The 72,089-nt window shown below is 34.4% G+C and overlaps 2 protein-coding genes and 1 non-coding gene across 3 annotated transcripts; 1 reads left to right on the forward strand and 2 right to left on the reverse strand.

The window, feature by feature from the left end:
- Positions 1-16,228: 16,228 nt before the first annotated feature.
- On the reverse strand, positions 16,229-38,990 carry LOC134473548 (C-type lectin domain family 7 member A-like). Its single transcript, XM_063238194.1, has 8 exons — positions 38,807-38,990; positions 37,243-37,340; positions 36,858-36,953; positions 35,298-35,393; positions 22,669-22,782; positions 21,856-22,007; positions 18,623-18,729; positions 16,229-18,249 (listed from the first exon to the last, which is right to left on the reverse strand). The coding sequence occupies exons 2-8, from the start codon at positions 37,313-37,315 to the stop codon at positions 18,120-18,122; spliced, it is 768 nt and encodes a 255-aa protein (XP_063094264.1). The 5' UTR covers positions 37,316-37,340; positions 38,807-38,990; the 3' UTR covers positions 16,229-18,119.
- Positions 21,473-21,576, reverse strand: LOC111757062 (small nucleolar RNA U13). Its single transcript, XR_002791445.1, has one exon. It is a non-coding gene; the product is annotated as a small nucleolar RNA U13 (small nucleolar RNA).
- Positions 38,991-46,405: 7,415 nt separating the features above from the next.
- Positions 46,406-55,145, forward strand: LOC134473631 (C-type lectin domain family 9 member A-like). The gene is made up of 8 exons (XM_063238599.1): positions 46,406-46,537; positions 46,930-47,043; positions 48,999-49,097; positions 49,803-49,922; positions 51,333-51,404; positions 51,543-51,694; positions 52,489-52,595; positions 54,792-55,145. Exons 1-8 carry the CDS (start codon positions 46,504-46,506, stop codon positions 54,931-54,933), a joined length of 840 nt encoding a protein of 279 aa, XP_063094669.1. The 5' UTR covers positions 46,406-46,503; the 3' UTR covers positions 54,934-55,145.
- The last annotated feature ends 16,944 nt before the right edge of the window (positions 55,146-72,089 follow it).

Here is a 72,089-nt window from a genome sequence, read left to right on the forward strand (position 1 = left end):
AATCACTCTAACACAGCATTCCCTGAGCGCCTCCTATGGACTGTGCATTACTGTAGATGGGAAAGTTATGGCAGTTAAGAGGCAATAGAAAGGTATTCCATTCTTGTGGATCATATAGTCTCATGCAGGAGTGTGGACCTGATGTAGTGAGTGAAGATTAACACAATAAAGCAAGGAAATTATACAGTCTATTAGAGGATGATAAATGCTGTGGAGTCTTATGCTGCAGTTTATTTCTGCTAATTCAGCAGTTTTCAGGGTCCTCTGTAGATAAAATACTATTTATATTATGGGTAATACTAAAAATTCTCATTTTCTCATGGAACTTCATTTTATCACAATTAAAATACAGTTATTAAAGTGGAATTACATTCAAAAAGGAGCTAAAATGAGTGGATATGGCAGTAAAAAACTGTGTGGGAATGAAAGAGATATCACTATTTTATTTTATTTATTTTATTTCTCTTTCTGAAACAGGGTCTTGCTATGCAGTTCAGACTGGCCTTCAGCTCATTTTGTAGCCCAGGCTGGTCTCGAAGCAATCCTCTTACCTCAGCCTCCCTAGTGCTGGGATTACAGGAGTGCACCACCACACCTGGCAATATCACTATTTTAAACATTGTAGTTGGAGGCAACTAGACAGAGACTCTGACATTAGTGTAATGACTTGAAGGTGAATCAACAAGTCCTGAGAGAACAGCATCTTGGGAGCAAAACACAGCTGGCATAAGGATCGTTAGTGGGAGTGGGTTTAGCATGTTTGAGGAGATAGCCTCAGGGTCTATGATGCTGGAGTAATAGAGCTAGTGGCCAGAAGTAGGTCATAGACCTGACAAGGATGAGGTCATAGAGGAATCAATGCCATTGTAAGAACTTTTATTTGTTTCTCAAATATAATGAAATGCTATTGAATAATTTTAAGCAAGTGCATGACAAGAGTAGATTTCCCATTCTGAAGAGTCACTCTATGCAATGTGTTGACATCAAGTTGGGTATGTGGTTGCAGGGTATGGAGTGGGGTGCAAGGAAACTAGTTGGATCTGTTGGAGTTGTCCAGGGGAGCGATGATGATCCTTCACTGGGTGGACAGTGTTAGGGTTGGTAAAATATAGTTTCTGGACAAGCTTTAAGAAGATGTGAATGAGATGTCAAAGATTATTCCAAGATTTTTGGTCTAGAGATTTTAAGAATGGTGAAACTATCAACTTTCATCAGTGATGTCAGGAATTGAGCTCTAGATTAGCAACCTTATTAAACATCTTAATATGTATGTCTGTCACATAGGCATTTTAGTATAGGATTTTAAAGTCCCAATGAGAAATCTGTTCTGGGGATGCAAATCAAACAATATGTCACTAAACAGGCAATGCTAACAACATGAGACGATTCTGTGAGATAGTCTTCACGAAATCTGAGGTTTGAATTCTTGGATTTCCAAATTTTTGTGGTATCAATCAGATGAAGAGAACCTGAAAATTTTTCTGAAAAAGAAATGAATAAGGAAATAAATAAAGGAATAGAAGAAAGATTTTGTCATACTGGTTAATAACAGACTTATTTATCCATGTTATAAATATATTTTAGTTCACCATTTCCCAGAAGTTTTAGAAATCTGAGAAGGATTCCTAAAATGCACATGCCCAATTCATGTTTATAAGATTCACTGGCACGCTATTGGTTAGTTTTAGAAATAATCACATCTTAGGACTTAATAGTTAAGCATCTGTTGCAAGATTATTATTTCCATGGAAATGATCATATGCTATGACTTTGAATTATGGTAATAAAATTTTACCGATGGAATGATTTTCTAAACTAAATACATGCTTTGGTACAGGAATCTCAATAGACATTTTAAGCCAATGCAAAAATGTGGATATATCCAGCCAAATAAGATTAAAAATTCTGTTTGTACTAGAAGTTTTCATTACATTTGTGAAAAATTAAAGAATAACTAATATTACAGTAAATTTTTTCATTTTAATAGTTATTAGTAAAAATAATAATAACACGTTGCTATGTACCTAGTCAATTATGCATGTTTTGTGAGCAAGGTTATCAAGAAGAATTTTTTAATATGACAAAACAAAGTTTAGAAATGAGCTTAGACTTTGAAATCTCAAGAGTTGATTAATAAGAAAACATGAAAGAAACTTATTTTGGGCATCAGCCTCCCCGTGTGTCTGGAGGACTGTGGATATCTCAGCAAGCAGGGGAGGATTCCAGGTTCCAGAGGCACCACGGCCAGTGGTGAGTGCTCAGCGCACTCTGCCCAAATTCCAGACTGTTTGGGACCCTCCAGGCTTCCGGGTGCAGTGAAGTGGAGAAGTGGGTTTGAGGCCTCTACATCCACCTTCTCATCCTGGCTGCACTTGGATAACTGTGGAGCTTCCGACAAGTAGGCGGGCGCACGCTATCCCCTGAGCCCAGCCTGTTTGGGACTCCCACACCTCACCATCAGTGTGGAGAGGAGGTGCTGGGCAGATCTGGGGTGCCTGCATCAGCCTCCCCGTGTGTCTGGAGGACTATGGATATCTCAGCAAGCAGGGGAGGATCTCAGGTTCCAGAGGCACCGCGGCAAGGGGTGAGTGCTCAGCACACTTTGCCCAAATACCAGACTGTTGGGACCCTCCAGGCTTCTGGGTGCAGTGAAGTGGAGAAGTGGGTTTGAGGCCTCTACATCCTCCTCCCCAACCCTGCTGCACTTGGAGAACTGTGGAGCTTCCAACAAGTAGGTGGGCACAGGCTATCCCCTGAGCCCAGCCTGTTTGGGACTCCCGCACCTCACCATCGGTGTGCAGAGGAGGGGCTGGGCAGATCTGGGGCACCTGCATCAGCCTCCCCGTGTGTCTGGAGGACTGTAGATATCTCAGCAAGCAGAGAAGGATCACAGGTTCCAGAGGCACCGCGGCCAGTGGTGAGTGCTCAGCACAGTCTGCCCAAAGCCCAGACTGTTTGGAACCCTCCAGGCTTCCGGGTGCAGTGAAGTGGAGAGGCAGGTTTGAGGCGGCTACATCCGCCTCCGCATCCCAGCTGCACTTGGAGAGCTGTGGAGCTTCCAAAGGGAAGGTGAGCGCACAATGTCCCTGAGGCCCAGCTTATCTGGAACTGCAGAGTTCTGAACAGGCAGAGGAGGGCCATTGGTTCTGCAGGGCCGGAGGCTTGGGGTAACGGGGTGCCAGAGTCTCAGGAGCTGCAAACATAGAAGGGGATTTCCAACAGACCCTGAGGAAGCTTTCAAATAACACTTGAAACACAGAAATATAGGAAAATGACAAAACAAAAGACCAAATTACAACCTCAAACTTCCAGCCCATCTCAAGAAACCCTAGGAGCAATGTATATAGAAGAAAATATATGCCATTCACCTCAAATATTGGACACAATAGCTACTGAAATTAACAAGCAACTCCAGGAAGCTTTAAAGAAATTCAAACTCGAAATAATCTCCCAGGTAAAAGATGAAATGATAAAAGAAATGAAAGAGATTCTGAATATATCTAAAGAAAACACAGATAAAAAATTGGAGGAACTAAACAAAAAGATAGAATCCCTAGACAAGCAATATAAGAAACAAACAGAATGCATAATGCAGATGCACAGAGATATACAGGAAATAAAAAACTCCACTGAAAGTTGTAAAAACCACCTTAATGAAAGTGAAGATAGAATTTCAGGCCTTGAAGACAGGATTGCAGCTAGTGAACAGGAAAGGAAAGATCTTTTAAAACTAACAAGGAATCAGGAAACAACAATTCAACAACTGCAAGATGATGCAAAGAAAAATAACATAAGAATGATAGGGATTAATGAAAAAGAAGGAGACAACATAAAGGATGTCAAGAGGATATTTAGAGAAGTAATAGCTGAAAACTTCCCAAGCATGAGATCAGAAACTGACATCAGGATCAGTAAAGCACATAAAACTCCAAATAGTCATAACCAAAATATAATAATAATAGACATATAATAATCATGATCCCAGAAATCCAGCACAAGAATAGATTACTAAAAGCTGTCAGAGAGAAAAGACAGATCACTTATAAAGGAAAACCTATCAGAATCACAGCAGACTTCTCATCACAAACAATAAAGTCAAGAAGAGCATGGAGTGAAGTATTCCAGATCCTAAAGCAAAATGATTTCCAACCTAGACTGATATATCCTGCAAAACTATCATTCAAAATAGATGGTGAAATACGATACTTCCATGACAAAGAACAGGTAAAGAACTTCATGAACACCAAACCAACCCTGCAAAAAATATTGAAAGACAGTTTAGATACACAAAGGAAAAAAAACACTAAGCAAAGCAGATAATTAAACAGAACAGAAAGATAGAGATGCAACAGCAGAGAGATAACATGTCAACAATAAGCCAGCATTTAACAGTAATAACCATTAATGTAAATGGTCTCAATCCACCAATCAAAAGAAACAGACTAGCAGAATGGATCAAGAAACAAAATCCCACCATATGCTGTTTACAGGAAACCCATCTGACCCAGAAGGATACTCACAGACTGAAAGTCAAAGGATGGAAAACAATACTTCATGCAGCAGGAATCCAAAAAAAGGCAGGAGTACCCATTCTGTTTGCAGACAAAGTGAACTTTAAACCAACAATGACCAGAAAGGACAAAGAAGGTCACTACATACTCGTAAGGGGGAAACTCCAAGAGGAAGAGATAACTATCTTAAATATATATGCACCAAACTCCAGAGCACCCAGTTATATAAAACAACTATTAACAGAAATGAAAACTCAAATTATCAGTAACACAATTCTAACAGGGGACCTCAATACGCCATTGACACCACGGGACAAATCAACCAGACAGAAAATGAGCAAAGAAATAACAGAACTGAATCACACCTGTGAACAAATGGATTTGATAGACATATACAGAATGGTCCACCCAACAACATCAGAATACACATTCTTCTCATCAGTACATGGATCATTCTCTAAAATAGACCATATATTAGCTCACAGAACATAATTAAACAAATGCAAAAGAGTTGAAATCATCCCTTGCATGTTATCGGATCAGCATTCTGAAATTAGAAATTAATGATAAAAGATACTGCAAAAATCTTGCAAACACATGGAAACTGAATAACACACTCTTGAGTAATCAGTGGGTCACAGAAGAAGTTAAAGAAGAAATTAAACAATACCTAAAAGAAAATGAAAATGAAACTTACTGGAATTTGTGGGATGCAATGAAAGCCGTCCTCGAGGAAAATTTATTGCACTGAGTTCCCACATCAGGAAAACAGAACGAATACAAATAAATAACTTGATGCTACACCTCAAACAGCTAGAAAAAGAAGAGCAAGTCAAGCCCAAAGCCAAAAGAAGAGAGGAAATTATAAAAATCAGAGCAGAAATCAATGCAATAGAGACTAAGAAAACAATCCAAAGAATCAACGAATCAAAGAGTTGGTTCTTTGAAAGAATAAATAAAATCGATAAGTCCCTAGCCAACCTCATCAAAAAAAAAAAAAAAAAAAAAAAAGGGAAGAAAAAGCTCAAATTCATGCATTAAGAAATGAAAAAGGTGAAATCACTACAGACCCAATAGAAATACCGAAGATCATCAACACTTATTTCGAAAACCTCTGCTCTCAAAAGTTTGATACACAGAAGAAATAGACAGATTCTTAGAAACATATGAAGTACCAAAGCTAGATCAGGAGGATGTAAAACTGTTGAATAACCCAATCTCTGTTAATGAAATTGAAAATGTAATTAAGTCCTTACCTACAAAGAAGAGCCCAGGCCCAGATGGATTCACTACAGAATTCTACAAGAAATACAAAGAAGACCTAATGCCGACACTCCTCAAACTATTCAATGAAATTGAAAGGGAAGCAATCCTTCCTAATTCATTCCTGGAAGCAAACATTACTCTAGTACCAAAAGCTGAGAAAGACCCAACTAAAAAAGAGAACTATAGACTGATCTTCTTAATGAACACAGATGCAAAAATCCTCAATAAAATATTGGAAATAGGATGCAGCAAATCATCAAGAAGATTATACACCATGACCAAGTGGGATTCATCCCAGGAATGCAAGGATGGTTCAACATACGTAAATCAATAAATGTAATCCACCATAATAATAAAGCCAAAAGTAAGAATCACATGATCATTTCTATAGATGCAGAAAAAGCCTTCAGTAAGGTCCAACATTTATTCATGATAAGAACTTTACAGAAAATTGGAATAGATGGTCTTTACCTCAATATAATAAAGGCCATTTATGACAAACCATCAGCCAGCATCATACTAAATGGCGAAAAATTGAAAGCCTTTACTTTAAAATCAGGCACAAGACAAGGATGTCCTTTATTACCACTTCTATTTAATATAGTACTGGAAGTACTAGCCAGAGCAATTAGGCAAGAGAGAGAAATAAAACGGGTAAAGAAAAGAAAAGAAGAAGTTAAATTATCATTGTTTGCAGATGACATGATACTCTACATAGAAGACCCCCTAAACTCCATTAAAAGACTCTTAGATACAATCAATGAATTCAGTAATGTGGCTGGATACAAAATCAATACTCAGAAATCAATAGAATTCCTATACACAAACAAAAAAATCACAGAGAGAGAAATAAGAGAAACTGGACTATTCACATTAGCAAGCAAAAAAAATGAAATATTTAGGAATTACTCTTACAAAAGAAATGAAAGATTTATACAGGGAAAATTATAATACACTGAAAAAAGAAATTGAAGATGATCTCAGAACATGGAAAGACATCCCTTGCTCATGGATAGGAAGAAGAAACATTGTGAAAATGTCCATTCTCCCAAAACTGTTATACAGATTCAATGCAATCCCAATAAAAATACCATCAACATACCTTATAGATCTAGAGAAATCACTCCTAAATTTCATCTGGAACCAGAAGAGACCTAGAATAGCAAAGGCAATTCTAAGCAGCAAAGACAAAGCAGGAGGCATCACAATCCCTGACTTGAAGTTATACTACAAAGCAACAGTAGTAAAATCAACATAGTATTGGAATCAAAACAGAGCCGAAGATCAACGGAATAGATTAGAAGATACAACCACAACTACAAACACACTCAACCACCTAATCTTTGATAAAGGAGCCAAGCAGGTTCACTGGAAGAACAACAGTCTCTTTAATAAATGGTGCTGGAAAAACTGGCTCTCCATTTGCCAAAAACTAAAGCTAGACCTATGTCTATCACCATGTACTAAATTAAAATGTAAATGGGTCAAAGATCTGTATATTAGAACAGAAACACTAAATCTATTGGAAGACAAATTGGGTAGAAACCTTGAAGACATAGGAGTAGGTAGAGAATTCATGAACAGGACTCAAATTGCACGGGAAATACTTCCCAGAATCAATAGCTGGGACCACTTATTAAAAAGTTTCTGCATGTCAAAACAAATCTCCAGCATGGTAAAAAGAAAACCCACAAACTGGGAAAAGATTTTAGTGAACTCTCTCTCCGACAAGGGACTCTTGTCTAAAACATATAAATAATTAAAACAACTCAGACCCCCAAAATTCAAAGATACATCCTAAAATAGGCATCTGAGATGAATACGCACTTCTCAGATGAAGAAATGCAAATGGCAAATAAATACATGAAAAAATGTTCATCATCATTAGTCATTAGAGAAATGCAAATTAAAACCACACTGAGATACCATCTCACTCCTCAAAGAATGGCCAGGATCAAGAAAACCAACAACAACAAATGCTGGAGAGGCTGTGGGGAAAAAGGAACTCTCCTACACTGTTGGTGGGAGTGTAGACTGGTGCAGCCTTTGTGGAGGTCAGTCTGGAGATTTCTCAAAAAGCTGGGATTGGAAGTCCCATTTATTCCAGCTATTCCACTTCTAGGCATATTCCCAGAAGAACTGAAAGCACCATACCACAGTGATATATGTGCACCTATGTTTATAGCAGCACAATTTGTAATCGCCAGATCTTGGAAACAACACAAGTGTCCATCAAGTGAGTAATGGATAAAAAAGTTGTGGTATTTCTATACAATGGAGTATTATTCAGCTATAAAGAAGGATCACAGTGAGATATTTATCAATAAATGGGCGCAGCTTGAGACCATACTCATAAGTGAAATAAATCAATCTCGCATGTGTGAATACCGAATAGTTTTCCTAATGTAAGTAATGATTCAAATATATAAAAATATGTGGTAATCATGATTCTCCATTATGCGGCCTTGAAGCCTTATAAAGTTTTCACTTATTAATTGGAAAGGCTTTATTCTGGGCTTCTTGATATGGAAATACTTGAAGCTATAGTATATGAAGTTTTATTCAAATATTTCAAGGAAAAAGACAAACACTATGGTAACTACTATTAAGTCGGTTTATTTGGTGGTGAACCACTAGGTTGCTGAAACAGTCATGCTTTGACCTGTATTGTTATATTGTTATGTCCTGTTTTATCTCAGTTTCTCCCTTATTCTTTAAAAAATTATTTAGTTATTTCTTATGTTTGTTTTAATTAAGGGGAAAAATTAAAAAATAATTAGCAGGGTATATAATAGTAACTTTTTTGATTTCCTATTAACTTGTTTTGAAGTCCTGTAATACTCCCACTATCTTGTTTTGACTGATTAGACTCTGTTCCATTCTGTATGATAGTATCAAGTTTGAGGCTATAGGCAACTACTTTGAAAGCAATAAGATTCACTATGATGCCCATTCTGGTTTGACTATTGTCTCCTTTGGAAGTCCTGTAATGTTTACAATGCTTAAGTTTTATTGGTCTTGTTCTCTACTGTTTTGTTCAACTTTATAATATATAATGAGATAGACAATTCTTTTTAAGGAAACAAGAGACATTGTTGATAAGCATTGTTGATAACCTTGTACTCTGTTTTACATCATGTGCTATGTCTATCCTTGGTTTGACTGACAGCTTTGTTTTGCCATTCTCCTCCCCCCCAAAAGTAATAAGAACTAAGGAGTAATAAAACCCAAAATGTGTAAATGTTGTTGTAAAAAAGAGAGGGAAAAAAAAGAGTTCTAAATGATACAACAGCAAGAGTGTTTAGGGGTGTTAAATAGCTGACCATATTAATGTTTTTGTTTGGATCATTGAACACAACTGTTTGCAGTCTCTCTGTTTGAATGTCCACTTTGTGTGCTTTGATACTGTGACTTGAGCAACTATCTCTAAGATGATAATATGTAATCTATTAACCAGTGATTTCTTACTGTTTTTTTTTGTAGTTCTGTATTACTTGTACCCTTACACTGCTTTGTTTTGTTTTGTTTTTTCTCTTTTTCCTTTTAAATAAAATTAAAAAAAAAGAAAAAAAAAAAGAAACTTATTTTGAATTTTTGTAAGATCTTATTTATTTTTCAAATAATTTGATAAAACTTACACGAATAGATAATATCTAAATTGTTTAAAATATAAAATGAACAAAACAATTAGCTGTGAAGCTAAATTGTCCTTTCCTATCTTGTTCTCTACTCATCTAGTTGCCTTGTTAGAGATAAACAGCTCTTTACTATTTTAAGGTAACATTCCATAGATATTGTATGAAAATACAAATATACATGTTACCCAGTAAACTACGTATTATGTAAGTATAAATAATAATCTTGGTTTTAATTGTTAGGCCTTGTGGTTATTTCTTGTCAGTACAAAGAGTTGTTTCACTTTTTGAAAAAATTTGCAAGCATTGTACTGCACCAGCAATATATGTACAAAAGTTACTCAACTAGGTTTATTTCAATTACTATTTAGATTTATTGCAGAATTTTGCAATTATAAAAAATACCATGATGATCAACACTTAATATAGTTTTAATTATCATGGAAATATTATATGATAAATTTCTAGGATTGTAATTTTGCAATTTTGCATTTCAGATTTTATATGAATAGATATTTGATTTTGGTTTTCTACTGCAGTTTTCCTGTAAGAGCCAAAGCTCACAAGTGCCTGTTTCCTCACATCTTCACCAGCAGTGTATCATTAAGCTGTTTCATTTTGCCAATAAAAGTTTGTCAGTAAAAAGGAATATCTTTTGTCAAATGAACAATCCCTCATTATTTTTGTGGCTGATCATCTTCCTGACACATTTTTAAAATTTAAACTGTGCAATATAGATTCATTTTACAAATTATTTTTGAAATTAAAAAACAATTTTAAGCTCAAGTGGCAGTTTTGAAATGACACATATTACTTGTGTGCATTCATTGGGTACAGTAGGTAATTAGATACTTGCACATACAAGATGAGATTGAAAACTATGGTGAGTTTTAAATTAAAATATTACTACAGACACATTGCCACTTTTCCTACTCAAAATATTCCCCCTTCCTTTAATCAAACTTATCCGATTGTTCATACACTGAGTGTTCCTTAAGACTCAAATGACCTTGAAAGGTAAACATTGCGAATCGATTCAGGACATCACAGCAGCAACGAAAGACACACATGAAAAAGGAATTCCAGAACTACTTCAGAGAGTGGTGTGGAATAAGTGAGTTGAAGTGAGGGTGACATTTGGTTAATAGCAATTGTTTTTTATTTTTTTGTCTTTTTGAGACAGAGTCTCACTATGCAGTCAAGGATGAACTTGAGCTCATTTTGTAGCCCAGGCTGGTCTTGAACTCACAGCAATCTTTCTGCCTCAGCCTCCCAAGCACTGGGATGATAGGTGTGTGCTACCATGCCTGGTTTAGCAATGTGTCTGCAATGTAATAATTTTTTGCATTTTCTTCAAATGGTTTTGCCATGCAGTTCATGTGGGACTCACCTTGTTGCCTAGTCTGGCCTCAAACTTGCAGCGATCCTCCTGCCTCAGCCTCCAGAGTGCTGGAATTACAGACCTGTGCCTCAATGCCTGGCTTATTGTAAGAATTTTTAAAAAAATTTAAACACACACCATATTTTTGGGTCACAGCTAGTAATATGCATTAGTCAGATTAGAGTAATTTCCACTCCCACTTCCTCAAACATTTATCATTTCTCTGTGTTGAGAATCTTTATATTTTTCCATTTGTAGACATAATTTTGAGTCAAAGAAACCACACTAAAAACAGGTCATTTTCTAGAATTTCATTTATTAGTGAAGTATGATATCAGGTGAATTTCACCTTTGGTATTAGAAATGAAGTCAAAATTGACAGCAGCAGGTTTATAACCTGGTAAAATAAGAATGAGGAATAAATACAGTTATCCTATTGAAGAACTACAGTGGGAACGAAACAATGTCCCTGAGAAAGTGTTCAGGTGTGGGTATTACTGTATCTTTTAATCTGGTGGCTGTCCACAACTTTGGCAGTCCTTAGATTTCACTTATGACTCCATTCCCTCCTCTGTTGTTTCTCTCCAACTTCTCTCTGATAAGGCTACCAGTCATGATGAGAAAGAACTCACCCCAAAGCTGCCTTCTTGGCAGCATAGGCTTGACTATGTCTTTAAAGACTTTCAAATAAGTTAACACAAATGATGAAATAGAAGTCACCCCAATGCCGCCTTCTTGGCTTACTATGACTTTAAAGGTTCTCAAATAAGTTAACACGAATGTGGTGGAGTTAGGATTTCATCCTATATTTTTTAGGGTATACAATTCTACCCAGAGTTGTGTATTTACTTTTTGAAAGTTCATTGAGTTGTATATTAATAATTTGTTCAGAGTATTATATTCCCCAAACAGATTCTTTAATAATGCATGACTTTCACATTAGGAAAGTCAGTGATTTTTGAATCAGTCCACTGATAGGATTTGCTCTGCTCTAATCCCGGCAGACTTTTTCTTTTCCTGTCTTCTGCTGGCATGAATTGTTGCTCGTCTGCCATTGCCACTCTGCCTCAGACTCAGCTGATTATGGACTGAAACTTCTACAAACTGAGAGCTATATCAACCTTTCCCTCTTTTAACTTTGGGTGTTGGATATTTTTTCTCTACAAAGAGAAAAGTAACTTACACAAGTTGAATCATATGGGGGGCATATGTTGGAGATTCAAGAAACTGGCAAAGTTTTCTAAAGTGATTATGCCACGTGACATTTCTAATGCTTCTGTATTAAAGCACCCGCTCCACTCTATCCTGTCAATAATGGAGATGGTTAGATTTTACAAATTTTGCCTCTGTGCCAGGTAATAGTATTCTGTTGTGATTTGAAATTTCCATTTCCCTAATGGTTAATGACATTGCATTTAAGTTGATGTGCTTACTTGTCATTCTATATGTACTATTTGGTAACTTTCTCTTTATGTCTAGTGATTTTATAAATTGGGTTTTGTTTTCATACTGAGATTTACAAGTTATTCTATATACAAGTATTTTATCATGCCATATTTATGTTTTCTATGATTTTTTGCTTGTTAATTCCTATGCATGTTAATTAACTTCATGGTGGTTATATAAAATATAAATGATTCTGATACTGGCAAAACAGGGGGCAGACTGAAGGATGGGGAAAATCAAGATTGGAAATGTTCATGTACCAGTTCACTACTATGCATGTAAATATTATGTATTACAAACTGTTCTAATAAAAATTAAAAAATAAAAAACCAAAAAATTTATATCAGAGTTTCAGAAAGAATGAAAGATTCCAAAAAGTATTTCATCAGTTATATGCCTTGGAAAAGTTTTGTTTTGGTGTGTGGCTTGTCTTTTCATCATCTAAATGTGTTTTTTTGAAGAACTGTTTCAAACATTTTGATAAAACACAACTGATTCTTTTGTTCATTTGTTGAAAGTGCTATTAATGTCATAGTTAAGAAACTGATGTCTAATTGTTGTCTAAATACTATGAAACTACTTTTCTGTTTATATTCAAGTTTCTGATTTATTTCATCTAATATTTGTGTATGGTGAAAGTTTTAAATAAAAGTTGTTTTTAAAATAACTATTGCAGCAGTATTTGTTGAAAGAGTATCTTGGACTGGGGATACAGCTCAGTGGCATAAGCACCTGCCTGGCAAGTCCAAGGTCCTGAGTTTGGTTCCCATTACTAAGTAAAAAAAAAAAAAAAGGCATCTTTTGGTTCACTAGCTTTATAACTACACAAAGTCAATTGTCTATTAATTATTTAGAGGATGGATCATAAGGTGTCTGTTTCAAGGCAGTCTTGGTATATTTACACATCCAATACCCACGCATTTGTGGAACTCTCAAATCACATAGAAGTGTCATTTTCTATTCAATTAGGTGAGTTGAAATCATTATTCATATGGAAAACATATTAATAAATGACTGCCTCATACCAGATCAGAAAGATGTCAGTAGCTCCAATTGAATCCAAAACTTAAATGTCTAAAGTCAAAGTTTTAAGCCATTTAACAAGCAAGATTAGGGAAACAACCCCAGCATCTAATAACTGTTTGCTGCCATCGTGGTAACTAAACAGTTATTAAAAATACAAGAAATGGAAAAGGAACTAGTGAAACCAACCAACTAGTAAAACCAATAAAAATGTATTTCTCTCAGGTAGACCCATTGATTTTAAATCAGTTCATATCAGAATCCTATTAGACATTTTTGGAGGAGTGGTGGTACAAGTTTATACTCTCTCATGGTTCACTGGGGCTGATATAGCAAATTAACATTGGCTGCCTTGTTTATACATATCAGAAACATATTTCTGGTATTTCTACAGGTTGTGAAGTCCTAGAAGGAAGACTTGATTTCCAGTCAGAGCCAGTTCCCTGGTTTGCGAGTGGTGTCTTTTTTAGTCTGGGCTCATGGCGAAAAGCATAAACAAGCTCCCTGAGCATCAGTGCTGTTTAGGAGGGTTGCACCTTGCCAATGCAATTACTTTACCAAGGTTTCATGTTTTAATATCGTCACCCTGTAGGTTATGTTTGAACATATATGTTGGGGCAGATTACAAACGTTTTGACCATAGCTGACCCTAATTTTAATTTTTTAGAATAGTTTTAACTGTGCAGGAAAAATGCAATGATATCACATGGTTTCATCTATTCTACAGTTTCCTCTACCACTACCCAGCTATATTAATAGTGCATTTTTATAATATGTCAAAATATACACACTTTATTAATGTATGTTATACACAAGAATGGTATGTTCACATAAGGTAGTTTGATCATTTCCTCCATTACCCTTTGTCCTCTCTTTCCTCCATTCCCTTCATTTCCTTATTTTTCTCTAAAAGTATCCCATGCACTTACATATTTTCCTCTCACTCTCTCAGTCACTGTCTCTGTCTGTCTGTCTCTCTCTCTCTCCCAGTTATTCCCAGATACATTTCTTTTCTTATCGGCTTACTCTTCATAATATGGCATTCTTCAATTCCACCCATTTTCCTGCAGTTGACACAATTTCGTTTTTCCTAATCACTAAAAATGTTCCATTATTTAGTGGTCAAGCACTTGCCTAATATATAGAAGGCTATGAACTCAAACTGCAGCACTGGCACCATATGAAAAAAAGAAATAAGGAAGGAAGGAAGGAAGGAAGGAAGGAAGGAAGGAAGAAAAGAAGAAAGAAAGAAAAAGAAAGAAAGAAAGAAAGCCAAAGAAATAAAGACAAAAAGAAGTAAGCATCTACTCTGCCAGTCACAACTCTACTCAATTCTATAGTCAACTAAAATTCACACTTTATTCAGATTTCCTAGTTTTTATCTGTGTTCTTTTCCTAGTGTAGAGCCCTATCTCTGTTATATTAGCCTGACTTGCTGTGTTTCTGCAAGGTCTTCTTGGTCTGATAGCTTTTCTTTGTTTTGGATGACTTGGATAGTTTGGAGGCACCAGCCTAAAAGGTGGACTGGGCAGATCTGTAGATGTCCTGCTAGCTAAGATGGTAAACTAGATCATAGTCTCATGATATCAGAGATTTCTAGTTTCATACTTTTAGATTCATTTGTTTGCCAGTGAGCATATAAAATGGGATCGTTTATTTTAGTAAAACTTAAAGAAAGATTTATCCCATGCTCTCTCTGAGAAGACAGACAGGCCATTTTCCTTGCATCACCATCTCCCTGGGTACGGGTGAGTAAAGTATCTTTCATGTTAAGGAACAGAGTGAAAGGGGACTCAGGTAAACGTCGTCTCCAACCTAGCTTCATCACCTCCATCTGTCTTCAGGTTATTCTCTCCTTTCTTGTGGAAAGGGAACTGGCTCCATCCTCCTGGGGTCAGCATAGTACATTCTGTCACTGCTTTGTGACTGAGCAGTGGTGAGGATATTGATTGTGTGGTCAACAGTTAAAGTTTGGAGAATTTGCTCATTTTTAAAAGAGAAAATATAACTTAAAATTCCATTATGTATTGCTACTTCCAACGATAATTTCTAAGAAACTGCACGAAGCATTTTGCTATGTAGGCACATTCTACTGATCCTTCAGAAACATTCTTAATGCCTCTGTATGCAAATAATCCCAAATGATAATTGGTTATCATATGTCTCTGTTGGTTTAAAGGTTTGTCTTCTTCAATTAACTGTGAGGTAATTTTGTTCATAAAATTACCAGCATCATGAAAAGTGTTTGGCACTAGTAGGGCTGCAATAAATACTTTTATAATCAAGTGAATGGTAAAATTTGAGATCTTGGTAGAAGATCATGAGTTCTTTGTTAATTTACTTTACAATGTTTGGTATATTATCTCTTCCAAATACACAATTGGATGAAACTTGCAAACAATATATACAGAGCATTACCATGCCACCTAATATAAACTCTTCTCTCCTTACCCTTTTGCTTTGGAATTCTGGGCATTCTTTATGATCTTACGATCATATAATTCCCCTGAACTTCTTTTACAATGAGACATTATTGGCATATTTTATATATACGTAACAATTACATTCACCATAGTTTGTACCTGTACATGATACAGCTTGCTGCTTTTTTTTCCTTTCCCCTTCCTTCCCTTCAACCCCTCTTCCCTTCTTCATTTACAAATCCTTTATTCCCATTTTTTCCTTTTTCACTTTTCTTGTTACTTTTTTCCCTTCTTTCCTTTTTGCCTGCTCCATCTCATGTTCTCCTCCCTAATTGAACATTTTCTTCCTATTTCACAATACCTGTGATCATGTTTACACTTTTGGTTTCTCACACAAGAGAAGCAATGTGGTGTTTACATGTGTGTGTCCAATTTAATTCACTTAAGAATATGGTCTCTAGGTGCACCTATTCACCTAAGAATGTCTCCAGCGTATCCTTCTTTTATCAGAGTAGTAATCTATTTTATAAACCTCCTCACACATTTCCTTTTTTAAAATTTTATTTAAAGGAAAAAAAACCCCAAAATAATATAAGGGTACAAGTAATACAGAATTAAAAAAAAACAGTAAGAAATCACTAGTTAACAGATTATATATTGTCCTCTTAGAAATAGTTGCTCAAGTTACAGGATTAAAGCATACAAAGTAGACATTCAGGCAGTGAGACTGCAAACAGTTGTGTTCAATGATCCAACAAAAACTTAGTAATATGGTCATCTATCTTACACACCTAAACATACTTGCAGTTGTATCCTTTAGAGCACTTTTTTTCCTCTCTTTTTTACTATAACATTTACACATTTTGTGTTTTATTACTCCCATAGTTCTTATTACTTTTTTTTTGGAAGGGAATAAAACCAAATATGACCAAACAAATCAGTCAGTCAAAACAAAGGAAGGATATAGTACATGATGTAAAAACAGAATACAAGGTAATCAACAATGGTTACCCTAAGGCCTCTTGCTATCTTAAAAAGAATTGCCTTGAGTCTTGAGTCTTGAGAATAATAAATTGCTGAAAAGAGGATTGAATGCACAGCATAGAGAAACATTTGTTTCTCTATTTGTTTGTTTAACGTTTATTCACGTCAAAATGTATTTGTTTAGTTATAATGTGCTTCTGTTGTTCTATGTGTCCTTTCTTGCTTGGGTAGTGGTGACTTTCTTTGCAAGGAGTATCCTGATATTTGACGGCTTTTGTGATTTGCATTTTTTTTTTTTTTTTTTTGCTATGATCAGTGCCTTTGGCCTGTACATTGGCCTCAGGCTCTACTCTTGGTCCAAATTTATCTGGTGAGTTTCAGTAGGCAGGTACAATTGCTGAGAACCCTAAAGTAAAAATTCTTTTCCTGTTTTAAAATTGTTTCAATGTGGTAAGCTTTCATTTTTCTTCTTCTGCTTTTTTGTTTTGTTTTGTTTTGATACTAGGAATCAAACTCATGACCTTACACTTGGCAGACAGGCACTTACGCCGCTGAGCTAAACCCCTGGTCCTAAGCTTTCATTCTTGGCAGCATATGCATGGCTCATTATTCACATATTACGGTAAATACCTGTACATAGAAGCTAAACTCATAACTCAATATTAAGAAAACAGCCCAATAAATGTTGGCTTAATATTTAAATATGTATTTCATCCTGGTAGATGTGTGAATGATAAAAAACTCAAGAAAAGATATTTACATCCTTTACTCACAGAGAAATAAAAATTAAACTTATAAATATCATATGGCCTTAGTAAATGGTTTTGCCGACACACAATTCTAAATAGTAGAAGGATGTGAGCATATGGAACTTTTCTATATCACCGGTAGGAATGCAAAATGGCACAACTTCTTTGGAAAACAGTCTGGAAAATTTTTACTCAGAGGAAATTGAGAGTCAAAGATTGCATTTGCCAATTAGGAGAGAAGTACTGGGTGTGGTGTAGGCAGGAGATGTACACTTATAAGATACAGTTCCATTTCTTAGTACACCATGCTGTCTTTGTCTTAGGAGATCATGTATCATAAGATAATTCATAACACTTCATACAGAATCATGACTTCATTTACTATTTCAGCCGGATGGGCATGGTCGCTCTGGAAGTTTGGAGAAGATCTCTACGTTTGTGTGAATTGCAGACAGAAGATGTGCAGAACCACGGTTCTTTAGTCCTCGTCAGAAATTCCTGTGCTCTTTTACTTCACCAGTTTACACTTGAAGGTGTGAATAGATTATCTTCATGTGAAAGGAGCAGAATTTGTGAATCTGTGGCACCTCATTCTCATGTTTCCATCATCTCAATCATTCAGAGACACCCCCAAAATACGCTTCCATGGGTCAGGGTTTTTATAAGGAAAAATTATCGTGTTCATTTTGTTGAGGATGTTCTCATCCCATAGTAGCAAGACAAACGTTTTTCTTTTCACAAATATAGTATATTAATTTAGAACAGTCATAATCAGTCACCTTTGTTGGTGCTAGTCTTCCACAGTTTCCAGTCTGTGAATCGTTCCAAACACTCAAAGTGAAATAAACGGAAGTAAATGTTGTAAAATATATATTCAGTACTGCAGACATAATAGAACATGATAACATCCAAAATTAGGTTGATGTATTTTGTTTGCTATAGAGACTAAATGTCAGTGCCCAAATGGTCCTCCATATCACCTTACCAGAACTTAGGTGTAGAATTAAAGGTAATTTTTTTCCTTCATGGTCTCACCTCTGTAGCCAAGTTTATGACCTTTGGGGGTGTGTTTATGAGTGTGCCAATCTATTTCTTTAGATATATATGTGCGTGCATATACAATGTACATATTTTATCTATATGCCTTTGGGACTGTAAACCAGTTCTAGAACTTATTAGCTCTTATCCTATTGGAGAAACTCACCTTGGGATAAAGGGTGTTGAGTTATCTTCCCATGTCCAGTGTCTACTGATTCTTTCACGAGACAACCCAATCCAAGTGAAATAAGATATTTGCCCTTGAATAAAGTTCTGTAATAAGTAGAATGTTATGTATAGTTAGGAATATATTTATGTTCCTGAAATGAATAACTAAGTTTGTTAAGATTTTATACTTAATGTGAATATCAGGTGGTTAAAAGCTTTATTCAGATGCTTTTAAGAACATAAAATAATGAAAGCTCCTTTAATCTTTACTAAATGTGGAAGCATAAATAAGAAGTAAATAGCTTTGGGTTTGGTCACATGTATTGGAACTCATCTAAAATCTCTTAAATACCTCTTAAAACTTATGGTTGTGGCTCAATCATGAGTTTTGTGTAGTCTGATTTTGGGGCCCAGGTATAGTAATTATGAAATTTCTAGCAATATTGTTTTATATTTTTGTTCCACAAAAATACTGTGTTTATTCTCTGTGAAACAGGCATTTTAGAATGTATCATTTCCCCATCCAGTGAGATGGCTACCTGAATGATCAAGTGACTACTATGAAAAAAGCTGATATTCATCCAGCTATGTTTCACTTAGGGACAGAAGCATGTTCTAAGTGATGCATCATTAGGGGATTTCTTTATTGTGGAGAAACCATAGAGGGTACCTCCCTAATCTCAGCTTGCTATGGAGCCACTAGGCCATGCGGTTGTTTGTGATTATCATCTATCATTGATTGGAGAAACTTCATTATTTACCACACAACAGTATGTTACACTTTACAAAGCTTTGAAGTACGTATTATTTTATTTGATCTTCACAAAATGTTGGGAAGAAAATTGTGCCAGTTTCATACCCACTCCTCAGTTTTTCCAAGTTCAGAGACTGATATTTTGTGAAAGACTTAAAGGAAGTTTTTTGACTATGGTTCCATATCTATTCATAGTTCTTTATTTCATTTTCTTTTTGTTTTCTAATCATTTGAAAACATGATGAATTCATAAATCATCTGTTCTCCCAAAATGCATATTTGCATTGAGACACAACATTTGAAATTCGAATGGATTTTCATTGATGATTTAATTTTCAGTAGAGCTATCCTGCAGGAAAACTTAGGAAGTCCAGAGTTGGTCATTCTCATACTGTGTATCTAGGAATTCTAGGCTATCATCTGTTACATCAAAGACATGTTATTAATTATTCAATTCAAAGCCTTCTGTGATAGCTTTCTAATATTCTATATCTCCAAACAGGTTACATATAAATAGAAGCACAGCCTCTCCCATGAAAAAAGTGTTCCATAATCTAATACATTTTACTTCTTTTGTAACTTTCTGTAATAATTCTGGTGGCATACATAGAGTTGCATAAATAATTCCTGAAATTTTATTACCTTCCATATAAATCCTATGATTCTTATGCAAGAATATTATAAGATTTTTTATATATTAAAATGTTATTTATGTTAAAGACAAATTTTCTATTCATATCACTTGATGGCTACTTTTAAATTCATTACAATTTCATAACTGATTTTAATTTTATTTTTAAATGTCTGAAATCTTTATGCCATTGGTAGCAATTACATCTTCTAAGCCAGAAGACTCTAGATTAATTCAGCCTTTATACATGTCTTTTTTTGGTGTCAAATTTTGTTTGTTTTTGTTAATATTTTAAAAGGCTATTTCTGAATTGTTGAAAGCCATCTATCTGGAAAATTGAACTAGGTCAGAGAGCTGAATAATTTTTAGTGTCCACTGGCCTATTTCTGAGAGGATATTTATAGATTACTCTTAACCCAGAAAATTAGGGTATATTTCTTCTTTAGCAAGAATAATTACAAATTATTTCTATATTTTGTTAATAAAATTTCAAATCAGTATAGAATTATTAGTGTATTGAAATATATTAATATACAATATCCAATTTCCTATGTAATATAGTATATGATCAAAATTAACTTTAAGTAGTATCAATCATTTTTTTTTTCTTTTGCTGTGTAGTTCAAGCTGGTGTTACATTGTGACCCAGGCTGCTGATCTCAAACTCACAATTCTCCCTTCCTCAGCCTCCTGAGTGCTGGGAATACAGGTGAGTGCCAACATACCAGAAAAATTAATTGATTTTTAATGATAAATTTATCATGAGTTTTTCCTTTAACCTCAGACTCAGTAATACCCTGTTTTTCCTGAGATTGTTACAAGTCTAAACCTTTCATAGAGAGCATGTTGCTAAATTTCTATATACTACTCAACAAGTGATATACAGAATGTCATCAAAATGCAGGATGAGTGTTTCAACATTTAAAAAAATTATTACAGTAAAGGCACCTTGCTGTTAATCTCCCTTGTAATACTCTCCTCACTTCAAATACCCTTACCCTGTTTTCTTCCTATTTACTGAAACATTTAAAGTACCTTCTCCTGTACTTAGTTGTGTGGTCATGGCTGCTTCAGCGCTCTGTTAATTAAAAACGTTTAACTTTTATGTTTGTTTTGACTTTGGGGGAAAGCTGAAGTTTCATGATGCCAAACTCAGTGAATGAGGTGGACCAGGGCACTCCACAACGTTTTCCCATGTCTGATTTTCGATGAAGAACAATGAGCACCAGCAGCAGAATTCACCCTCTTTTTGACCATACCTTGTAAATGTATTCATGAAATAGGACTTCACAATTGCTTCAGAAAGTGACAAGAATAATGGAATAATTGTGTTTGAAACAAAGACGAGTGTTTTGAAGATGAAAAACGGCAAAGTGTCTTTTCCCGTAACTGTATTTCAATTTCAACATTTGATACGTATTTTGATCACCTTTTATACAAATTACTTTCTTTGTTTTTCTTGATATTAGATGGGAAATGTGCAACATGGTAACAAAGTTAGTGGGAGCCACATCTCTTGTATGTGGCATGAAAATCCAATCATCACACTCATGCAATCATGAAGGGCTTTGTACAACTTTAATGGACAGAACATGATCTATTTTAAGGATAACTTTTGCTGATGACTTAATGTTTGATTTATGTAAAGTATACTATAGAAATGGTACTTGTGGATGAATGAGATGAACTTACTAAGTTCTTATATTATTTCTGTTTGTATTTCTAACTTTCAACTGGACTCCATTAGATGTGTGTCTTTTCACTTGAAGGTTATAAGGAAATAAAGAGCTTATCAATAATGTAATGTAAAACTAATATGGTGTGAAATACAAAATATATACGTCACCAGTTCCTGTGCGTCATCTATCTTGAGTAGTGTGGAATCCATTTCTTTGCAGAGTTTCCTACTGTCTTCAAAGTTCTTTATTGTCGTTGAGAAATAATAACAGCTCTGTCCACAACATGACCATTTATCCTTAAATCCAATATTTTCTCCTCCTTGAAAACAAAAAAACTTTCCTCAGAGACCATTCATGGTGAATCCTGAGAGGAATATGATGGCCTGGGAAATAGCAAGACATTTTCTAGTTCTTCTAAAATCATTACAGTTTTAGAGATGAATGTGTTCTATTTTTACCTTTGGAAAGAACCCTGGCCTAGGGATGACATCACATTACTTATGTCTCTCCAAGTTTATGTGCAGTACTGTCCACATTTTCTAGGAAATGCTTTTTTGAAAATATTGTTATTGTCACTCACAACCTTTATAGGAAAGACGTTCCACTGGGAAGAGATTCTTCGTATTTTTCAAAACCACAGCTAGTTTCTAAGTGTATTTTAGCTATAGTTTCCAAGCATACCTCAAATTAGTTCTTAAACTAAGTATGTATAGTAAATGATAAAAGACAGAGAATATGATAAGGGATCTTTGAAGATGATTTTGATAACAATGTTAATTTGAGCAATTGTGATGCAAAATAATATAATATCATACACAGAGAAAACTCATCTTCCAGATTTCTGACACTGTTTCAGTTGTATAAGAACAAAAGCTGGATTTGATTAGTTGCTATAAGAAAACCCAAATTGAGAAGAAGTGGAGGATGAGGCAACTGAGAAGACCCTTGTCCGTCTCTGATCTGACTTTTTCCTTACACACCTGTGGAGGTTGGTTCCAATGTGAATGGCAGGCTTTGAACATGGGACTCGTCCTCTTGTGTTGTATTTTCCAGAGGATACTTTGGTGATTGATCTGTCAGGAAACCCTGGAAAACTTTATTGTGTATGGTTAATTCATGGAAAACAAACCAAGGAACTGAAGAAAAGGCTCAGTTTCAATTTGAATAGGTTATTTAATCATCAGCATTAAAGACGGTTTTTACTCAGTTCTTTTGTAGGCATCTACCTCTTGTTTGACTATGATTTCCACACCCACATCTCATTTATTAAAAAACACATTAATGATAAGCTTTCTTACTGGACCTTAATGACAGAGACACAAAAGTTATAAAACTCTGTTCTCCAGAATTCATTGATTGCCATGGTAACAGCGGGCATCTGGAAGATATTATGAGTGATGTGACATAAACTCAGAGAGTGTTGAGAATAAAGATTGTGCTACCAAATGTAGATGGAGGAAGATGACAGCTTAGCAGAACCTCACATTATAAAAGTCATGTTAAGTTTGCTTTTTTCCTATAGAAGAAAAAGCAGTAAAAAGTAAAAAAGATAAAACTAGAAAATGCTAGAATTGCTGAAACCAGTTTTCCAAATTAGGCAAATGGAAAAAACATGACATTAAGATGGTCCAAAGTTAGTCAATAATTTCAGATGATGGATTGTGTTGAAAGATTTGTTGAAATGGTGAATGATAAAGTATTAGGTTTCAGCCTAAGTCTCAACATTTTAAATTTTTGCACCAAAACTACAGAGAAAACAACAAATTTAATCATTCTCATCCTCTTTATAGTCACTTCAGAAGTCAGATTTTAAAATGTCTTTTAACTGCTAGGAAAAAGTTAGAAAGGGGTGCAAAAATCCTGGAGTTAAAGAGATAAACACAAAGTGATAATTTCTTTCTTGAATGTTTTTCTAATCTCCAGTCATAGGGCTGTAATATATCACTGGCCAAAGCTCCTTGGCTATTAACTGTCAGTTAAAAGATCATAAAATCTGTTCTCACTCTCCTTTAGGAGAGCACTGTAATCTCCAATAAAAAATCAATTTCTGCTACTTAACTCTAGCCAAAAGACAAAATAAAGATGAAGCTTTCAATTTCCTTCTTTTGTATTACCATAAATCCTTGTAAACTGAACTTCAGATTCGGAGACTTCTTTGATTTATATTTCCCCTTTCAGTCCACAGCTCGTCAGCATAAGAATCAGTCTCAGAATGTATTTCTTCATAAGTATCTGTTTTTCCATTTTATCCCTTTCTGATTCTTCATTAGGAAAATGATAGACATTCTCTTTGTAACATAAACATAATCTGAACATTTATGAGGGAATGGAGTGCTTTCGGAAAAATTTGTGGTCATAAGTTTCCTAAATAGTTAGATGGTTTAGTTATTACTTTTGTAATTTAATCATGAAATGATGAAAGTAATGTTTGAATGTTTGCAATGTGATATAAATTATTCTTAATATATTGGCTCTAGGATGTTTTTAACTTAATTCTTAGGGTAACGTAAACTGTTGTTTCTAGCTACACAATAAAAATTTCTTGGTATCTTTAAGAATTTTGTTCAGTATATTTTTATTGTTGTTAAACCTAGTTTTACCAACTTTTTAAAGTATAAAAAAGAAAAGTTTTTATTAGATTTATTTTTTGCTAACTTTCTAAAAGGAAAACTTTCTGTTAAAGCCATTTAAAATATTGTTGATCAATGCTTATAGATTGAAACCTTCCACTGCATTTATCAGAGTGTGTTCTTAAAAAGGAATAGAAGTCGTATTTTGCTTTTATGTGTAATGTATTGCTTTAAAAATTGCTTTTTAAAATATAAACTTTTATATATAATGTATGGCTTTCAAAGTACTTCTTTAAAAACATAAATAAGTCTTAGAAGAAAAAGAAATATTATTTTATCACAAAAACTGTTATCAAAGAGCTTTTTGAACTTCATTTTTATTTATACCAATGGTAGCTTTGGTATATTATACATGTAATTATTCATATAATTTTTAAAGTAAACTGTTGTTAAATTTAAATAATGTGTTTTACAAGAAAAATTTGCATGATTGCGTCTTGTTTTCTGGCAAAAATTACACAAGTAGGAACTAATTGTTGAAAGTAAATTTCAGTTATTTATATATACTACTATTCATTAGCCAGAGTAATTTGACAAGGAGAATAAATGTGTTACATTAAAAATGATTGTGCATGTGATATCTATATATGCCAATTCTCCAAGATTATTATATTTATTGCATATTGTAAATATATACTAATAAATTAAAAATCATTCAGACATAATTTTATCATTAAATTGCACTTGTAAAAAATAGATAAAACTAAAAACTGTTTTCAGTCTTAATCTTTTAGGCACTGAAGAAGAAAAATAGAAAAAAATTGATTTAGAAATTTTTCAACATGTGCATTAATACATTAAAGACAAATAGTATAGATAGGAATATGTACATAGTAGGCTGAGGAAGTGGCTCAGTAGTAGAGCTCTTACTTTGTACGCACAAGGTCTACCAAATTCAATCACCAGCACCACAAGTGGGTACAAAAAATCTGTAAGTATTTATGTACTTCCAATGATGGGCAAATAATGCTCTACAGTGAAAGGGGGTAAAATACCTATGTATTTTGTTATGCAACTATAAATCTTGTACCAAGGGTAAAAGTGGCAAAATATTAGTTAGAGCAATTTGTCATTATCTAGTTTGTGTTTGATGTTATTATTGCTATTGATTATACTACTTTAAGTCAAGAAGAGCTTGAAGTATTTTGAGAGGTAAAAGAAAGGACCCTCCAACCCAGACTTATGTACCCTGAAAGATTATCTTTCAAAGTTGATGTAAGAAAGTATAAAGATGAGAGCAAACATTAATACAATTTAGACTAAGAAACAAGACACAGAATCAAAAAAGTGATTCATTCAAAGATTAAATAAAACAGACGAACCATTACTCAACTCAGCTAAACAAAGAAAGACCCAAATCCAACCAAGTAGGTATGAAAAGAGCAAAATTACAACAGATCCTGAAGAAATCCTGATTATAAGTAGTTAATTTGAGATCCAATGCTTTAATAAAGTTGATAATTTGGAAGAAATTCCTAGAAACATGTGAATTACCAAAACTGGTAAGAAGATATAAAAATTTTAAATAATCCAATATCTGTCAATGAAATTGAAGAACTAATAAAACAAGAAACCTACTAATGAAGAAAAACTCAACGGCTGATAGATTCACAATTTTGTTTCTGAAGACCTCTAGAGATGAACTAATGCTACTAATTCTGAAACTTATAACATTGAATGATAATCAGAACTGTCAAAGTCATTGCTGGAAGCAAGCATTACCCTAAAACCAAAGCCAGAGAAGAATCTAACCATAGAAGAGAATTATAGGCAAATTTCTTTAATTAACATAGATGCAAAAAATTCTCAGTAGGATACTGGCAAACAGAATGCAGCAAATCTCTACATTTATACCATGATCAGGTAGGATTCATCCCAGGGATGCAATGATGGTTCAACATACACAAATCAATAAATGTAATACAGCAAATTTTAACATGACCAAAGGGGGGGAAACACACGATCATCTCAATATACAGAAAAGATATTTGCCAAAAACACTCACTTATGATAAAAACACTAAAAAAATGGAATAGAAGTTTATCTTAATCTGATAAAAGGAGTCTATGACAAACCAACAGCCAACATCATACTAAGCGGTCAAACCCTGAAAGCTTTCATGCTTTAAAGCAGGAGCAAGATAGATGTCTGCCATCATTACTTTTGTTCAGTGCGGTAAACATTAGCCAGAGTGATTTGACAAGGACAAAAAATAAAAGGAATGTGGATGGGAAAACAAGGAGTTAAATTATCATTATTTGATGATGACATAATGTCATCATAAGGAATACTTTACATAGAAGACTTCAAAATTCCATTAAAAGATTCTGAGAATTAGTAACCAAATTTCAGTAACAACAGGATACAAAGTCTAAATTCAAAAATTGGTAGCATTTCTGTACACAAAAATCTTCACTATGAGAAAAAGTAAGAAAACAATAGAATCAAGGAAAATGAAACACTTAGGAAAAATCATTCTAAAGAAGAAAGTGAAAGACTTATGAATTAAACACTGCAGTATTCTGAAAAAGGAGATTGAAGAGGATATCAGAAAGACATTTCCTGTTCTTGGACAGGCAAAACCAACAGAGTGAAAATGGCCATACTTCCAGAATTGATGTGCAGATGTAATAAAATCCCAATTAAAATACCAAGAGCATTCCTAATGGAATTAGAGAAAATAATTCTAAAATTCGTATGGAGTCAGAAGAGATGTGGAATAGTAAAAGAATTCTGGGCAACAGGGTAATGCAGGGAGTATCAAAATCCTCAAGTTAAAGTTGTAGTACCACAAAGCTGCCATGATAAGTTTGGCAATGTTACTGGCAAACAAACAGACTTCTGGATCAGTGAAACAGAAGAAAAGATGCATAAACAACTCCAAACACCCTCAGATAACTATTTTTGACAAAAGGACCAAACACCTTCTCTGAAAAAAGATCATCTCTTTAATAAATGGTGCTGGGGAAACTGGCTTTCCATGTGGCAAAGATCAAACCTAGACCCATATTCTAACCATGCAGTAAACTAAAGTCAAAATGGATCGAAGATCTAAATATTAAGCCAGAGCGATTTTGTCTGCTAGAAGACAGAATAGATAAAATGCTTGAAGATATATGTGTAGGAAAAATTGAACAAAACCCCAGTTACATACGAACTATTACAAAGAATCAACAATTGGTATTATGCAAATTGAAAAGATTTTGCACACCAAAAAGACACCCTCACAAAGTGAAGTGACAACCCTTAGAAAAGGAAAAAAATTACTGGCTATTCCTCAGACAAATGTTTAATATTTGGAATAAATGAAGAACTCAAAAAAGATAAAAAATTCTTCTACAAGACTCAGTCTAAAAGCAGGCATCTGAAGTGAATAGACACTTCTCAGACAAAATAATGCAAATAGAAAATAAATACATGAAAAAAATGTTCAACATCACTGATAATTTGAGAAATGTAGATTAAAACAATTCTGAAATTCCATCTCCCTCAAAAAAAAAGGGTTACCATCAAGATGGAAACCAATAACAAACGCTGGTGAGATTTTGTGGGAAAATGAGCCCTTCTCCATTGCTGATGGGAGTGTAAATTGGTACAGTCATGTGGAAATGGGTGTGCAGTTTCTTCAGAAAACTAAAGCTAGTGATTGCATTTGACCCAGCAACTTCCATTCTAGGTATTTTCTTGAAAGATTTAAAATTCTCATACTATAGTGATATATACACACTCGTATTTATAGCAGCTCAATTTGTAATAGCTAAATTTTGGAAACAGTTCATATGTCCATCAGATGAATGGATAAAGAATGTCATATTTATACAAAAGAATGTTACTATACCAGAAAGAAGAATGAATTGGTGATACTTCAGGGAAAAGGATGAAACAACAGCATAATTTTAAGTGAAATAAACCAGATGCACAATATTAAATATCTCATTGTTTCTCTTGTGTGAGAAACCCAAACATAAATAAGGAGTAAGATGAAAGATAGATGTTGAGAAATAGGAAGAACTTCTTTAAATGAAAAGTGGAAGAAGGTGTGGGGTAGATGGAAAGGAAGGAAAGGGAAAGTGATTAAAAAACAAAGAGATTGGAAGGAAAAATTGGAAACAAAGCTTTTGCAAATGAGGAGGATAGTGAGAAAGAATGAAAACATATTATGTAGAGGACCAAATTCCACATGATGAATGTGATCATTACATATGGAACACATGTACTAATACAAAAACAAATCTACCCCAAAAGAGTATCATATATCATATATTTAGACTGGAAAAAATAGGAAAAAAGCTACCTATCTGAGTACCTTGATAGTGTATATATGAAACCAAAAGAAGTCTATTGATAGGACTAAAATTTGCATACATCTTAGAAAGAGAGTACTAGTACTTGGGTAGGGAATTAGAAGAGATATAAAGGAAGATTTGGAAAAGTGTTCAATGTCCTGTAAGAGGGATCTGATGGTACATATTTCCACAGGCAGATATGTATGCATGCAGAGGGCTGAATGAAACTCCATAAGCCAATGTGGAGAGAAGGAAGAGAGCGAGAGAGAGAAAGAGAGAGAGAGAGAGAGAGAGAGAGAGAGAGAGAGAGAGAGACAGAGAGAGAGACAGAGACAGAGACAGAGACAGAGAGAGAGGAGGAGAGGGAGGAGAGAGGAGAGGGGAGGGGAGGGGGAAGGCAGGGGAGGAGAGGAGATCGGAGACCAGCTTAGGAGGATCCAGGTAAGACTCTATCTCAAAAACAAAAATGATGAACAAATTAATTACAGCAATGTATCTCAGCATAAGGAAGGTACATACAAAAAGCCAATGGCTAACATTATACAAAATGGCAAAAATCTGAAAACTTTGTTTAAGATCTAGAGCAAGAGAATGATGCTCACTCTCACTACTTTTATTCAACAAGTTCTACCCATAACATTCAGGAAAGACAAAGGAATAAAAGCCATCAAAATTATGAAAAAAGTCAAACTGCCCCTGCAGTTGACATGATATTATATATGGAAACTCCACAAAGTACTAAAAACTATTAGAATATACATATTCAGCAATGTTGTAAGGTACAGAATCATCATGCAAATATCAGTAGCACTATTCTACACAAATAGAAGATCATCTGAAATAGAAATCAAAAAAGTGATTTTTAATTCATATCTTTTGATGAGTATTGTTTACACAGATTTTGACAGATTTGTACATACACAGAGAATACTTTAATCTTTTTCATCATTCTCATTCTTTTACCTCACCCCCTTTGAAAGTAATCTTACTTAAAATAACTACAAAAGCAAAATACCTAGTTATGTTTAGTAAAAAGATCAAAGATATCCAAAATGAAAACTCTAAAATGCTGAGGAAATAATTTCAAGCACACTCCTACAAACTAAAGGAAAAATATTTATGATTACGAATTCCTGAAATCAATACTGTGAAAATGTTCTTACTATTCAAAACCATCTTGAAAGTGAGATGTAGGCTCTATCAAAATATGAAGGTCAGTTTTGCATAGATCTAAAGATATAACTTTAAACTTGGATGGAACAACAAAATACCTGGGGGAAGCTTTGGTATATCACTCTATGCCAGGTAGACCCTGCCCAGTGTTCCACATCACCAGTGAACACACCAGAAGGTCCTTCTGGGCCTATTTGGGTCATGCCCAGCAACCCAAGTGACCGGCAGCTGTCTGTGTTCTGTGTTTTAAGGTGAAAGTGCACGCAGTGATTTCCAGCCCATGGGGAAGCTTAGGCACATTGCCCTGAGCATGGGAATATAGGAAATTGACAAAATGAAAGAGCAAAATGCAATCTTAAACCTCCAGCCTATCCCAAGAAAGACCCCAAAAACTCCATTGAAAGAATCCTAGGTATTATAAATACATTCAGTAATGTAGCTGGATACAAAATCAATACTCAAAAATCAATAGCATTCCTATACACAAACAACAAAATCACTGAGAGAGAAATAAGAGAAGCCACACCTTTCATACTAGCATCTAAATCTATGAAATACTTAGGAATCAGTCTAACAAAAGAACAAAAACTATTCAGGAAAAATTATAATACCTTGAAAAAGAAATCAAAGAAGATCTCAGAAAATGGAAAGACATTCCTTGTTCATGGATAGAAAGAACAAATATTGTGAAAATGATCATTCTCCCAAAATTGTATACAGGTTTAATGCAATTTAAATCAAAACACAATCAGCATACCTCAAGGATCTAGAGAAATCATTTCTAAATTCATCTGGGACCAGAAAAGGCCTTTAATAGCAAAGGCAATTCTGAGCAACAAAGGAAAGGCAAGAGGCATCACAATGCTTAACTTGAAGCTTATCCTATAAAGTTATCCTACAAAACTGCTGCAATAAAATCAGCATGGTCCTGGGATAAAAACAGACCTGAAGATCAATGGAATAGATTAGGAGATCCAACTACAACTACAAACACACTCAGGCACCTTATTTTGTTAAAGGAGCCAAACATGTTCTCTGCAAAAACGATTGTCTCTTTAATAAATGGTGTTGGAAAAACTGGCTCTCCATATGCCAAAAACTAAAACTAGACTCATGCCTATCACCATGTACTAAACTAAAGTCTAAATGGGTTGAAGATCTAAATATTAAATGTGTTAGAAGACAAAGTAGGTAGAATCTGGAATACATAGGGGTAGGAAAAGAATTCATGAACAAAAATCAAACTGCATGGAATATACTTCCCAGAATCAAAAACTGGGATTACATCACATTAAAAAGTTTTTGCATGTCAAAAGAAATCTGCAGCATAGTGAAAAGAAAACCCACAAATTGAAAAAAAGAACTTTTTTTTTTTAAATTGGTACTAGGGATCGAACTCACAACTGCCTGCTTGCAAGGCAGGCGCTTATGCCGCTGAGCTAAATCCCTAGCCCAGAAAAAAAAATCTTTGTGAACTGTCTCTCAGACAAAGTACTTCTGTCTAGAACATGTAAAGAATTAAAAAAAATCGAATCCCTGAAATCTAAAGACCCAACCCAAAATGGGCATCTGAAATGAATATATAGTTCTCAAATAAAGAAATAAAATGGCAAATAGATACATGAAAAAATGTTCAGCATCACTGGTCATTAGAGAAATGCAAATTAAAGCCACACTAAGATTCCATCTCACTCCAGAAAGAATGGCTAGGATAAAGAAAACTACCAACAACAAATGCTGGAGAGGCTCAGGGGAGGAAAAAGGAACTCTTTTGCACTGGTGGTGGGAGTACAGACTGGTACAAGCACTATGAAGGTCAGTCTGGAGGTTCCTCAAAAAGCTGGGATTGGAAGTCCCACTTGTCCCACCTATTCCACTTCTGGTCATATACCCAGAAGAAAAGAAAACATACCACAGTGATATATGTGCACCCATGTTTATAGCTGCACAATTTGTAATAGCCAGATCTTGGAAACAACCTAAGTGTCCATTAACTAAGAAATGGATAAAAATATGTGGTATTTTTATAAAATGGAGTACTACTCAGGTATAAAGAATGATCACATTGAGATATTTATAAGCAAATGGATGAAACTTGAGAGAATACTCATGAGTGAAACAAATCAAACTCACGTGTGTAAATAACGGTAGTCTCCCTAGTGTAAGAAATAATAAGAGTACTTAAGATACAAAATCCTCAATCATACAGGGAAAGGATAAGAATATGCTCAAAGGGGAAAAGTAATATCTCAGGGGAAAAGAGGGAAAAGAAAAAGGAAGGGAAAAGAAAAAATATCTAAAATTACATAAACACACTTAGGATAGCTAAGATGATTGTGCTATGAATTCTATAAGTTCTTGGAACAAAACAGTTAACTTTCATAGGAGTGGAACAATTTTGCGTGTTTGTGTCTGGTGATCTGAGGAACTCTTGAAGATCGTTATGTAAAGTAACAACCCTAGTTTTACTCCTACCTCCTTGTTTTGAAGGCGTATATTGTCATTGTTTTGAGGTCTTCGCTCTTGTTATTTATTTGCCCTTTTTGTTTTTCTAGTAACCTGTTTTGTTTTGTTTTGCTTTGTTCTTTCCTCTAATACAGAGAGGATAGGTATATGTGTAGAGGCTTATACATGCTTAGAACTTATCCTAAACAGTTTATGAGAATCGATTATATTATGCACGATGAAACAAACAGCTACGTTGAAGACAAAGAGACATTATGGTATCCATTACTGATTTGATATCATCTTGCTGGGAAATCCAGTAATGCTTTATTCTTTGTTCAGCGTGTTTTTAGTCTGTTTTGTATTGTTTTATTTCAACATACGTGAAGATGTGGACAGCTATTTTGAGGAGAACAAGAGACATTATGGCGGCTATTGTTGATTTTCCTATTGTCTGGTTTTGAAGGCCTGTAATACCTTCATTACTCTGTTTTGATCAGTATGATACTATTTTGTTTTGTATGAATTCACAGTGTGTGAAGATATGAACAACTACTTAGAAGAAAACAAGAAATATTATGGTAGCAAAACCAAACCGAAACAAAACAATAAAATACCTTGAGTGACCAAAACAGTACTGAGCAAAAATAACATAGTAGGTAGTACTGAGCTATATGAGTTCAAAATATACTACAATGCTATAGTAATCATAATATGAAAACAAACACATTGGCCAAAGGAACAGAACTGAAAGCCTAAATTTCAGTCCGTGTATCGTAACAGATTGATTTTTTTTGACAAAGTTTCTAAGGACACATGCTGTAGAAAGAACAGTCTTTATAGTACATGGTGCTGTGCAAATTGGGTCTTCACATGTTGAAGAATGAAAGCTGGTCCCTTCTTTCTCATTTGTTACAGTAATCAAGTAAAAAAGGATTAAAGAAAAGTATAAGACCTGAAAATATGAGACTACTAAAAGAAAGCATACAGTAAATGCTTTACGACATTGAAACAGGCAAGGATATTTTTGGATAAAAGGACAAGAAAAAAGCAAAATAATCGGCCAATGAAATTAAAAAGTTTCAGTACAGTAAAGAAGCAATAATCAGAGTGAAGAAAACGTATATAATGAGAGAAAATATTTATAAACTATACATCTGACTACGGGTTAGTAACTGGCACATGTAGGGAAATCCAAAAATCTAACTTAAAGAAAACAGCAATAAAAACAAGCAAGAGAAAAAACCCAGTCAGATTTTTAGAAAAAGACAATACTTTTAGATAGACATTTCTCAATACAAGGCATACAATTGACCAACATTATGTGATAAAACAGTTATTACCACTAAGCTGCAGAGTCATGTAAACCAAAGACACAATCAGATCTTGATCTCACTCCAGTAAGGATGGATTTTATAAAAAAAAAGATAGTGATTACCGGAGAAGATGTGGAGAAAAATGAACATTTAACTATTGTTCACAGGAGTGTAAATTAGTAAAACTATTATGGAAATTAATGTGAAGGTTTCTCAAAAAATTAAAAACTAGCATTACTATTTGATTCAGCAGTTTCAGTCCTGGATATCTGAAGGAAATGAAAGCACTATGTTGAAGAGACCTCAGTACCCCCACATTTACTGCAGCACTGGTCACAATCATCAGGAAACAGAAGCTGATGATTCCCTGAAGAAAATGTGGTGCATATACACCATGGAACAATTTTCAGCCATATGAAAAAAGAAATATGATTATCTGCATCAATGGGAAACATCAGGTAAGATAAGACTAGGAAGGTTCGACCTGCTATTGCACCATGATGTCTAGTGACTATTTTTTAAAAATTTTATTTAAAGAAAAACTAAATAAAACAGAAAATGGATAGAAATAATACATACTTTCAAAGAAAAAAAATAAACAGTAAGAAATCACTACTTGATGATTACATATTGTCCTCTTAAAAATAGTTGTTCAAGATACAAAAGTGAAACATACAAATGGGGATTCAAACAGCGAGACTGAAAACAGTTCTGCTCATATTGATAGCAACTATGCACTGTATAAGTCAAGAAGTTGGAAGAATGCCTTTGGAATGGTTTAGTCATAAAGAATTGCTAAATGTTTGAGGATTTTGATACATTTATCCTGATTACACAATAGGTTTATTAAAAAATCACATTAATTCATTAGTATTCGTACTTTTTTATGTCAGCTAAGAGTTAATTTAATTTTAAAAAGACAACTAAAAATAAAACAGAGAAGCATCTAAAACAAATTTGTACAAAAAGATTGCACATATTCATAAAATTCTAGGCTTTTCCAGTACATCTATATTCTAAATAAAACTTTTTGTTAGCTTAAGATCTCTATTGACGTAGACAAAAATTTGAAACAATGATCTTTGAGGCAAAAAATTTCTGTTAGTATTAACAGAAAGTATTAACAAAGTTTATAGTCTTGCATGTACTTAATGAGATTATACAAAATGAGATTTAAATATGGTTTCATAATTTTCAGAATACAGATTTAGGGAAACAAAAGATAATTGCATTTTTGTATGACTCACATATATTAAGTTTATCAGTTCAGATACTTGAAAATACTATTATAATTATATATTTAATTTTGCAGGATCAACAGATCAATTTTGCAGTAGAAACAAATAATCATGCTTTAAAGGAGTCAGTTCTACAGCATGCTGCTGTAAAACATGAAACACTTATGAGTAACAGACAAAAATAGCTAAAATAGCAAAATTGATGTTTTTGAACTTCAAATTCATTGTTTAGTTTTCTGTATTTTTATATTAATTTAGATATTTACCTTCCTTTGAGAGATGTCAGTTTGTCTCTTCCTATATAATTATGTAATGGTACTTACTTTATACATTTTCCTTAATATTACAATACCTTCAGGTACAGGCAATGGGTAGTTTGGAATTACTTAGAATAATTTCACATCAAACCAAATTAATGACTCTTTGGGAAAATGCATTTAAATGTCCAAATAAATGATGATACAATAAAGTACCTCCTTATGAGGAGACAATTATTTTAAGCTCCATACCTAGTGACTTACCCATGAAACCCAGAACTCCATTTGTCAAAAGGAGAAAGAAGCACAAGCCTGCAAGAATCACTACTGTGCACCGCCAGGCTATGGGAACTGAAGACTCTGTAGCCAGAAAGAAAGAGGCAGAGAGGATTGAATGACACAGCAGGTTTATGGAAGAAATCCCTGAAGCTCAGCACCCTAGCTCTTGGGCGCTTTCAAACTGGAAATAGATAAGGACCAGCGTGAAAGAACACTGAAGTGAGAGTCAGGTACCGAGCTCTGCTCACTATAGTTACCGCGCATCTCTAGGGAGGTCGCTTTGTACCAATGTAATCCCCTGGTCAATATTTTCGGAATGGCAAACTAGAATATTGGATGTACAGAAATGAATACGAAAGGAAATTTTTCTAAAATACTGTTGTATAAGTTAATTTCATTAACCAATAAGAAGGGATATTATTTAATAAATACCTTGTGCCTCTATACTTATATACAAATCAAAACTTTCACGTTGGAATTGGTCTACTTTTCTTCATCATAAAGAATAGCCACAGTAATGTACAGAAGAAACGATAATCACAAATGTATGACAAATACTGCTAATCATAATACAGTTTGGTGAAATTTCACAGAACGCATGTTCAACAGTTGGAGATTTACCACTGTTTTTAAACAAAGGGAAAACTTTAATTTTTGTTTTGATCAGTATATATAGAAACTGGAACGTAACTACACCAGTATTCTTTGTGATATATGTAACTTGTATTATTTTTAATTTTAAAGAGAAGAAGGAAAATAGAAATAAAACAGTTTCACATTACACTAATAGTGTAACAACAATTAACTCATTGTGTATGTTTATCTTCATAGAAGTTACTCAGAGTGCAATATATGGGCATGAAATATGCCCAAAAGTACTAACACCAATTTTTCTTCTCAGTCAACTAAGAGAAATTCACTGTATTACTGTCTTAACTATCTTGTATATTCATACATATATATATGTGTGTGTGTATACATATACATGTATGTATTTCCCTTTTCTGTTCCTTCTTTTCTTCATCCCCCATCAGTTACTCTTTTCTTTTAAATAATTTCTTACCAATTCACAATATCCACTGTCCCTTTTGAATCTTATTTACTCATTCAGCTTTTCACACTTAGTTAGACAATACTATGGTTATGTATATGCATCTGATTTATATCAGCTTATGGCTATGATCTCAAGGGGCATGTATTTATCTATAAATGTCTGATTAGTACTGCATTATATATATTAAAAACACAGTTTTGTTGATCCATTCTTCAGTTGAAACGTCAGTTTCTTTTCAAGAGTTAACAAATTTTCTGCTATAAACATGAGTGCACATAAATCGTTTTGGTATGATATTTTAAATTTTTATACACTAAATGGGTGTTTGGCTTTCAGTTTTTCTTTTTCATTTATATTTTTGGATGTAGTTTGAGCTGTCTGATGAAGTGAAGTAAGCTAACTGGTTATTTACAGCAGTCGTTTCTGATTTACTTTAATTGCTTACACATAGGCTAAGATTATGAAGGATAGAGAAGCTGCAGAGCCCTTACCTTTTTCTTTAGGTGATTCAGTTTTTATCTTTGTTTGGTTGATGTGTAAAGGATTTTTTTTCACTTCAGAGTAAACTGGCTGCTCTTTTTCCTCTGCTGATATAAACAAAGGTGAAGATACTGTTTCATATTCGGTGTTTCTCTGAAAGAATGTGGGCTACAGTGTGTAAAGCGAGCTAACGCAGGATTTCTTTCAAATACAGGAAAGCTATGCAAACATTTTCTTATTTTTCTGTAAAGTCTATCATGGAAATTTTTTAGGTCATAAAATCTTAGAAATGAAGTAGATACAAATCATATTCTAAACTATAATAGAATTCTTTCAAACATTTATTTACAGAAAATAATCAAAACTGTGTAGAAGTTGGGGAGGAAAAATACTCACTATTCTTTTGCATATGCTTCTTGGAAGTAAGAGGTTTCTTCAACTGTGCATATGTTGGGAATTCTTCATCCATCTCTGAGAAATTTGCAGATATGATTCTAAAAGATATATAAACTAACAGTTTTCAAACCAAAATTTCAGGCGCTGTCCTGAGTTCTCTGTATGACATTGAGGTGAATATTTCATCTCACTTACCAGTGATGTCTGAAGTTTTACTTTTTCCCTCCAAGGAAGATCTTTTTCCCTTGGATGTTCTTCATATTCTTAAAATTATCAGCTATTTATATGTTTATTTACATAAATGGGTATTGTGATTTCAACCACAATGTTGGATTCTCTACTTATGTTGCTTTATTATTTTTATATTATATTCTTTAATTTTGAAGGAATAAATTTTGTGATCTATGATACATTTACATGTCCCTGAAAAATTATATGCATTCATAATAATATCAAGGAAATATTTTTGAGTCACTTACATTGTAAATATAGAACATGGATTATTGAGAAATTATTTAAAAATTTGCTTCCTGTTCTCTCTAGAACATTTTTTCAAAATATTGTCATCTTTATAATTCTTATTATTTTGCAAGACTCAAACATTTTACTTGCCTTACTTCTAAAGAGTTCTTGCCACCTTTCCAATGTGTCACAGATGTCACTTGGAGCAGAAATTGGTTTAATTGTAGTCTTGTGTCATACCTGTAACACTGGAATTTTCTTTTTGAAAAAACCAATCAATTTTTTGAAATAGTTACTTTACTTGAAAATTTCTGAAAAAGTTTGTCTCAAGCATTTAGATAATGTTTTTATAACAAAAAATTGTAGAATTCTGACTCCATAAACATTTAAAAAATTACACTTCCAGTATACCATCAAATTATATGTTCTTCTATCTTTTTTTTTTTTGGTACTGGGGATCAAACTCACAACCTTGCACTGGCCAGGCACTGGTACTGATGAGCTATACCCTTAACCCTCAGATTATATGTTCTTCACAAGCTGTATTTTCAGGAGTTAAAACCTACTAAATCTTTTATAAATACCATTTTAAATAGTATCTATGTCTACATCTGTATCCATATATTTACCTGTGCTTAAACATTCATTTAGTAACACTGAATAATTTTTCATGATGAAACTTTTCATAAGGAAACACAATATTATAGAAATATCTCAGTAAGGTGGAAGCTATATTAACCAATAGGAAAATTATAGATATAGATATAAAACACAGAAAGTATTACAAAAAAATAATATATAAATAATTAAATAATCACTTGAAGTGCTTAAACTTTACCCTCACTATTGTAAGAATAGAAATTGCTTTAATAACACTTGGTCAGTACCAAAGTAGTATTGGAAATATTTGCTAAATGAACTGTTATATTAATGATGTACTGAAACATTTAAAGGGCATAATCCACTCATAAAAGAACATCTAAGTCTGACTTGGACAACATTATTGTCTTCAAGATAGAATTTACTGAATTAAAAATATCCATTCTTTGTGCTGTGTACCATAATCACGAAGCACACTGGATCCACCTTGGTGATACGATACCTGCGTCCGTTTATGGTTTCTGCTGCCCCTGGGGTCTGGTCCAGGTGGAAGAGCTGAGCCTCGGTGCCTGTGAGATACACTAGAAGATGATTCTTCCTGGTGTCCTCTCTGCTCCTGTTATTCAGGGACTTCAGTATTTTTCAACCACAAGCAATGATATGAGACAGCGATTCATATTTGAGCTTCAAGCTTCACCATTTGTATCTGCTGTTACTGAGAGATGTGTGGTTTTCTTTTTTCTTTTTTTTAAAGAGAGATGAATGGAGGAGATAATTTAAAGGGACCTGCCCATTTTCTAGAGAATACAAATCAGTATTGAACATTGAATGAAAATGCTTAATGTATTTAATCCATCCTCAAAACTAGTATAATATTGCTAAGAAAAATATGTGGTCACCTTCCCTGCATTTATCTGGGGTAGATTTCAATTTTAAAAAGGTCATAAAGTTCATTAGGTAGAAAAGAACTCATTCTCTGTTTCCTTTAGTACACACCTAATTTCACTTACGTTATCATTTGAAAATCTGCTTATCAGTATATTCTAGCATGAAGCATAGAGTATACTTCACCTGCACTTCAGGCTTGGATGAGTTTTGCTTCTTTTTTCTTCCAGAATATTAGGATTTTAACATTTTTTCTTTTAAGGCCCCTCTTTAGTTCTCAAGACTATTCTCTAAGATTTGACTTTATATATAACATGGAACATCCTGTATCTCTTGGTTTGTGCCATAAACTTTCATTAGGGAGATTGACCTATAATTCCCTTTTTTGTCTGGGTCTTTCTCTGGTTTTGGTATTAGGATAATACTTGTTTCCAGGAATGAGTTAGGGAGAATTGCTTCCCTTTCAATGGTTGAATGTTAAGGTGAATTCACTTAATATGTAAAAGAGGTTATGTTAACAAATGTCATGAATCATTCTAATACATCTTTTTATAATTTGAAAACATATATGGAAGCTAGTGTCAGTTTGATAGTTAAATTATTTGCATATTGATGACAGTGAAAGTCTGAGTAGTATTATGTTTGTTTTTTCTTTTTCTCTAAATCTGTCAGAGAGAAATTTGATTTTCATTCTCTGAGTACTGTGGTCTAACCCCAAACTTTTACAGAGTAGAATCTGGTCTTTGGTGAGATATATTTTAGAGGATCTAGGGGAAGCCCACTACTGGAGTCCTCACTCCCCTCAATCTGGCTTTGTAACTTATGACGTGGTCTCTTGCTCTTGCATGTGATTCCTTGAATGTGATGCAAGAGCCATGGTGTCCTCACTCAAGCTAAGCTGATGCCAGCACTGTGCTCTTGAACATCCAGAACTGTGAGCTAAATCCATTTTTCTGCTTTATAAAGATACCCAGACTAAGAAATTTTGCTGTAGCAATTTAGAACAGACCAATACCCAATAGCTGTCTTTAGAAGTGGCCTATGAATCCTCTGCTGCCATACTGTTTTTGTTTTGTTGTTGTCTTGGCTCATAGACATTTGCTGAATTTCAGGTCAATTAATTTACAGAGCAGAATCCTATTTGAATAACACAATCCAGGAGGATATGATAATCTAACATAGTATTTTTTGATTATAGAAGAATTTTTATATGAAACTGCTAGTAGTTTTAGTGAGACATCCAAGACAGTGCATTTGAAAAGCAAATCCATGTTTGTCATATGAAGTGGGAAAGGCTGAAGGAGAAGGTGATATTAGGTTTTTAAGTAAACAATAAAATTGCCTCTGAAATTTATTTAGAGGTTAAGGAATGTCTTGGCCCACTTGTGGTGCAATTACAGAATACCTGAGACTGCACAATAAGCTATAGCCGTTCTTTCTGATGTAAAGAACAGAAATATATTTTCTTTGGGTTCAGGAAGCTCTGGAGCCAGTGATCAAGCTTGGCAGATTTAGGGTCCAGTGAAGGCCTATTCTCAACATAGCATCTTTTTGCTGTGGTTTCATCTGACAAACAAAGAGAGAAAAATTCTGTATCATCATATGGCAGAAAAAATTGTAAGACCAAGAATGCCTTCTGTGAAGGTATTAATCCCATTTTTGAGGTAAGGATCCTTTGGACTAATCACCTCCCCATGGCCCCATGTCCTACCATCTCTTTGGAGTTTAAATACCAACATATGAATTTTGGAGGAGCTCATTGATTCTTTAGAGAGATATTGTTGAAATAATGTAAAATTTCAGGTAGGAGATTTAGTTGATAACAATGTATTATATTCTTGTAAATTGAAAGAAGAGTAAATTTTATGTTTTCACCATGTAAAATGATGCACATATGAGATTTCAGCATTTTAATTATTTCAGCCATTTTACAGCTACTACATATTTCACAACATCAGGTTGTACACAATAAACATAAAATTTTTAGTTTTTAATGAGATGCTTTCTGGGCTACAGTATGATACTTTAGAAAAAACATACACTTAGATTTCAAAGAGCTCACTAATTTCATGCTTTGGAAACAATATCAGTCATTCTTTAAAAATATTATTTCATGTGACAGATTATCACAGGAAAAGATTTATGTTCTGTATGTTTTTAACTTTCAATACGATATGGATTAGTAAATTCTTTTATAATGTTATATGACCTGCCATTAATCTCACATTACGGAGGTTGAGGCAGGAGGGTTGTTGCAAATTTGAGACCAGTCTGTGTTACAAAATGAGCTTGTGGCCAGCCTGAACTGCATAGCAAGACCCTGTCTCAAAAAGACAAAAATAAACAACAACAACAACAACAACAAAAACCCAGTCATTAGATGTTAATTTTGTTATTAATTACTTTAAAGTTTCTGTATGATTTGTGGGAGAATTTGACCACCTTCTCCGAGATTTAATGGGAAACATTGAAAATTATACCTTATTTTTCTTAACAATGACCCTTCAAAGAAACTTAAAGACCAAATGTCATTGCTGTTCTTAGAAAGTAGAGCATGCTATTTATTGGAAATCAAAAAACTATATAGAATTTTAGTGTATGTGCTCCCTAAGCAAGCACTAAATGCTACATCAGAGAATAAAAAATATACTCAGTAACTATACTCATCTCAGAGGAAACTACTACAACACTTTAAATATGCAGTTCAATTTTCTGTCTATCCTTGTCTAATTTTGAATTATATTTTTGTTTTTCTGGTACTTTGATTCAATTGATTTATTTACATGAACATATCTGTATGTCATAAAGCATACTTAATTCCAGTGATTATATTGGATGCATACTCAATAAAAAATTGGTAAGTTCCCCATTTATGCACATACATTTGTCTAATAGTGAGTTCTCACATGTAACTTTACTATGACATTCTTTTTGTTTTCATTTTAAATGGTGTCTCAATACATAGTTTAGCCTAGCCTTAAGCTCACTTGTAGCCCTATAGGCTGATGGTGAACTCACCTGTATCAGTTTCCTGAATGCGGGGATTAGAGGTGTGCAGTATCACACTTGGGGAATGTTCTTAACATAAATACTTACCCACAACATTAGTTCTGCCGTATGTTGGATAGTTATGTTTACTTTTACTTTTGTTTACTAGAATTTCTTTCAAAACATAACAAATACGTTTTGGAGTGATGGTTTGGTGGTCATAAATTTCCTCAGATGTTTTTGTCATGCTAAGTATCTTATTTCTCCATCAATTTTGAAAGATTTTTTTTGGTGTGCATCACTCTAGGTTGAAAGTTGTTTTTCTTTAGAACTTGGAGTACTTTATTCCAAGTTCTTGACTTGACAGTATGTGCTGTGGATTCAGCTGTAATTCTGACGGGCTTTCCTTCATAGGTGATGTGTTTTTTTTTTCTCTAATGACTTTTAGGGTTCTATTCTTGTCTTGAGTTTCTGGAATCTAGACTATGATATGCCTGGATGTTGATTATTTTTTAATCACTACTAACTTGTTCTATATGCCTCATTTATCTGTGTGTTAAATTAGTTTTCTCTACCAGAAAAGTTTTCTGTCATGATGTCTGTGAACAATTTTTAATGTCATTTGTGGTATCTCCTGCTTGTTCATTGACTCCTATTACTCCTAAATTATTATTCTTTGTCTCATTTACCAACTGATGGGTTGATTTCTCATAGTCCTTTCTTACTTTTGAGAAATCTTTCTTTTCCTGGTCACTAACTTCAAGCTTGTCTTCAATATCTGAGATCCTGTCCTCACATTGGCCTAGTCTGTTTCATATATTTTCAGTGGAGTTTTATTGCCCTGAATATCTGCTTGAATCTGCTTTTTGGATTTCATTTCTTTCCCATGCTGCACTTCCATCATTTTCTTAAACTTGTCTGGTATTTTTTTTTTGGTCTGCACCTGCTCTAACATTACTAAGCATGGTGTGTACTTTTTAGTCTTTGTAGTTATCTGAGAGATTATTTCTTATTTCATCTTTTCCAGAGCCTCATTCAACTGCTTTGTTGTTACCACCTCAGAGAGATCTGGTAGGGGGCTTTCAAATTGTCCCACCTCATTGCCCCCTGGGTTTGCCTTTGGTGAACTGGATGTCTGGGATTGCATCTCATTTAAAGTGTCTTCTCATTTCATTTCTTTTCTTAGTTTAATTCCTGGGGTGACGCTTGTAAGTTACTTATGATGGGTTGTTTTATTGGTAGTATTTAGGACCCTTAGGTGATGATTGTTTCTCTGGGTATCTTAAAGGCATAGCTCGGTTTTGAGTTTTGAGTCTGTTGGAAGATTTACCTCTTCAGTTTGTTGGAGATGAGAAGTTGTTGCTCATTTGGCCTAGTCCCTGCTCTTTGGCACTGTACCGCAGTATTTTCTGTGAGCCTTAGTGAATCTCAATCATGGATTTTCAGAACTAACAGTTGTTTAGAATAATTATGTCAATTTTTGATGTAGTGATACCAGTAGCATCAAACACAGCCTATGAAACAACAAACTGAGCTAACCTTTAATTTTTTAATTTGTAACTTTTAACTATTTGAACCACATTTGTGATTATACAACAAAATGTAAAACAAACCAGATAATTATATGCAATATATAAGTCTGTAATGTGTCAATTTTGCACTTGGGATTAAAATTTAAAATAGATTAAGAAGAAAATAGAGAAGTAGAAAAAGAGAAAGAGATTACAAGTGAGGTTGGGAGACAGAGATAGATCCTGTGACCTAGGGAAACTGGTGCATAAGACTGATGGAAAAGACAGATGGAAGGGATAAAAGGAAGGACAGAACAGAACCACAGCCACAAGGAGTTTAGGAACCAGTTTCATACTCATGTAAAAACAATGAAGGAGAAAGAGAAATAAAAAAACAAACAAAACAAAACAAAACAAACAAATAAACAAGAAAAAAACCCCAAGCAGTCCTCTTCCAGGATTCAAGAAAAGAAAAAACAGTCCACTTCCAGGATTCACTCGGGTTTAATTCTAGACAGCCTGTGGGGACAGAGTCCTGAATCATGCCACTCTATACCAACTAGCCAGCATTTGATTTATGGTGGAGAGGTAGACAATCTTAGTATGCCTGACTAGAACCAAGACTAGACTTATTGCATTTGCCACAGTCCATGAAATTTCCATAGGTCTGAACTCAGCTGGGAGCTGCTGGAGGAAGCCGGCAGCTGTTTTGGTTCTGGGTTTATCCAGCCTAACTCCAAAATGGCTCCTGGCCAATTACTCCCTTCTGTGGAAGAACTGAGTCCTCTGCACTCACAACCAGCCAATTCAGTCCTCCAGTCTGCTGTTCCCCTCCACTGCAGTATCTCTCTGGAGAGACCTTTGGGGTCACCAGCCACTACTGTCCCCATGACCCTGCATCCCCAGGTTCCAACAGCTCCTCTCGCTCAGTGAGTCCAGCTCTGGGTGAAGGTGCCTTCTTCTTCACTGAAGTTTTTCTTTTTATTTTCTCTGCATTCTTCCATTCACACTTCAGCCTTTTCCTGAGACCAGGGGACCCACTTCCTTCTTTCTTGGCTTCCTCACGATGCTATATTCAAGTGTCAGGTCAATGACTCTGAGAGAGGCTTTTTTCTCTGCTCCTTACTGCTCTGCCATTTTCCTGGAAGTCCCCTAAAAACATAATAAATACAATATATGCATATAATATGACATTTAACAACCAAGAAAATATTAACCATCTTTTTGTACATTCCGTAGTTCATTCTTCCTACCTATGATCAATGCATATAATCTCACATATCTTTGAATTATTTAAGCACATTTGTATAGTTTGTTTCTTTTTTGTTGTGTTGTTTTACTCTCTTCTTTCTTTGTTTTCCTTTCTGTGGTATTATTAATGCACATTGCTATGCAACTTTCCTTTTGCTCCTAAATCACAAGTCATATAGAGCTTTCCTTCTATCTCATTAACTAAAGAATTATCTTTGACATATAGCCACCCAAATGGAGACAGTATTAATCTTACCCCAAGGCTATAGAAAAGTTATTTTAGAACAATAAAATCTTTTAATTGCAATAGAACATATGGATTTAGAAATAAGATCGTATATATGTCCATATATAATTAGCCATATTTTACTCTTATAAGTGACAGTCAAAAATAGCAACCAATATTTTTCAACCTTTAAGAATCATCTGAATCCTGGCCTATGGTAATTTTAATACATTGAAATCAGATTTTAAATTCTGAGCCAGAAATTACAATATAAAAATGAACTAAAATTAGTCAGAAAAACAATAAATTGAGATATTTTTAAATTAAAATTCTGCTCTCTTTATTCATGCCTCCATTGAGGTCTTACAGTTAATATTACAGATATAGAATTCATTCTAATCGATCAGTCTTGCCCTTCTTTCAGACATTAAATTACCATTTAATGTGATGTACTTTTAGGATTACTTGTAAGACCAGTGATCGGAACTAGACATGGACGGATGGAAAGGGGCTTGAACCTGAGGCATCCTGTGTGGTTTCAACCAAGCTGGCTGAGATACACATTAATTTTTATGCGGTTGTGACACAAATGAGAATGTCTCATGTCCATTTTTGTCCATATACTCTATCTATTTATATATGTGCAAATATTGAGTCTTGTTGATGTAAACCAAGTGAATAACAAATATCTAGAGTTTTAGTGGTTACCCAGCCATACATCTATGAATAGAACTTACTTTGACTTTAAAAAGTGTTGTTACCAAGTAGCCCGAGGTCAAACTATCAATATCTATGTAGATTTTAATACTGATTTCTACCCAGAAATGTCATTTCATAGGTTGTCACTTAAGTCTGCCTTTAATTAACAAGTTAGCTGTCATTTTCAATATTATTTCTTTCCTTGTTACTCTGGTTACCAGTCTTTTCATTTCCATAGCCTTTTCTGTCTCCCACTCATGCATATTTGTTTATAAAAATTATCAGCCTACGTTGTTTTATTTTTGTTTTTTGACAATAGCACACCTTTCTAATTCAGTTTGCATTTTTAGAGCAATGGAGAAGATCATGTGCAAATCAAGTGCTATCAGAAGTCTTCTTTTCATGTTTGAAAGCTTATTAGAAACAGGTTCTAGCTATCAATTCACAGTTTCTTTGTGGTTTTCATCAAAGAGAATTAGTAGTGTACAACTATAAGTAGCTGCCCGCTTGAGGTTACCTGTGTTGCTCTTGAACTCTAGGGGTCAGGAGGCAGAAATACCACTTCAGTCACCTGCCAATAGCTGTGTGGACACTTCTACACCATTGGGACAAAGAGATCCTCAAAAATATAAGTCCATAATGTCAAATTCTTCGGATTTTGAGGAACCTCCAGGTATCTTTTTTGTTAATTTGTATGTTATATGTTATTTTGGTAACAGTGAAAAGCATAGTTATTTTTGTCTATCATCACTGTTGGTTATGTTAGGACAACTATCTCAATATCTTCTCTGTAATACTTTCCAAATGTACCTGAAAAATTTATTTCATGTTTAATTAGAAAGAAAATTATTCCTGGCTGTATCAGAAGTGTAACCAGTCAATATAATTAATTTTAGAGGTATCTGATGGGCTATTGGGGTGAAATGTGACTTGAGTGTCTTTTGTCAAATTTTCGTGCCACTGTTGCTCTTAAAGTTTTAGTGATTTTTGAATGTTTTAAATCTAATTTTGATTTAACTTGTTTTATGAGATTTTACATTAATCCTATATTTTCTGTGCTAAAAGAAATGACAGAGATGACCTCCACTGTAGACTTGGAAGTGTTGCCCCCTGACCTCCCTCCTCCTCTTCCTCCAGAGGATGAATGGCAACCAATTCCTAAAAGAGCCAATGAGCATGGTAAAGTATACATAACAGATTTAATTCACTATTGTTCTTTCTTGTCAATAGGACAGCCAAGTTACTTGTATTTACTAGTGTATCTAGTTGATGCTATTTGGATTTTTATATTTAGACAAAGTCTAGATTTCAAAACATACATAGAAGAAAGACAACAACATTTCTTGCCATAGATGGGTTTGAAACTTTCATAAATTAAGATGTTGAAGAGCTACTGGACCAGGTTTAAGCTTGCTTCCTTCTATGAACCCGAGGGACAACATGAACAAGGTTTAAAATTCAGCAAGTTTATGAAAAAGGAAATACAAAGGAAACATGCTACATCTTGGCTGCTCTTTTGATCATAAAGTTAGTAAAATTTAGAGTAGGCCTTCTTAATGTCAGTACTGCAGACATATTGGGCCAGGTGATTCTTTGCTGTGGACGACTTTCCTGTTATTTCAGGGTGTTTAAAAGTGACCTTGCTTTCACCCCAAATGACACTATCACTTGTTCCTCAGTTATGATAGCAGACATTCCCAGGTATTCACAGCTGTCCGCTGGTCAAACAAATTGTCTTGATTATAATCACTGGGTTATAGCATATTTTATAGTTGTATTATAACCTTGTATTTGCTGAAGAAAATTTTGAAATATTTTTGACATTAGGTTCGATTTTGACATTGCATTTTCTTTCATGGAAGCTTTGCTTTGTTTCAAATGTGCAATTCTTTAAAAATATGTACAATTCTTCCATAAGAAAATAATTCTGTATTAGAGTGTACAAATATATTCAGGAGGGAAATAAATATATGAATAAAAAGAATATGAACATTGCTGTGAGAGTTTAATTTCTAGGTGGAATGTGGGGATGGAACATTTTATTTTTATAGAATTAAAATTTATACATGTTGATGAACCTAAATGCAAAAATCCTCTAGTTGAATACTTTCTGAGGCAAGAATGCTGGTAGTTAAGCATAGAGAAATAATTTATTTTTATTAGAAAAATTAAACATTTCCTTATTAGATCACATTAATGAGGATAATGTAATCTGAACCAACGTTTTGTAACTGGTATTTAAGGAAATTTACTAACAGCTTGCATGTGATATTTTTGCATGTGTTAAAGATCAGCAAGATCATGCTCTGATTTGCTGATTCAGTAGGAAGCTTTAAAGAACTCAGTATATAAGTTACTCAGCTCTAAGATTTATGATAGGGAAAAGATAACAAACAAATCATCAAAGGAAAATGGTCAGAGCAGTGAAGTGTGGAGAGACCAGGCACCAACATCTCTGGGCTTTGCCCAGCAGTGTCATGGAAGCCCCGCTAAATCCCCAGCAAAGAGTTAGAAAACTGCTGTGAAATCAAGGAACTCATTAGAGGTTGAGTGTACAGTATCTTTAGTGTGTGCTGATCACCTAGGCAGCTTTTAGCTGGCATATAGCAATTCTAGATTTCCAGAAGGAAGGCAGGTATCCAATATATAGAGCACCACTTGTACAAAGAGTGTGCTTATGGGAAGGCACTCTTTGGTGATGGAAACTTTCTTCAAATCTAAGTTTTCTGATGCCAGCCGAAGGCAATTTTATAAGGCAATCTATCAAAGATAGCAGAGCTTCCAGGCTTGGTGGCCTGTGCTTATAATCCCAGAATTTAGGAGACTGAGGCTGGAGGATTGCTGTATTTGCAGCCAGCCTAGGCTATGTAGTGAGCTCAAGACCAGTCTGAGCTACACAGTGAATGGCCTCGCCAGAAACTAACACATCTAATACACTAAATCTTTTCTATCCACACTCTTAAGTATTTTTTTGTTCATTTAGTCTGGTAGATAACATGAATACACACATTGGATATTATCTTTTTAAAAATTCAGAGCATTTTGAGAATAATATAAGATGCACAGTTGATATTAATGTTTCAAATGACAAGAGCTCATGCAACTTTTCATTTAACATTGTTTCTATTTCTCAGCTCCTTCTTTGTCCTACTCCGTATGTGGAATATTTCCTGTGATCCTGGGTATCTTCAGCCTGCTGCTTTTGATATTGTGTGGTTTCTTTGGTTATCAGTGTAAGTCTGATTAATTGAGGGAAAAAAGGAATAGATTGCTTCTGTCAGGTTATCATATTTCTTTAAACACATATCAGGCAATCCTTTTGGTATATGTTTTATTGCCATGCTAAAGAGAGAATAGTAAAAAATCCCACGGAATGAATGATCTTAATCTTATGAGCTCTTAACAACTTCACATTTTACTGAGTCAGGTTATGTGATTGTCATTTCTCTAGGTATATTGACTGTAATGAGTGATTTATTTTGAAAATTATAATTGAATAAGGAATTTAGCTTAATGAACTTGCAACTATAATTACTTTTCAGATAAAATGTTTCTTATAATCTTTTTCTAAATGTCAGTGTCCTCTGCATTATAAAATGTATCTATAAAATATTTTATCTGTAATAAAATTATCTGCTTAGTGATAATATTAGTTAGAAACTTAAAATTCTAAAATTTTGATTAGAGAATAAAATTACAAGCATTAACTTAAACACTCTTGATAACAAAGCTTGTTCAAGCACCTAGTTGTTGTTGCTGATATTGTCAATTGAACAATTGTCCTACTAGGAACACATATGTTGAACTTTATTTAAAGGTGATACTTCAGTTTAAGATACGAATTTTAGGAATATTATTGAATAACTGAAAACACACTTAAAGCCACTGTTTCATAATAGAGCATGTATTTGATTCATGTTTTGAACGTTTGTTCTTAGACTTTCAAAGTGTTCAGGCATCAGAGAAAAAGATGAAGAGTCTTAATCAATGGATTGATTATTTCCAAATCAAAGCAGAAATATTTCCTCAGGTCCAAAATGTTGCCAACCAAAATAAAGGTAATATTAGAGCTGGGAAAAACTATCTCTACAGAGTGCTAGATTGTTTTGTTTCTTGCAGAGCTAAGGTAAATATAGTGATTTTATTCAAGAGGGAGCATTATAATATAGCAGCATGATAGTTTTGGTAGGTTTTTGGGTGCTTTTTGAGCTGTGGTCAAAATATGCAAAGAATGTTTAAATTGTAAAAAAAATTACAGTGAAAGACACATTGCCATTAATCCCCCTACAAATGATCTGCCTTTTAACACACTCACTCAACACACTTATCCTATCTTTCTTCCCATTTTCTGAAGCAATTCTGGAACTCCTCTTTTGTGAGTGTCTTTAGAGAATATGATAAAAAGTATGGTGAATGCTCCTACTAAGTGCCATCGAACAGAAAAGTAGGCTCACAAAAATGTTATGTTGTGTCCTCATCTGTTTTATTTCTTGGCTCTGTCACTATGCAACTTCTGGTTCTTCCTGAAAGTCAAAATGACCATGACAGCTAAATGTTTTGAATTAATTCAAGTTGTTGAATTAATTGAGGATGTTAGGCTTATTCCCGATGGCCCAACTAAAGGCAAGGCCATAGATTTCCAGAACTGCTTCAAGCAGTAACAAAAAAAATGGGGAAAATGTGTCTAAAGTGAAAGAGAATAAGTTTTGGGGAAGGATGTTCCATAGCAAAGTGTCTTTTACTGTGGAAAATTTTTTAAAAATATAAACAGTCTTATTTTTTGATCTCATCATGTAGTATGCCAGCTTATGAAATGCAATGAGTTTATAAAAAACTAATTCATTGTCAACATAGTTTTCTAAGTTAACTAATTTTCACATATAATCACTGATTCACATTTATTCAATGTACAATGCATCCAGGTACTAGACTGGTAATCAACAATATGAGTCCTACACTTGGGAAGTTTTCAGGACATCTTATGGCCTAAAAATAAACCAGTGTGTCAGAACATCCTATTGCAGTTTATACAAGATATTCAAGAAACCCAGAAACAGAACTTAAGTACCTGAAAAATGATAATTTCACAGTATTTATGTTCCTCTTTAAGAAGAGTTTAAAATACCAATATAATCATACTTCTTCATACTAGGTAAAGCATAATATAAAAACAGTTTATGCTCATGATGAATATTTTATAAAAGCCTTGCATTAACATATTCTCTTTGGCTTTGAGAGACTAAGCAAATGATGAACAATTGAAACAAGAAATTCAGAATTCTTCAATAGTTACTCTAGTTAAAAAGCTAATATCTTAATAATCAAATGTTTCAGCCAACTAATTCAGCAGGAAAAGTGACTTGAACAAAAATGCAAGTTTTAGCACTTGATTACTATCTTTATGTAGCTTTTGAAATAGCATATAAATCAGATGCAATGGCATTTTCATCTGATTCTGTTTCCTACAGAAATCCTCGAGAGGATCCAAAAACAGAACGCTTATCTCACTGAGGCTGTGCAAGAACTATCAGCCAAAGAAGGTAATCTGCAAGTGAGAGTGTTTTGAGCTGGTACCGATTCTTTTCATCAGTTCCATTCTTTCAAGTGGGAAGGCTGTGAAGCATGAAGGCTTCGTGTGTGAGGTTCTGTGGGTTCTATTACAAACACTCTTTCCCCAGGACACATGTGTGCACATCCTCCCCACCACCGGCTGCAGTACAGAGACCGCTGCTACTATCAAACTGTAGAAATGGTTTCCTGGCTAAACTGCTCAGATCTTTGTGTTTCTTCAAATGGTACATTTTTGGAGTCTGAGAGGAGTATGTTGATGGTAAAGTTGACTTTCTTCTTTACATCTGTGATATGAACATTGAGTAGGAACTATACAGAAAGCCTCATTGGCAGCTTTGAAAAGGATCTTCTTGCATCATTGTGTATGGTGTTTCTGGATGTCCCTACTTCAGCAAGGTTTTTATTCCTTTCACCCAGTTATCTCTTGCTGTAGGACTTTTGCATTGTAGAGCATTCTGCATTCAGCATTTCCTCATATAGAACCATTGCTCACTGCTCACTTGAAGACACACCTTAAGTACCTACTTAGTGAGCACACTCTTAGTGATAAGGACTTCCCAATCGTCCTAGTCAAAAATCACCACCTGCACATCTTCTCAGATACCCTCCTTTGTATTTTTAGGCCCCTTTTCCCCACTCTAACCTTTCAAAGAATGTTTCCTTATATGCCATATAATTTCCATGTATGTAGCTTAATTTTATTTGCCCCAAATCTCTCCAAAGCAGGGATCATCGCCCAGTTGTACATCTCAAGATTGAAGGATAGAGTTGAATAAATCATGAAGGAATTAAGAAAAGTAATTCATGCTGTGGTGTAGTGCCCTTGATGTGAATCCTTCCATTAGCTGTCTGCATCCTTCTCTGTACTGAAATTGTGGTTTGAAAAATAGACAGACACTAAAGTAATAAATATTGTTTTTGATGTCTCATTTATCAGAGAGCTTAAATAGATGGCTGTTCTTTTATGATTCTTTCATTTCTTGGCACAAATTCATACTTGTCACTTCTTATGCTCTATTAATAAGGAACTTCATGTATTCTGTCTTCATGCAGAACATCATGAAATTACTTTCAGGAAATCGTACTTGGCTTGGCCTGTCTTATAAGGAGGAGGAGAACCAGTGGAAATGGGGGGACGGCTCCTCTCCTTCACTTGGCCTGTGAGTGTCTGGTCGGATATTCTTTACTCCTTTCTCGGTATCCTAGTGTCCTTTTGTTTATAAATCAGGGAGTATAGAGAAGATTCCTGAGGTCAGAATTTTCATGGCTTGCTCCTGTTATTTCGTATAATATTGTGATTATAATATAATCCTGATTATAATGTATTGTGATTATAATTATAAATCCTGAAGTCATTTAGATATTTCATAATATGTGGATACAATATCTCTTGACGTGACTCTAATGGTAATACACTTTTATTGTTAATTGGCTTGATTGAATGTAATTTTGGTATTGAATATGTTGAGATTAACATCTTTCTATATGGAGCACAAATTGTTTTTCCCCAGCCAATTACTTGGACTGCTTTAAATGAGTTTTAACTAGATATTTAAACTCAGATATTTAACTAGATATTTAAATGAGTTTTAACTAGATATTTGACCTCCAGAAACAGTGTTAAATAATTATAGGAAAAAACATAGCAAATAGTTTCATCAGTTTTAGATATTGTTTCAAAGATTAGGCAATTTTGATAGCTTACTTTTTTGTCTTGTGCTTTTATTTAATATTCTTTTAATGCTTCTAGCGACATTTATCCTGTAAGCTGTAGACAAACTATTACCTGTTTTTCTTATGTATGTTTTAGTTCCGGGCATAAATTTCTTGTTATGTTAAAATATAACTTGTTTTTCCTGAAGATTTGCCATTTTTCTTTACTATTTTATTTTTTAAGTCTTTTTATCTTCATTACATGAATAAATATTTAACATTTTACTGACTGAAATTGTCTTTATTCATTTAAAATTTATTTTCGGACATGAGAGGAAAATTTGAGATACTGTATACACTTGTGTATGCATATGCAGACATAATTCTCACTGTCTCTCTTTTCCTATATATATATTTACATATACCAACTAAATAATGCAGATTATTGTTTAAATGATTTATTTTGCTTTACTTGTAGTCATATTTTATAACTCATTAAAGTTTAATGTTTATTTGTAATATTTAACAGACTATTTAAATAATTTACATCGACCTAATGTAATTTAAATACTTCAAAATGTGTGTGAATATTTTATATAAACATACTGGGATATTTTTCTGGACTTGCCTGTACTATATATCAAGTTATGAGTCTACTTTTACTTTGTTGTTTTTTTTTTTGTCTTTTTGAGACAGGGTCTCACTATGCAGTTCAGGCTGGCCTTGAGCTTACTTTGTAGCCCAGGCTGGTTTCGAATTCTCAATGATCCTCCTGCCTCAGCCTCCTGAGTGCTGGGATTACAGGGGTGAGCCACCACATCCGGCCTTACTTTACATTCATAGTAATGATTTTACTTACTGGAATTTTGTTGTGGGTAGATCTCTTACCCTTCAAACTTTGTGCAACGTTTAGGATATAGAATCCTCAGAAACCAATAAATTAGGATCGTATAAAGTATTTTGACAGTTTTTATTTACTAATAATTCATAATTTTTCTTTTTCATATTCCCCTGGCACTTTGGAATGAAATATATTGTGTGCTTAATAGTTGAGCAGAAAAATTTACCTTTATCAGAAACTATGTCACAGAAACAGTTTTGTGCTAGTGTTGAGAGGTTGTCTTGTTGATGTTGACCTCAAACCTCAGATCTCCAGTCATGGAAAATTCAATCAGAATACTTACCAGCATCTTCTCTGTGGTATCTCCCTGAGTGATAATTTTTTTTACATTGAAGCGTGTATCACAGGAGGTTGTGCCAACATATTTTACATATATATATATATATTTTTTTTTCTAAAGTTCATTATTGTTTGTCTGACCTTTATGTCTGATGAAATGCATTTTTAAGTAAAACATACCATTTTTATCTGTACTTATACATGAAAAGTTAAGTGGCTTCTAGCAAGCTCACTTGCATTCTAATTTACTTTTACATACATTTATTTCATCTTGAAAGTTAATGTTAAACTGTTTCAGCCAATTGAGCCTCTTCCTCTACACAAGTGTATTTTTTTTACTTACATATCAGTACCATACTCTATAAAACTGGTTGTTATTTCTTCTACAAACACCTAAGAGGGAGAAGAATTTTTACCCTCCTCACAGCCCATGGTATAAACAGATTTCATTAGAAGTTCTAAGGTTAGGCCATTTCATTTTAACACATGATTGACTAATGGATCTTGTTTTCTAATTGCTCAGGAATCTGCCAGAACCAAGTGTGGATTCCCAGGGGAAGTGTGTCTTTTTGCATAAGCAGAAGATTGGCATTGAGAGCTGCAGTGCACCCTCCTCGTGCCTGTGTGAGAAGTCTGCTTATGCTACAAACTCAGAAGATTGCTAAGGAAGAGCTGAAATTCACCTATCATTCTTGTTCCTATTATCTCTTTTAATTTGAAACTTTTTTTGTTCATGGAGTAAACTATGAGTTTGAGACAGAAAGAGACAGAATATAAGATTTAGATTGATGCAGCCTCTCAAAGTTAGAAATTTAAGAACTTGGTTATTTTGCTAGAATTATATAATTGAACAAATAAATGTATTACTTGCCATGAATGTTTAGACTCTTCAGATCGTTTCTATGCTTTAAAATGTATTTACATGTTCACTTAGAACTGGGATATATGGATGCAAACCTTCAAAAAATGCAATGAGAAACACATCATAAATGATTCAAGTCATATAAAGTATGGTAACGGTATAAATCTATCAGTGGAAACAAAGGCAGAAAATTTAAAAAGTAAAATTTAATGAAAACAAATTTTTGAAGTCATTTATTTTCCAAGTCATTTGCACAAGTATTTCTAGTAGATTTTTAAGTATATCAAGAAGGAGTTTAAACTCTGTTCTTGTCTTAGTGACATTTTTCCTGGAAAGGGTATTCTAGAATAGGATTTGGGTCCAATTTTCTTCTCCAGTATAGTGTTTCCTAATTAATAAGACAGATGACATAATAACTGTAATAGTTTCTGGGGGATTAAATACTACCTTATGTTTGAATGTTTAGAAGACTACTTTAGAATAACACAGTGAGTGAGTGTATTAGATTGGTATTGCCTCAGTTAAGCAGGAAAAATTTAAGTTCCTTGTAAGCTGTGAAGTTCTATGAAATTTTAAAGTATTCATGCTACAAATGATGACAGTAAAATATATAGATTTTGGTGACTGAAATACATGATGTTCATAGACAGCCCATTAACCTCTTTATCACTTTAACCTACTTCCTTTTCTGTTTTTTGTTACTTTCAGTTTATTTTTTCATTCTGTTATTGTTACATAGATGCCCACTACAAAAAAACCACTACCATTATGTAATTTTTTTCCTGTTCAATCTAAAAATATCAAAAATTAGATGTGTTTCAAACCTAAAGATATTAAGGAAAAAGTAAATAATAGTACATAAATAACATTTACTCTGTGTTAGATGCTATAAGTGATTCATACGTAGTAGTTAATCTTGTGCTAAAGATAACTTGTGCAGGTTGTAATATCAGTTTTTAATACTACCTCCATTAATAGCAAGCGTCATTGATGGAATAAATGATGAGTTTATAACTGAATGGGCTATTAGGAAGTGGGAGCTAGTTATAGGAAGTGGGTCCTGGATCCACTAATAGTAAGTAGTTAAATTTTTTAAGGATTTAGGATGTAACAGCAGATCTAAAATTTAAACTCAAAAATCTTAATGTTGAACTCTATGCTGGGAAACTCTACCATATTCATATTCATTTCAACAGTACCTACTCAAAGAAGTGCATGGCATAAATATAACACATCACTTCATGGAAGATAGCATTATACTAGAAACACTAAAAAGCAGTGAATAAAATGCTCAGTGGTTCTATATCATCCTTCTTGGTGCTTGGCACATACTTGACATCTGTAATATAAAACAGGAGAGGCTCAAGTTTCAGAGATTTTGCAATGGCAACCAGAAACACTGAAATGAAATCTAGGATTTGGAGACAGATTTATTTTACATTGAAGGGCACTTATTGACATTATTCCCAGAGTATCAGGCCCCAGTCTCTGATGGTCTAGGACTTCTGTATGACGCACAAGCAGGAGATGCAAAGGAGGAACAAAGTGAGATACAACAGCCTCGCTGTGCTTCTGATGAGCTAGCCGGGGTGAGATCATCAGTTACAAGAGTAGATCAATGGTAATCAATTTATAAAGCTTGGTACACAGATACAAGCAGGAATCCTGTATGTTCAGTTGTAGGGGTCAAGTAAGTAGTTACAAAGCAGTAAAGCAGTTAGAGTGAGTCAATTTCAAAAGAGTAATGTTTTGAAAAGAACAATTTCTATTGTATGGTTCTTCCTTTTCAGTTTCAGTGCATTTTCAGCTACGTCCCAGGCAGCAGCAATATTATGGATGAGGGGTGTGGTGGAGCAAAGCTACTCGGTTCATGGTGGCCAGGAAGCAGAGCACAGAGAACAGCACCACAGTTGAAGGGACCAGGAACCCCAGACAGTACTCAAGGTCATGAGTACTTCCTATAACTAGCTCCCACTTCCTAATAGCCCATTCAGTTATAAACTCATCATTTATTCCATCAATGACACTAGTGTCCTCGCAATACAATTATCCTCTTAGAAGTCTCTTAATGTAGTCAAATTGGCAATCAAGATTAACAACACATCAATATACAATATGGAATTCAGAAAACAACACAGGCTTGTGAAGTTTTGCAGTAGAATTCTACGGACAGGCAACATGTTCCTTGGATAACAGTGTTCTCACGTTGAGGTGTTTTAAATAGATTTCAAGTCAGTTTCCTGGGAAAATACCACCTGAGTCAGATGTTAGTGTACTGAAAGCATTGTTAGGGTAAACACATTGGAAGAAAGGAGGAGGATGACATATTGGACACAATGAGCTATAATGAACTTAGAACTGGGCTTCACCCAAATTAATGGATATTTTGTATAACAGTCACAAATTGGCTGAGTCTTGGGATCTTACACCTCTGTGTCTCTCAGTCCATTGAGCAAGTGACCCATAAGAGGGATAGCTGTCAGTAGGTAGCATTCCCAGCATCTGTGCAAATCAGTACATTATCCTGAAAGAGAAATCTGGGAGCATCTTCGTATTCAGGTATTCTTCAAAGGACAAAGAATTCAAATCTGAAGAACTGATTTGAATACAGGAGCTATGTGATGGGCAGGTAGCTCTCTGTTAGAGAAAAGAGAGCTCATAATAACCAGTGACATTGAAGTAGTAATAAATAAAGACTCCCAACAAAGAAAAGATCAGGACTGGGAGACCCATTGCTGAAATCTGTCAGACTACTAAAGACGCAGTAACACCAAAATTCTTCAAACTATTCTAAACTATTCTCCAAACTATTTCCAAATTTGCAAATATGGGAAGAGCATTTCACAACTCATTCTAAAAAACCAGTATCAAACTGATCCCAAAACTGGATAAGGACACAATAAACAATGAAACTATAGAATGAATTCATTAATGAAATAGATGCAAAAGTTCTCAATGATTAGTGGCAAACACAGTTAATGCCAAAGAAGAACTAGAAGGACATTGCTTAGAGTCTCGATTTTACCAGTTAATAGTTTCTAAAGGAATTAATTAACAATCTTGGTAGATTACATTATGAAATATTATGGAGAACAAATTGATATTGTCATGAACAGAAGAAAGGATATCTGTTCTCACTGCGTTACTGAATTTTTAAGAAGATTTTATTTTTGGAGGATTTTTGAGAGTTTATACATCTTAGAAATTATGTATGCAGAAAAAATGTGATAGGTGAGCAATAGTAGAGTCACTTGGATTATTTAATTGAATCATCTCCAACATATCAGTAATTTTATTCAATTGAACAAGAATTGTAATTGGCATTAATTACAAAGAAATAATTTTTTATTTTAATTTCACTACACCAACCAGAAATAAGCAATTAAATGTCTGTCAGATCTGGAGTATAAGCATACTTGATAAGACAATGTTTTTATTTTTATACAATTTTATATGAGAAAAATACAAAATTAAAACATCATGATAAACATGAGGGTAGTATATTCACCTTGTACTTGGTAGGCACTCTTTGGTAGAGACATGTTGCCTAGTTATCCAACCCAATTTTTATTTTACAGATTAAAAAACCAAGTTCCAGAAAGAATGTAAAAACACTGGGCCACTCAGTTGCCTCAACTACATTGATTTGTTAAAGGAATTTGTGCAATATATGAATTCAAGTATATGTAAATAGGGTCAATAGCATTTAGCACTCCTCTTTGTATACCTTGCAAAATATTTTAGGATTCCTTATGTTCTTGTCTATTTTTAAATTTCTGTCTTGTAGTTTTGTGAAAGAAATTCTTATACATTAACTAAGATCAATTGTATTAATTCATTAGTGGCTTCAGGAAATAATTGTGAAACTCCTGGTCAATTCTTCCATCCAACGAGAAGGTCAATAACTGACCCTTCTCAGTTTGAAACTACCACAGTCTCAATTTCTTCACATCATTTCCAGTGTTTTTTTTTTTTTTTTTTTTGTTTTACTGTTAGCCATTTAAGCAATTGTTGGGTGACCTCACATAAGACTTTGACTTGCATTTCCTTGAGGATTAGTGAGCTTGCATATGTTTGTGTATCGGTTGGCCACATGTAGGTCTTTAATGGAAAAATATATACGTAAATCTTTTTCCCATTGTAAATTTTTGTTGTTGTTTTGTTTGGTGTTTTGTTGCTGGGTTTCTTTTTCTACTTTACATGTGAATTTCTTAACACATTTGCAAATATTTTCTCCCTGTAAGTTGTCCTTCACTATGCTGTTTTCTTCGGTGAGCAGAAGTTTCTTAGTTTGATGTAGACCCACTTGCCTATCATTTCTTTCTCTTCTTGTACTTTTGGGGAGGCTTATCACTAAACTGTCCATACTGTCCAAAGAGAACGGTTGTCTTAAAGCAATGTTTATCCAGACTACAGTGGCCTTCTTTATTCAGAAATAGAAAAGTTTGTATCTAATCACCAAATACCTAAAATACAAGAAGAACAACAAAACTGCAGTTAACATATTTCCTGATTTTAAGTATACATTTTTGGATTAAAAACTGGTGATCAATTTAACACCAGCTGAATTAAATCAGCATGGTGCTGAGTGTAGATAGTCCACCTAAGGAAAGTTGGCAGCATCAATAGAGACATAGAGAACAAGAGCTGAGAATTGTGGGCTCTCCTAAGTGTTGTTTCAAGCCATTGATTCCTAGAGGAGCTTGTCATGACTAGCTTCCCCAATGTGAGTTTAGCCATTATCATCAGAGGAGCTTGGAACCTTGCTGGGGAGAGTGGCTGTGGTTCATTTTAGGGGAGCTCTGCTCCTTGCACTGAGCATCACTTCCTGGCTCCAGAGGGAAAGATGTATGCTGTTTGATCTCCAGGAGAAGCTTGTCATGTTTGCTTTCTGGTGTGTGCTTGACTGTTACTGTCACAGGAGCGTGGGACCTTCTCATTGCTGAGGCTGGCTGCGATAATTTTCAGGGCAGCCCTGGTTCTTATTTTGAGTGTGACTTCTTGGCTCCACTGCAGGACTCTCAGCCTAATGGTACAGTCCCTTCATCTCTTTGGCACAGACTTTCTAGCTTCCACTGCTGTCCTTTGGGCCATCCCAACGCAGATCTGTAAAACAGACTGGCATGAATTCTTTTTGGGCTCTAGACCTCCAGTTGGACTCGTGGGAGACACTGTCATGGGCTGCAGGTCTTCATCTAGATTCACGCAGGACATTGCTGTGGAATCCAGGCCCTTGGATGAATATTCTGGGTTTTTAGTGTTGTGGACAGATTTCCTGCACTTTCTTGTGTTTACCTCCAGGTGGCCATCATAAAATAGTATTATAAATTCTGTGACCTGATTCTAATTGTTTTCTACACAACTTTTGACTATAACAGTATTATAAAGCTAAATATAAAAATAAACCAAATGATTAAATTTGTGAGAGAAGCCCTTGGTCTATTGCAATTTATTTCATTTTTTGCTTTGATAATCAAGTTCTCTAATGTTAAAAAATGTCTTCTTGACAGCATAATTACTGTTTACCCCTGAAATGTATGAGATATTGATGGGACTATAATTTGTGATATAAAAAAGTAAAAGAATTTGCATTGGTGGAAATGCAGGATACTGACAACATTATGACTTTTTGTTGTTGTTCTTGTCATAAGTTTGTGACAACTAAGTCAAGATTAATGAAAATAAATGCAACAATAGTCACCGTTTCCCTTTATGCTTTCAGAAATTGACAGAAAGTACATAAGAGAGGAAATGCAAGTTGCAAAAATCCTGATTGCTTAAAGAAATCTTAAATTTACATAGGTCATGGGAACACACACACACACAAAGTCATGCTTTTTTGGCATAAATAGGTGCCTGATTAAAACTAAAACTTCAAATTACAAGTAAGAAAGAAAATAGTTGATTTGTGGTACAGTTATTTCTGGATTCCACCACTAGTACCTTACAGAGCTGTAGAGCTGCAGATAAACTGGGGACTATTGAGAAACAGGAGGACCACAGTTCTGGTGAAAATTCCAGAAAGAAATCATGATAAATCAGATTCCTGGACTGAAGAATGGAAAATAAAAGTAGACTCTGGACTCTAGGAGTCAGTGTTGGAAAGATAACGTTTCTGGGGAGAAGAAAGAAAGTATGAAGAAAGGGAGATCAGTAAAGAAGGAAAAACAGCAGTGTGTAGGAGAGAGAGTCGTAGGCTGATTCTAGGTACTCTCTCTGTGTCTCTGTCTCTGTCTCTGTCTCTGTTTCTGTTTCTCTCTCTCTCTCTCTCTCTCTCTCTCTCTCTCTTTCACACACACACACACACACACACACACACACACACACACACACAGCCATCCACTTAAGAGGCTGCATCACTCTATTTTGACAGAAGGGGACAGTGCAGACACAGAAATCCAACTAAGTACCCCAAATGTCTATATTCACAAAAACTATTTTCCATATATATGAAAATCTATGAGAAAAATACAGGAAATGGAAATAAAAACTTGCTGATCAAAATTACCTCAATAAAACATTGACGAAACACAAAAGGTAACAACACTACAAACTGATTCAAATATTTTAAACTAAATAAAAATTAGATATCTGTACTAAACTGTATAATTCATAAAGACCAATGAATATAAACTAGAAAAAGTAAAAATTCTCCCCTTTTACTTTTTTCATTCACATTGTTTTGGAGAAATTTTTAATTTAAATAATAGATTTTATAGCTATAAGCTTCTCCTTAGAAATTCCCTTGATTTTAGTTCCTTTCAGTAGTACTTTTCTGAGGTAAATGTTCATTAAATTCATTTTTATCATCAAGAAAATTTTTTCTGAAAGCAGACTATGTTAAATCACTTCCTGTATCAATATATCTTTACTTCCTATATTGTAATTATATCCATCATGTCAAATGTATAATCATAGCTCTTATAGTTTGTTCTTTTTATATGTGTATTCACAGCATCTCTTGTATCTGAGTGTCGATCATAAAATTATTTCTCTATCTGAAAGTACACCTCAATGTTAAATTTTATATTTAACATGTGCTAGGCTCTGGGTAAATCTCCAGCATTAAATAAATTGATAAATACATTATATATACATATATATGTAAAATATATATAGTTCTCAAGTAGCAAGATATATAGATACTGAGTTCAATCCTCAACATGTACAGGAGAAAAGAAAAACATAATTATTTCATAGGATAATTTTCCATACATAACTACATTTACTGTGTAGACTGCTTTTATTTTAGCCTTTCATGCTATCAGTTCTAAGAGATAAGAAAAAACAAAACATAGATAACAATTTTTTAAAAATTTATATCTTCATGTGTATCTTGGAAAACACTGTTTCAAAAGCTGTTTCTTATACAGAGGGAATTATTGCAGTTTTTGTCAGCATTTCAAAAATGCCAAAAGGGAAGAAAATATGGCAGAAATACAGGTTCTCATCTCCTTAAAACCAGTACAAGAGGAATTTATGAAGTAGACATTTTCAACTCACTCCCCTGTTGTTATTCTATTCATGGTATTACTTCTGACTAGAATTCTCTTTCTTACTTCTGAATGACAGGTTTGCAACATTTTAAATTCATGTAATGGTACATATTTGGTTGAAATTGTTAAAACTAAAGGGGCCTGAGGATTTAGCTCAGGGGTGTAAGTGCCTGTCTGGCAGGTGCAAGGTCGTGAGTTTGCGTGGTCATGATCTTGGTCATGATCTTGATCGCTGGTACAAAAACTGAAAGTTAAAACTGAAATCAGAGCATGAGACAACTGATAATTCTCTCTGAGGTATGATCAATGTGCAACAATACACTTGCCAAGAAAGTATACACAAATCATAAATTCGAAAGAAAGAATTCAGATTGGAAACTTAAAGACTTCCAATTTTTCAGGTTTTTGTCTGAAGATAGCCCTTATATTTAGATAGTTTTTTCAGCAAAAACACTTTGGGTGTCTCCACGTGATAAACCGAGTAATGATTTGCCTTGAGGTCACCATTCCCTTTGGTACACAGCACTGCGATTAGCTTTCATAGGCTTGGGCCAGGCATTTTCTCTTCCTGGGTAATGTCCTCTTGGGTATTTTCTTTCAGTAATGCTCAGTTTCATCACAGCTGAGGACTTGATAAGGGCAAAGCCAGTTCTCTGTGTCATAGTTTCAAAATGGTGTATGCAGTTTTCAGCAGCTCTTTAATCAGCACTGGCTGCCTCATCATGCCTACTTACACTATGAATCCCAGTTCTTGCTTTAAAGTTGTGAAACCACCTCTTACTGGTATGACATACTTCATCATTATCACTTGTTGATGGATTACTCATTATGAGATCTGCATTTATAGTTCTAGCTTTTTTGCAGTTTACAAGCTCGGTGTAACCTCCCATTTGCTTTTCATTTATCCACATAGTAACAGCCTTTCTATCTTACCTAACTCTGTTGATGTTCACTTACTAATTGAGTAACACCTTCAGAAACACTAGCTTCTTCATACAAATATTTTATCTGTAAGGTTGAGATGTTGGATTTTGACATGCTGAAATTAGAGAGATTGGTCACATGAATGCCACTGTCATTTTCTCTACAGTTTCCCTTTACTTTTGATTGCTTTCTTCTCTTTCTTCTTTACCTTCTTTTCTAGGTTTTTGGGCCCATTTTAATAGCAGAAGTCATAGCAATTATATAAAACATTGACCAAAATCACACCCACAAACCTGCACATTTGGGCTCAGATTGATGATTATGTATGCTTATATACTCTTCTGGTGTCATGAGTCTTTGTTCAGTACTGTACAAGTGGTCAGCTTTCCGGCTGAAACTCAAAACTTTGATCATGAATTAAACCTAAAGTTCTGGTATAACCCAAATTGTTTATATCTGAAGCAGGTCATACTCATACAATCGCATTTATGCCTCTTGAGCCAAAAAGCCAGTCTTTCTGGTAAGCCAAGTAAACCATGTGGGGCAAAGGAAGAGAGAAGTCTCATAGTACCAACCAAGAATCAGCCGTGCTGGGACTGGGGGCAGCCCACCAACAAGCCAACTAGCCCGCCTTTCTGGTAAGCCATGCAAGCCAGGCAGAGCCCAAGAAGAGAGGAGTCAGATAGCACCTGCTGTGAGCCTATTGGTGTTTGGGCTGAGAATCAAGAACTCTCCATCATCAAAACCTTCTGGTTCAGGGGAGTGGCTGAGCTGATAGAAACTGAGGTACAAAAAGCAACTGAATACTTGTGTTGTCTGGTTAACTTTGTAGGCCTGGGGCCAGCTGTATGAGTGTCTACTGGGAGGATAAGAGTATGCAATATAGCAAACATGGGCAATTTCCTTCTATCTTATTTTTGAAATCCAATATTGTTCTCACTGTTTTGATTTGTTACAGCTAATTGTCTTGTTTTATTTAATATTATGTTTTGATTGGTTTTATTTTGGTTTGATTTTGCTATACCTGATGGAATGGACAACTATTGTAAGGATAACAACATATACCATCGTCGTTTGCTTATCATCTTGCTTTGAAGTTCTGCACCAAATTCATTGCTTTGTCTTGATTAGTTTTATTTGGTTGGGTTTTTTTAATCTTTAAAGTAAAAAATAATATTTATGCCACCTTTGAAAGTTATCCCTTAAATGTTAAACCTTTCACAATTTGCACTCAGAAAACTCCCAAGGAGATATACTTGTCCTCATGTAAAAATTTGTTTTGTGTATAATTCTTTAAAATAATGAAAAAGCTAAAAGTTAACTATTTTATTATCTATTTATCTAATACTATGCATATGCTAGCTTTCCTAATCATGATCTACTGCCACATATATATTACCTGTAAAAATAATGTTGAATGAAAAGTGTTGGTATTATCTTAACATCTTAACAAAATACATTAACAAAAATGTAAAATAATATTTTCTGTCTTATTAAATATATATGTATCATTATTAAAATAATCCTGATGAGATGGATAGAAAATAACTTCTCAAAGAGACAGTGAAACATGCGTAATAGTGGTGACTAATTGTGTGGTAAGTCCTTGACTTAGGAACGTTTGAAGTGATAACTTTCATAGACATGAATGGATCTTGTATCATGAACATTTGTAGATGGAACAAATAGCAGAAGAAGCTCACATGTCTGCTGGACATTGTCAGGTTGTGCAGCTCCTTGCTTACTGACCAGTGTGCCAGTGTGCAGCAGTGCAGTGCCCAGGCAGAGTCAGGTGACTGGAAGCAAGATGAAAAGCAGTGCTGAGGTGGAGCAGATGCTGGGAAGTGCAAAGCAATAACCTCGGGAACAAAAGGAAAGTAATTGGGAGATTGAACCAAGGTGGTAGACACTGCTCATTCTTACTGCATGAATCATTTAACCACTGGCATGGTTCTAAAGAACAAGGACAAGATCATTTGTGTCTGTTTGCTTTTTAAAAGTACTTTATATTACATATTTGTATCAAAGATGTGTAAGACTCACTTTGTCAGACTTACAAATGAACCTGACTTACGAATATTCTCCTGGAAGAGAATTCATGTGTAAGTCAGGGACTTATTACATTTTGGACGGTAATAGGAAATTACAAAAATGAAGAAAATTAACAAATTGTGTAGTTGATTAAGTAGTTGGAGGATGCACTAACAATTATTAATAAAAATATACAACAAAATGGGAATTGAGTGAGTTTTGTGTTATATGATCATATATTTAGTCAATAAAATATGTGTACCTAATTTTAATCATGTCAAATAAGCTTAAATTATTTGAACATGATAGAAACAGGGAGACAGAGCATATGGAAATGGGAAGGGGACCCAAAGATGGAGGAAGGGGGAGGAAAAGAGAGGGAAAGAGGATGTAAAAGCAATTAAGATGTGTTGTGCACTTGCTCCAAATACTCATGATGAAGGCAATAATTATATACCGCAGACACGCACTAATAAAAATGAAAGGTAAAATAAAGTTATTGAAATATATCTTGCTTATTCATGTCACTTGATCTTGATTTTTATATGGAAATTTTAAAACAAATGAACAAAATATTGTAACTTATTAATTACTGTTAACTATCCATTGTGTAACAATTGTTCAGAAGTGTCAATAAAATGCATAAAGTTGGAGTTTAGCTGATTGGCCGAACATTTACCCAGTATGTATGATACTCTGCTCTCAATTACCTGCTCTAAAAAATGCTTAACACTTACTTTTTATTTAATATTTATCTGTGTTATAAACACATGAATGTAGCAGCTGCATTGATAACAGTTGTTTGTAGTACAGAGTACACATTTAATGTTTGCCTTTCATAGACTGTTGCTGTGATCTTTGTTCAAAGAATTGAATTGGGTATGGAAATAGGTACTATCATTTTTCCAGTGAAACCTAAACCTGGTCAGAACATCACAGTGCCTGTGCGGAACTGAATTCAACTGTTCTGAAGATGGATACCCAGGAAGAGCCGGCAGGGAAAACACTCCTACTTCTCTGTTACATTGCAACTATACTTTGTTTGGAATCATCACTGGTGAACACCATATTTTGGCAAACAGTGTTTTCAAGGGCATTCGTGATAGGTTTTGTTTTTGTTTTTGTTTTTTTGGTCTTTTTGAGACAGGGTCTCACTATGCAGTCCAAGCTAGCCTTGAGATCACTTTGTAAGCTGGTCTCAAACTCACAACAATCCTCTGCCTCAGCCTCTGTCCCGGCCTATGGGTAAGTCCACGGAGACCCTAGAAGGGGAGTGGGGGTCAAAAGGAAACAAGAGATGCAAGGAACAGAGACAAGACGAAGAAGTCTGATCAAGTTTTATTTATTGAAGGAAAAAGTATCAAAATATATAGGGTACTGAGGAGGAGGGAGTTGAGTTCTGAGATGTCAGCAGGTAACTTAGCAACAGTGGCAAGACTGAGGGTCATAGGTTAATTCAAATTTCCCATGCATGGGATCCTAAAGCGGGCTGATTAACATAATCCCTGAATAGGCCATGCCAAACAAGCTAGGTAGGCAAGGTGCTGCTTAACTACCAAACATAACTTCTAGAGGGAGTTAAGGTGGTGCAGCCTGAAGATATAAGGTGGCAGCCAATTACAGGGCTTCCCACAAGCCTCCTCAGTGCTGGGATTACAGACATGTTCCACCATGCCCAGTTCTCAGGCTAGTTCCTTATTTTAACTTTTCTTAGGGACAAATTAGAGAAGCTCTATCATTAAAACATTTAATGCTACAAGCAATCAATACTAGTATGAGAAAAATATCCTGATGTTCAGCCTATTAATACAATGTGGATGTATGCAACATTTTGGAAAATCTTTTGCCAGAAGCCTTTGAATCAAGAAGCATCAGACCATAAGAGGCACACAGTTGTAGTTTCTCCACTTTTTTTTTCCAATAGTGAATCTTATTGGTATTTGGAAAGACAGGTGATGGACAGCTTTCAAAATGAGTGAAATTTGTTCTCATTCTGGGAAAGTGTCACCCAACTGATATAAAGCCCACAGGTACAAGATTCGGATGAAACAGACTTCCTGATATTAGTAGAATTTTCTGTGTCTGCTACCTGTGCATGGCACAGAAGAGCAACAACAATAACAGAAAAAGAAAGAAAGAAAGAAAGAAAGAAAGAAAGAAAGAAAGAAAGAAAGAAAGAGAGAAAGAAAATAACTGACACACAAGGAATAGAATATGGGAAATAATTGTGAGAAATTTTCAACCTTTTCTAAATATGCTCACCTTTAATACTTTTGTCATGCTCTTGTTACTTGACTCATGATTTCACTTACAGGGTACAAACAAGATTGGATTAGTGCTGAATATTTTCTGTTCAGCTTATTGTTTTGTAATTAAAGATTCCCTCATGTTTTAAAAATTATTTTATTTGTTGATTGATTTATTCTTTTCTAAGTTTTATTTTAGCTAATTTTAAGGTTAAACTAGTGTTACTATTTACAGATACTACACTTTGATTTTTAAAGTTGTTTTTGTATAGGTTAGCACTTTTGGACAGGAATAACAATGGATGTGCTTACATGAGAAGAAAGTATGTCTACCATAAATAAGGACTTCCTCTAGGAAAATTTATTTCTGCAAATTTAATATATAGTAACTTCACTTTTTTATTTTATTTTTATTTATTTAAGATTAAAATGAGAAAAAAGATTTAAATGACACAGAAAAGAAAAACCAAAAAGTAATGCAGACAGAAAAACAATAATAAAAAATCAAATATAGTGACAGTATAGGTTTACAAAACAAGATGATAGGAATTTGACAATGGTTGTAGTATTGCATATTGTTACCTTCAAGAGGGCTGCTTAGATTAACAGATACAGACATGTAAAATTGATCTAAACATGGAATATTAACTGGTCACAGTACTTACACATTAGTAAATCCTGACTAATAAAGTATTTTATATGTATTTTTTTCTTTTTTAAAATTTTATTTCGATAGTAGTAAAAATGCAAAGGCACAAGACAGAACAAAGCCAATCGAGACAATGCAATGAAATTGGCACAGGATTTCACAGTAGGATATTGGGATAGTAGTGATATGTACTATGGTATATCTCTTTAACTTCACAATAGTTGTGCAGTCAATTAGGTATAGCAAAATCAAACCAAAAATAGACCACTATGAAACCAATTGAGAATACTGAATAGAGCAAAAGAAACATAACAAAACAGTGAAAACAACCTATGCCTTCAAAGAGAAGATAGAAGGAAATCCCCCATATTTGCTAGACTGCATATGATCATCCTCCCAAGAGATGCTGAAACATCTATCCCCAGTAGCTCAGGGGGGAGGGGGCAGGTGGGAGAAGGGTGCTTGATTTTCAGCCTCTATGGCAGTAGGCTCACAGGTAATGGTTCTCCTCCAGGCCCATGCTGCAGGTGCTTACCAAGAGGGCGGGTGAATAAGCTGCCTGAGTCAGACCGTGGCCTGATCTCCGGAGTTCTGGGTCTCCTCCTGGCCCTCATTGCAGGCACTTAAACCAAGAGGACAGGTGAATAAGCTGCCTGAGTCCCAGCCTGGCTGAATCTAGGGAGTTCCTAGTCTCCTTCTGGCCATTGCCACAGGTGCTTACCAAGAGGGAAGGTGAATAAGCTGCCTGAGTCCCACCATGGCCAGATCTCTCATATGGATCATTTGTGATTTTTATAATTGCTAAATAAATTATTACCAAGTATTTTTATGACCATCAGAAGATATTAAATTTTTGGCACTCTAAATTTCATTGAGCATGAGGAAAATTTACAACTTCCAAATTCTTTTAAAGTATTTATATTTCCAATAACATTCAGATTAATATTAATTCATTAAATAAAGTTAACAACTACCATCTATGTACTAAACAACTTTGAAAAATCTTGGAGTATGAAGAAAGGTTTGAGTATCAGGGTTCTTTTACTTTTTTTCTTTTCCTTTCTTTCCTCCCTTCTCTCTCTTTTCCTTTATCTCTTTCCTTCCTTCCTGTCATCTTTTCTTTCTTCCTTCTTTTAAATCACTCACATTTACACGCATTTTAAGACTCAGTTCCTTAGTCACTGAAGATACATTGCAATTGTACCGTAGCCAGAAAAGACTACTAACTGTCACATCAGGTCAAAAGAATTTTTCTCTTTCAAGGCACATTTATCTCACATTTCCATTTAGACTTTCCAACACTTTGTAACATAACACTTCTTATTTATACTGATTGAATATTTACTGACTATTTTACTAAAATAGTTGGCATTTATTTGATGGTGCAGAGTTGTGCTGTTTTTGGACATCAGTGCTTCCTTGTTTGTGCAATGTGCCTGCAACTTTATGATGTCCTTTGATCATTTTCTTTTGATTTTTTTCTTTCATTGTCTATACAGATTTGAGGGAGTCTTTGTAAATTATTACTTTTTATAATTCACCTACTTGTTCACTTGTTTTTTTCACAATGTTTTTACTCATAACTATTAATCTTATCTTTTGATAATCATGTACTTATCAATTCTTTTGAATTGGTAACAAAGTGAAGAGGTAACTCTTCCAACAGACTCAAAACCCAAAACCCAGGTACAACTGGAAGATATCTCAGAGAAATAATCATCAGCTAAAGTTTCTATATACTACCGATACAGCAACACACCACAGGCAATTTACAAGCATTACCCCAGGAATTGAACTAAAAAAAGAAAAGAAATGAGAAGACACTTAAACAATATGCAACCCCAGATATCCAGTTCACCAAAGGCAAACCCAGGGGGCAATGAAGTGGGCCAATCCAAAAGCCCTCCACCAAGTCTCTCTGAAGTGATAACAAAAAGCAATTGAATGAGGCTCTGGAGAAAATGAAATCCAAAATAATCTCTCAGATAAATACAGAGATTACCAAAATACACACCATGTTTAGTGATGTTAGAGCAAACACACACACACACACACACACACACACACACACACACACACAGACAAACTCAAGCAAATTATGGAAGTGCAGCATAGAAAAATACTGGAATCCACAAAGCAGATTCAAGCAGATATCCAGGAGAATAAAAACTCTATGGAAAGTATGTAAAACAGACTAGGCCAATGTGAGGACAGGATCTCAGATATTGAAGATAGGCTTGAGTTAGTGACCAGGAGAAGAAAGATTTCTCAAAACTAGCAAGGGACCATGAGAAATCAATCAAGCAGCTGCTAGACGAGAAAAGGAAGAATAATTCAGGATTAATAGAAGTCAATGAACAAGCAGGAGATAGCACAAATAACATTAAAAAGTGTTCACAGGGGCTGGGGATGTAGCTCAGCGGCATAAGCGCCTGCCTTGCAAGCACATGGTCATGTGTTCGATCCCTGGTACCAATAAAAAAAAAAGGTTCACATACATCATGACAAAAAATTTTCTTGGTAGAGAAAAAGAATTTGACACACAGATAAATGAGGCATAAGAACTCCAATTAGCAATGATCAAAAAATAGTCTACATCCAGGCATATCATAGTCAAGATTCCAGAAACTCAACACAAGAATGGAACCCTAAAAGTTATTAGAGAAAAGAAACAAATCACCTATAAATGAAAGTCATCAGAATTACAGCTGAATCCTCAGCACAAACTCTCAAGTCAAGGAGAGCTTGCAGTGAGGTACTCCAAGTTCTAAAGGAAAATAACTTTCAACCAAGATTATAATACAGAAAACTATCTTTCAAAATTGATGAAGAAATAAGATACTTCCATGACAAAGAACATCTGAGGAAATTCATGATCACCATATTAACACTCCAAAATCCTCTGAAGGACACTCTAGAAAGAGATAAGAGTTACAGTCACATGAATTCCAACAGAAGGAATTCACCAGGGAAGCAAACACTTAGAGGGGAAAAAGAGAATAGTTAAAAATAGGAAAACAATTTGATGAGGATAAGTCAGTACATATCAGTTGTAACCATCAATGCTACAGGTCTCAATGTACCAATCAAAAGACATAGTCTGGCATAATGGGACAAGAAGCAAGTTCCAACAATATGTTGCATACAAGAAACACATTTAATTTAAAAGGAAATTCATAGACTGAAAGTCAAAAGATGGGAAACAATACTCCATGTGACAGGAACCTAGAAAAAAAGCAGGAGTAGTTTTTTCATTTGCAGAAAAGTGAATTTCAAAGCAAGATTGATGAGGAGAGATAAAGAAGGTCACTACATCCTCATAAAGGGAAAAATCCAAGAAGAAGGGATAAAAATCATAAATATATATGCTAAAAATGCCAGTGCACCCAACTATATAAAACAATAACTAATAGACATGGAAATAAAATAAGCCCTAATATAATTATATTTGAAGACATCAGTGCCCCACTGTCATAAAAAGACAGGTCAAATAGACAAAAAAAATCAATAATGAATTAGAACTAAATCAAATTTCTGAACAAATGGATCTAGTAGATGTTCATAGTGTTCCAAATCACACATTCTTCTCAGCTGCACATGGGGCATTCTCCAA

This window comes from Cavia porcellus, unplaced genomic scaffold (genome assembly GCF_034190915.1).
Source record: "Cavia porcellus strain 051 isolate PalLab524CR breed Dunkin Hartley unplaced genomic scaffold, mCavPor4.1 scaffold_27, whole genome shotgun sequence".
NCBI classification, from domain to species: domain Eukaryota; kingdom Metazoa; phylum Chordata; class Mammalia; order Rodentia; family Caviidae; genus Cavia; species Cavia porcellus.

Bases quoted from the DNA above. Each gene is read 5' to 3' on its own strand.
- LOC134473548 (XM_063238194.1), bottom strand. From the start codon at position 37,315: ATGGATGAAGAATTCCCAACATATGCACAGTTGAAGAAACCTCTTACT. The intron at 36,954-37,242 runs GTGAGTATTTTT...TGTTTATATCAG, and splicing joins GAAGCATATGCAAAAGAATA to CAGAGGAAAAAGAGCAGCCA. The intron at 22,783-35,297 runs GTAAGTCACTAG...TACACAATAAAG, and splicing joins TGGAGTTCTGGGTTTCATGG to TTTTCCAGGGTTTCCTGACA.
- LOC134473631 (XM_063238599.1), top strand. From the start codon at position 46,504: ATGTCAAATTCTTCGGATTTTGAGGAACCTCCAG. The intron at 51,695-52,488 runs GTAAAGTTGACT...GTCTTCATGCAG, and splicing joins CTGAGAGGAGTATGTTGATG to AACATCATGAAATTACTTTC. The intron at 52,596-54,791 runs GTGAGTGTCTGG...CTAATTGCTCAG, and splicing joins TCCTCTCCTTCACTTGGCCT to GAATCTGCCAGAACCAAGTG.